At 48.9% G+C, this 60,948-nt stretch overlaps 6 protein-coding genes across 21 annotated transcripts in view; 1 reads left to right on the forward strand and 5 right to left on the reverse strand.

Moving 5' to 3' along the window:
- Positions 1–9,857, reverse strand: part of NDFIP1 (Nedd4 family interacting protein 1) — a 13,905-nt gene extending 4,048 nt beyond the window's left edge. Inside the window, exons 1-5 of the mRNA XM_082063296.1 lie at positions 9,664–9,857; positions 3,168–3,255; positions 1,875–2,005; positions 977–1,064; positions 681–805 (exon numbers count right to left, since the gene is read on the reverse strand). Coding sequence (XP_081919422.1) covers positions 681–805; positions 977–1,064; positions 1,875–2,005; positions 3,168–3,255; positions 9,664–9,702 — 471 coding nt within the window. The 5' untranslated portion in view covers positions 9,703–9,857. The remainder of the gene's footprint in view (positions 1–680; positions 806–976; positions 1,065–1,874; positions 2,006–3,167; positions 3,256–9,663) is intronic.
- Positions 9,858–14,965: 5,108 nt separating this feature from the next.
- GNPDA1 (glucosamine-6-phosphate deaminase 1) lies at positions 14,966–19,423 on the forward strand. 2 transcript variants are annotated; one of them, XM_082063832.1, is made up of 6 exons: positions 14,966–15,477; positions 15,856–15,957; positions 16,918–17,100; positions 17,805–17,989; positions 18,469–18,643; positions 18,909–19,423. In XM_082063832.1, the coding sequence occupies exons 1-6, from the start codon at positions 15,354–15,356 to the stop codon at positions 19,004–19,006; spliced, it is 867 nt and encodes a 288-aa protein (XP_081919958.1). In that variant the 5' UTR covers positions 14,966–15,353; the 3' UTR covers positions 19,007–19,423. The 2 variants fall into 2 exon arrangements, with proteins under 2 accessions (XP_081919958.1, XP_081919959.1); XM_082063833.1 differs by having other exon boundaries at positions 15,317–15,477; positions 15,860–15,957.
- A 1,025-nt stretch (positions 19,424–20,448) lies between these two features.
- Positions 20,449–26,468, reverse strand: RNF14 (ring finger protein 14). 5 transcript variants are annotated; one of them, XM_082063825.1, is made up of 9 exons: positions 26,359–26,398; positions 25,728–25,795; positions 25,413–25,575; positions 24,732–24,883; positions 23,861–24,385; positions 23,213–23,441; positions 22,399–22,571; positions 22,126–22,256; positions 20,449–21,529 (listed from the first exon to the last, which is right to left on the reverse strand). In XM_082063825.1, the coding sequence occupies exons 3-9, from the start codon at positions 25,564–25,566 to the stop codon at positions 21,478–21,480; spliced, it is 1,416 nt and encodes a 471-aa protein (XP_081919951.1). In that variant the 5' UTR covers positions 25,567–25,575; positions 25,728–25,795; positions 26,359–26,398; the 3' UTR covers positions 20,449–21,477. The 5 variants fall into 5 exon arrangements, with proteins under 5 accessions (XP_081919951.1, XP_081919949.1, XP_081919952.1 ...); XM_082063823.1 differs by lacking the exon at positions 26,359–26,398 and adding an exon at positions 25,972–26,310 and having other exon boundaries at positions 25,413–25,556; positions 25,728–25,852; XM_082063826.1 differs by lacking the exon at positions 25,728–25,795 and having other exon boundaries at positions 26,359–26,468.
- An 881-nt stretch (positions 26,469–27,349) lies between these two features.
- Positions 27,350–34,178, reverse strand: LOC309445040 (E3 ubiquitin-protein ligase RNF14-like). 5 transcript variants are annotated; one of them, XM_082063465.1, is made up of 10 exons: positions 34,089–34,140; positions 33,462–33,527; positions 33,140–33,302; positions 32,458–32,609; positions 31,587–32,111; positions 30,939–31,167; positions 30,092–30,264; positions 29,393–29,523; positions 29,079–29,253; positions 27,350–28,449 (listed from the first exon to the last, which is right to left on the reverse strand). In XM_082063465.1, the coding sequence occupies exons 3-9, from the start codon at positions 33,291–33,293 to the stop codon at positions 29,235–29,237; spliced, it is 1,383 nt and encodes a 460-aa protein (XP_081919591.1). In that variant the 5' UTR covers positions 33,294–33,302; positions 33,462–33,527; positions 34,089–34,140; the 3' UTR covers positions 27,350–28,449; positions 29,079–29,234. The 5 variants fall into 5 exon arrangements, with proteins under 5 accessions (XP_081919591.1, XP_081919590.1, XP_081919589.1 ...); XM_082063464.1 differs by lacking the exon at positions 33,462–33,527 and having other exon boundaries at positions 34,089–34,178; XM_082063463.1 differs by lacking the exon at positions 34,089–34,140 and having other exon boundaries at positions 29,079–29,184; positions 33,140–33,321; positions 33,462–34,069.
- A 735-nt stretch (positions 34,179–34,913) lies between these two features.
- LOC309445104 (E3 ubiquitin-protein ligase RNF14-like) lies at positions 34,914–41,932 on the reverse strand. 7 transcript variants are annotated; one of them, XR_014185235.1, is made up of 9 exons: positions 41,823–41,932; positions 40,870–41,032; positions 40,189–40,340; positions 39,319–39,843; positions 38,671–38,899; positions 37,824–37,996; positions 37,125–37,255; positions 36,811–36,916; positions 34,914–36,180 (listed from the first exon to the last, which is right to left on the reverse strand). XR_014185235.1 is itself a non-coding variant. In XM_082063568.1 (9 exons), the coding sequence occupies exons 3-9, from the start codon at positions 41,021–41,023 to the stop codon at positions 36,129–36,131; spliced, it is 1,416 nt and encodes a 471-aa protein (XP_081919694.1). In that variant the 5' UTR covers positions 41,024–41,032; positions 41,192–41,259; positions 41,823–41,928; the 3' UTR covers positions 34,915–36,128. The 7 variants fall into 7 exon arrangements, 5 of the variants coding, with proteins under 5 accessions (XP_081919694.1, XP_081919695.1, XP_081919696.1 ...); XM_082063568.1 differs by lacking the exon at positions 36,811–36,916 and adding an exon at positions 41,192–41,259 and having other exon boundaries at positions 34,915–36,180; positions 41,823–41,928; XM_082063569.1 differs by lacking the exon at positions 36,811–36,916 and adding an exon at positions 41,192–41,259 and having other exon boundaries at positions 34,915–36,180; positions 40,870–41,051; positions 41,823–41,928.
- A 294-nt stretch (positions 41,933–42,226) lies between these two features.
- Positions 42,227–60,350, reverse strand: HSPA4 (heat shock protein family A (Hsp70) member 4). Its single transcript, XM_082063735.1, has 19 exons — positions 60,112–60,350; positions 56,069–56,126; positions 54,241–54,381; positions 53,418–53,540; positions 52,873–52,972; positions 52,483–52,616; positions 50,670–50,914; positions 50,192–50,268; positions 49,754–49,905; positions 48,686–48,792; positions 48,217–48,350; positions 47,562–47,743; positions 47,032–47,121; positions 46,369–46,521; positions 45,760–45,885; positions 44,677–44,784; positions 44,250–44,369; positions 43,704–43,865; positions 42,227–43,451 (listed from the first exon to the last, which is right to left on the reverse strand). Exons 1-19 carry the CDS (start codon positions 60,216–60,218, stop codon positions 43,257–43,259), a joined length of 2,514 nt encoding a protein of 837 aa, XP_081919861.1. The 5' UTR covers positions 60,219–60,350; the 3' UTR covers positions 42,227–43,256.
- Positions 60,351–60,948: the final 598 nt, after the last annotated feature.

Below are 60,948 nucleotides of genomic sequence, written 5' to 3' on the forward strand. Positions count from 1 at the left end.
CCCCGGTGTGATCTGGTGGGGGGAGCACTGTGGGTGTTCGGTATCCACAGCCTGGAGCCGCGCTGGAAATGCAGCAGGTCGCTGGGCTCCGGCTGCAGCAGAGGGCACCCGCGGGCTGCGCACCGGCCCAGCGCCGCCGCTCCCCGCCAGCCAAAGGCGAACCTCGCACCTCCTCCTTTCAGTCCCTGTTTGCCTCTCCTCCTCTGCTATCCTGCATTTTAGAAATTAGTTTAACATTCTTTTGCAGAGGAGAACCTAAGGAACATCATACTGGAGAGGAACATCATACTGGAGAGGAACATCATACTGGAGACGAACATCATACTGGAGACGAACATCCCTGTGCTGCCGGCAGAGCTCACGTTATCCCAACAAAGGTTTTACAAAGATCACTGTCACTGCTCAGCACACAAACACGTTTTGATCCAATACAGTGGCTCTGTCAGAGAGAGCCATACCTGCGCGTGCAATCTTTATCCTCTTTTATTACAATAATAACTCCAGCGTATAAACAGGACTGAATGACTAAAAAGATCTTTTCCCAGTGAATAAAGGGCTCAAAATCTATTTTATTCTAAAAATCCAAATCTATAACTAACTTCAATATAAGTGAGATAAAAATGAGATACAGACAAAGAGTACAAGTGTCTACATCCATGTTTTTACACTGTACAACTTACCCTGACAATGAGGATCCATTTAATGAGAGACAGACCAAAGCCAGAAATGGCCCCATATCGTCCTGCAGCTGAAGTAGTCAGACAGAAAGACAAGAAAAATCCGATCCAGTTGAAGAGGAATGCCACTGAGAAAGCAGGAGAAAAGCCGCAGGTCAAGCCATCTTTATATTCCAAGGAAGGAAAAGAAACCCCTTGCACACCAGTTCTTTCTGGTGCCACACAAACCTGAGTGTGAAAATAACGCCAGGTATTATGGGTCACTGCCTGAAAAAAATTACGTTTTAGCAGGTACTTACTGAAGAAAGTCAGCATGAAAATGCCATCGTTTCCTATCCTCAGCTGGTCGGAGTCGTCAAAGTCGTCCCGTGCCACAAAGTCATCATCCTGCAAACCGAGGGGAGAAGAGACGCGGGTGGATTCCAGTGGGTCCGGTCCGTACAGCAATCCCAGTTCTGCACGTGGCTCTTCACGAACGGGCCAGCGCGTTGTACAGCCCTCCAAAAGCAGCGTGCACAGGAGGAACACTGAGCACTCCCTGCACATCTAACCCCTGCGGGGGTGGAATCCTAAATCCCACACGTCTGCAAATACAGGCAGGAAAAATTCCTGCTTCTTATCGCGAGATGATGCAGGTACACAGGGCATGAAATATTAAGTCGCTGGCAATATATTTCATTTTTTCTAAGATAGTCCAGATCCAGCATGTTCCTGTTCTTATTGTAAAGAATTCCCCTACTTATAAAAAAAAATAAACTTATCATCTCAGCAAGGAATTTGGCTTCTATGAAGTAAAATGAGCAGTGGACACCTAATGCTAACAGGGTGAAGGAAGAGACTGAACAAGAGATAATGACAGAATGGTTTTACCATCCCTGTATCAGCTACACCGAGCTCTAAAAAAGCCAGCTGTAAGCAGCAGGAGTATCACAGGCAGATGTCCTAGATGGCTGAGCAATTAATCCTAAATCTTTAAAAACAACCCAAACCCCAACCACAAGCAGTGCCAGGGCCCACAGATACAGCACAGTGCCAGACCTGGCATTGCCCAGATCTCTCACATCATCAGAGCTGCCCAGAGGGAAAAAAAGTAGCCACAGAACCCTTAGGAGTGTGTAGTATCAGCACCCTAGAATGCTTTAAAAACAAGCCATGGCAGGACAAGTTGTGCATAAGAAACGCGAAGGACGTGCTCACCCTTCCAGGAACCAAGGGAATTGTGGCTTCAGCCTTGGTTCTCTCTGCCTCGTCGTAGCTGGGCAGAGTTGTGGCCACGTTGTAAGATGGAGGCTTAGGAAATCCTGACTCATCCTTGTAGCCAAAATAAGCTGGAAAGAAAAAAAAAAAAAGAAGTTAAATAGAAGGTAACTTGTCAGCTCCTTAAGAACACGGTGTTGGGAATGAGAAGCATTTCAGCTGAGCCCAAGGTCCCAGCCTGCTGCAGCCTGTCCCCCATGTCCCCCTGTCCCCTCCCAGCCCCTGCCATCCCAAAACTCGGTGAAACACAGGAACACGTCATCTGATCGAAGGCAACACACAGCACGACTTTAACACGCCTGGCTGTCCTGATTTCAAAGCAGTGCTGTGTGCCGTGTCTCTCCTGTCTCCGCTAACAGCAGCAGCCACACTGTCAAGCCGGGATGGTGTGGTGAGTCAATGTAGGATCACCGCAACCTCAGGCCGCTGGGGACCAACTTTTCCATGAAGACTGCGAATTTTTTTCTGATGGAGAGGAAAGGGATTGGAACAAACATCAAATACAGCATTTCTGAGCCCCTGTCGCTGCGACACACTAAAACCAGAACTAATGGGATGTCTTCACAGTTAGTGTGCCAAGGCAGGACGCCCAACGAGCAGCTTGAGAAACGCAATATTCAAACTTCAATCCAAAGCCGGCCGGCTGTTTGAGAGATGGACAGTATGCTGCGTGTGATTCACAAACCTTAGTTCAGCAACTGACTATGAAAGTTCCATATGGAAAAAAATGAGATGACTTACTAAGCCAAAACACTCTGGTATCTATAACCAACACGGAAGAAGCTGTTTTGCTAAAAGCTACTAGTGAGCTACATGACAGTATGATGATTCACAAGAAGTATAACCCTTGTGACCAAGGCTTTAGTTATTAAAAACTCCAGAAAGCGTGAATTCTTTAATCTCTTTTTAAGTAACAAGTTCTTTTTGGAAGGAGCACAGCACCATCCAAATGTGAAATAATGAGAGGGGCACCACAAATCCTCACAGCCCTTTGATTATAACTGGCTTTAATCTGAGAACACTGTGAAATGCAACTTGACCACCACTTGATGGGATGACATCAGATGAACGTAGCCAAAAAGCATCTTCTAAACCACAAGTAACAATAGTCTCTATGGATCAATTCTGATCCTCTGCAGCCTTAGGAAGGCTGCTGCAGTGCCATCCGTCACTAAAGAGAACAATTAAGGAGGTTGGGAAGAAGAAGAGAGCAAACCCATCAGTGGAACATACCTGTGTTCTCCGCAGAAATGCTGCTGTAGGGCGGGGGGGCGTCGCTCGCCGCAGCTGCCGTCTCACCCGGCTCCTCCTCGTTCTGCAGCTGGACAGACCCACACACGAGAGGTTAACGGGGTTTCTCGGCTTCTGTGAAATCACCCCTGTAGTTTTAATTGCGCACAGCAGATTTTTCTGGAAGAAGACTGTTCTACGACACCACGGGACATTCGAGCAGCTGCTCAGCACTCCCACTTGAAGCCATCAATATGCCATCTCATTTTTATCATTTTTAAATCGTATCCTCACACACCTCGACTTCCACAAAGCACAGATACATCTTTCCTGGGACGGAAGCGCAGGCCTGAGCACAGGTCCAACCCTCCTTTGTGACCCCCGCGGAACAGCAGCAACCCCGCAACGTCTGCACGAACACCTTCTGGAACTGCCCCCCCGCACACCTGGAGCCACCCCTCACCTTTTGCTCTCTTTTCTTTGGAAAGACACGTTGCCATTCAAGTCCTTCCCAAGCATTTAACATGGGGATATGTCCTTCTTTTACTTGCATGTCTTATCAGCAAAAAAAAAGGCTCACACTTCTAAATGAAGATCTTATTTTACACATAACTGTTGTGCGTCTTGGGTTTTTATTTCTTTTGCTGCTTAAGATCAGAGAGCAAACTGTACCCGTGTCCTCTGTGAAAGTCAAAGCCAAACCTGTTTCAGATGCTTTAAGTGCAACTCATTGGACGTTCACATCCAAAGCACGGCTGCTCGTCCGCACTGAGACAGCCCAGCCCTGCAAGCTTGCTGAGAAGAGCACGGATTGTTTTATTTTCTCTGCTATTAATTGGACAGCCCTCAGTTAAATGCAAATTTAATCGTGTGACACCAAGAGCACCTCCAAACACGGCTGCTGACAGAGCTGTGAACCCGGAGCAGCTTGGCCCCCTGCGGCCCAGCAGCGAGGCCGCGGGCGCACGGGGCTCCAGGCCTGCAGCTCTAACGAGCCTCGGGACACGCAAGCAATTAACACCAAGAGCTGCAGCAGCTCCTGCGACAGCAAGAGATCTTCACCTGCTTCAAACCAGCCAACTCAGCATGAGCCCGCACAAAACAAAACCGCCTCATTTTATAAACCCCGTGGAGGTCGGTCATTAGAAGAAAATGCAAACTAACTTGTGAATTGATTGCCTATTAAAATAAGCTTTAAAAGAATTTAAAAAGAGAGAGCGCTGCTGCAGAAATTCAAGAGCAGCTGCACAGGGGCAGCCCGAGGGATGATGCAGTAAAGTGCAGAGCTGAACCAGCTGACTCAGCCTCTCCGGCCCTGGAGCCTGTGACTTCTCAGAAAACGCTCCACCGTGCTTCTTTTCAGTCTACCATGAAAATTCAATACTTGTACACGTGTTTTCTTGTGCCTGTCCCAGGCCTGGCCTATGAAGGCAGGAGGAAAGGCTCCAACGGGGCCGCTGGGCACCGCACAGCCCGCACCGCCTCCCTGCTGGGGAGGGGCAGGCGCTAAACCTGCTGTTTGCGAGGAAGGAGACAAACACAACCCAAAAGCACAACCCCGAGGAGGGGGAAAGGACAGCGCTGGATGTGACCACACATCCAGAGGGAAGCAAAAGAGGACACAGACAGGCCAGCGCAGTATTAAGCCTGACCACTGGAATTCTTAGAAGGTTCTTCTTTCAGTAGTAAAAAGAAATACATATTCTTACAACTACCCAATGTGGGAGAAAGCAAACTGAACTGCCTGGAACTGCCTTCAAACTGCTACAATCCAGGGAACGCCACAAAAAACGCAGTTACTCCTAAAAGCTGAGCTCCGGGCTGTAGGAGGTGTACAGTTATAAAACCCAGACCGTTCTTCTAATGGCCAAGGTACACCAGTGCCTTCCAGCCTTTTTAATGATTGCAGGCATCTAAAATTCAACTAAGTGCTGATTAGCGAGGCAGTGGGGGCTGGAGTGGCAGGAAGAATGAGTCACCGGGCTGGCACGGCCAGCGCCCGCTCCACGCGCCCGCTCCACGCACCCGCTCCACGCACCCGCTCCACGCACCCGCTCCACGCACCCATTCCACGCACCCGCTCCACACACCTGCTCCACACACCCATTCCATGCACCCGCTCCACGCGCCCGCTCCACGCGCCCGCTCCACGCGCCCGCTCCACGCGCCCCACGGCAACAGCCACGTTCACCTCTGGATTCCTCACTGGATGGCTAAAACCAGAAAGCTGCCCGGCGGAATGGGGTAAGACCCAGGGACACTTCTTTTCCAAAGAAAACACCATCAGCAGCTCTGACTGCCGCTCCCCCCTGCTTGACACATATCGTGTAAATACACGCAGCACAGTAGCACTATAGCTCAAAACTTGCAAAATGTTTCAATATATTTCCATGTAAACTTTGAAGAAAGCATTTACAATAAACATTTTTGTTAAATTTTCCCAATTTTATAAACTTAGCACAATTCTAGATTTTTTTTTTAAGCTTGCCCCAAGCCCTTAGGCTGCAGGCGAATATTCTTTATACTAGACCAGGATTGCTACAAGCTTAATCTTAGCAATATATCATGAGTAATGCCTTCACTCAGCAGTGTATCATGAACGTTTACTGCATTTCAGTCCTTATTTTATGTCCTGGCACGGAAAGAACCGCACAGAAACCCCACAGGAATCCCAGAATGCAGACAACCCCAATCAGATCTCATTTGGTTGTTACTATGGTTTCTGTGAGTTTTCAGAAAGGCTAATGACGCTCACTTAGGTTAATGACAGAAAGTGAATTGGTATTTTTTGAAAAGGCGACATGATCTATTTTTTCAGAAGGATGAAATCATAACCTTTGGAAGCCAAACGTTAAAAAAATTTAAAACTGTGTATCACTCCTAAATTTGCGAGTGCTCCACCAACCTGCCCACAAAAGGTGACACGCCACAACCATTGCAACACTCCTTACTTTTCTCCTTCCACATCTCTGGCCTTTTGGAAGCAAATAAAAGTTTCTGCCAACTCCAAACCAGAAGAGAATTGTTTTTATAGACGGAGGCTTCACTGCAAACGTACCCCGATTTGAAATCCTGTCTTCTGCCCAATGCTGTTGCAGATTCCTGTCACTGAATATCAGCTTATTAATCAGCAGGAATAATGATAAGCTATTAGACAAGTCAACCCACGTGCATCAGCCCTCTCCTTGATGAGCAAGTAATTGTTTTCCCCCGACGGCAGCTCCCGCTCGCTGCAGCGCAGGTGACAGCCCCGCACGGCGCTCGGCGTCTGCTGCGCGGCTCGTGGTGACAGCTTTGACACTCGCCTTGTCTAAGCAAACCCTCCCCGGCTTCTCCCGGCTCCGGGGAGATGCTGACGCTCCTGCCCGAGCCCCGCGTGGGAGAACCAGTGCCTGAGCTACTCTGCGTTTTCACTGAAACCTCAACATGGTGCCTCCGCTCCCCCTCCTGAGACGCTTTTCGTCCTGCAGCAGCCCCGCTCCTGCCACGCAGCGGGACGCACGGAGCGCGGACCAGACACCTGCGGGAGGATCCACCCAAAGGGGCTGCAACGACCCTCCCGGCTACCTAGGTATAAACACACATCAAAATGTATTTTATGCCCATCAAAATAGAGCTCGTGCTCATAAGGATGTTGTTCCTCACTGCCTCACTGCAGTTAACGGCCTGAGAAGGTGGTTCTGGGAAGCACACTGATCTCACTCCCTCGCCTCTGTGCAAGCAGGGAACTGTACCGCTCTGGCCAGACTGTGAAGAGCACTTGGGCCAGCACAAACCTGCGCCTGTACACTGCACCTAGACTGGAGCGTTCAGGGGCTCTACACTTGAGAAGCAGGCTTTAATCTTAGATAGCTGTAGTTAAGGCCTTACTGTCAATGGACACCTCCTGTTCTACCTGCCTGAATGCTAACACGAACTGCCCAGCCCCGCTCCCGATGGAAGCACAGATCCTTTTTCGGGAGTTTTAGCTTTACTCTTCATCAAGCTGCACTTCCTCGGTACGTTAGATCAAACCGCCACATCATCCAAAGGCGTCATCGCAGGCTATTTTTTATCAGATTATCTCATGCCTGAACAAAGCGCAAGGGCTAGAAATTTAGCTTTAGAAAATAGATCATATGCCACCGTACAGCCCTTTAAAGCACCCGCACCAGTGACCGTGCAGCGGCTGTGCCGCGGCGGAGCCTGCCGGGGTGCACAGCCCCGGCCCCGCTGCGGGGCTGACGAACAAACACAGGTTCAAACTCAGCTCTCGACTCCTGTCCTCAGCTTACCCTCACTAATCACCGTCTTTTTTCCTGAAAATACGCACACTCAGGGAATCCTACAAATATTCTACAGCTTCAAATAGCGCCCACACCTCCAGAGCGCTGCTCCGCACACAGGTGGCTGCGCCAGTAACACCTCCGGGGCAGAGCTTGCACGGCCCTGGCATCTTGGATGGTGTGTGACGTTCGGCTGCACGGGAACCACAATGTGACAAACTCCACTAACGCATTACGCTTCTTCTCCCAAAATTATCAAGTTTTAAAATTCTCAGTTCTCCTCCACTGCCTCATAACCCAGTAACTTAACAGATTAAATGAGCCTGTTCTGAATTCCTACATGCTTCGCTTACTGGATACTGTATTTGGCTCCAGCCCTTACGGTTATCAATTCCCTACCAGTCTTTCTTCATTAGCACATGGTACCTTAAATAACTACACATTCATACATACAACAAGTTTCAATGTATGGCAGAAAAATTCACATATTCAACGTTAGAGACACTCTCCCACCCTCCCATCTCCTTTTCACCTAAATACCAACTCTGCATCTTTACTTCCACAGCTCACAGGGTATTTTGAAGCAACACAAGCATTAGGAGCCAGTTCGGCAACACACTTTGCAACAATACAAATACCAGGCTTCGGGCAGAAGGTGAGAAAAAAAGCAAGTTCTGCGCAGCAACATAAAAGTATATTTATACGTGAGTTTCTGATTCTGCGCTCCAGTTACACCAGTTACTTCCCGGGGCCTCCACCATCTGTTTGTCTTTAGCAACACGAACCCTTCGGGGCGCAGCCTCCCTCACCTCTGCAGTTCCAGGCCGTCACGCTCCCCAGCAGCGGGGGTGTCTGCCGTGTGTCTGTCTGCCGTGTGTCTGTCTGCCCTGTGTCTGTCTGCCCTGTGTCTGTCTGCTGTGCCAACAGGAGCTGCCGAAACAGCAGCTTTACCCATTTCTCTTTAAGGAAACCAGGACCGTGCTTATCGATCAGATGCAGTCGCTGAAGAGCAACGCAACAGTGTCCTTCAGCGTTATTTTGTCACCTGTCTCCATGGGCTCAAGGTGATGGCACACAAAGCTAAATCCCTCGGTAAAAGGCATTTGTGAAGACATTTGTCGGGTTTAACACCAGCGGCAGGACTCTGACAGGAAAGGTGATTAGTGAAGAGACCTGGTTATTTATACCTACCCTTTCCGAGAACAAGGGATTTGTCTTCATAAGTGAACACATCTGTTTTACGCAGAACAAAACAGAGAAAAAAGCCTAAGTCTTGCTTAATTGTTACATTACTAGTATGTAAAAATACGACCTCCAGATGCCACAATCAGACCACTATTCTATCCCAACAGGAAGGTGCATCTTGTATTCTGAAGTGAGCAAAGCGAGCGAGCCTACCCGTGCTGAAAATGCTACCAAGTCATAACACAGCAATTTCTTACAAGAGCCTGGGTTAAGCTGGAGCGCTGCATACTGCCCTGAGGGATTTCTTTTCTTTAAGTAATGAAGTCTCCATGTCTGCGCGTCAGAACCGCAGGAGCCGGGTCACACGGGGGCCTGACGGACCCCGACACTCCGGACAAACTCGTCCTCTCCGGGAGGAAGAACCACCGCGAATCTACCGGGGAGCTCGTCAGGAACAGCCGCTGGCCTACGCAGATTTCAACCTGAGCCACAGGGACCGCATGTAAAAGACGGAATAAAATGAACGGTGATCGCAGCACAATGCGGGACTGACGCAGCCCTCGGTGCGGTTCGCTGACCGCGGTCGGGCCGGGGCAGCGCGGGCAGTGCGGCCGGACAGCGCCCGGCGCGCAAGGGCGCTCCGTGTCCCGGCGGGCCCGGCCCCGGCAGCGGGCGAGGCCCGGGCAGCGCGGCCCCGGAGCCGCCGCGGCACCGCTCCGCAGCCCGAGCCCGGCGGGCCCGCCGCGCCCCAGCCAGCGGCCGAGGCCGCCGCCGCCGCCAGAGGCCGCAGGCCCGGTGACCGCCCCGCTCCCCGTCCCCGCAGCGGGACAGCGGCGCCCGGGCCCGCAGGCCCAGCCCAGGCCCGCCCGCTGCCCCGGGCCCCGCCCGGCCTCGGGCCGGGGCTGAGGCGCCGTCCGGCTCCCCGGGCCCCGGGGGGAGGCGGCGGCAGCGCCCCCCGCACACAGCGCAGCGGCGACGGGTCCCGCCCGGCCCGGCCTCCCCGGCGCGGCCTACGGAGCCGCGGCGCTCGCGTCCCCGCCGCCGCTCACCTGCTGGTACCGGCCGCTGCCGGGCTCGGCGGCCGCCATGGCGCTCGGCGGGCTCGGGGCGCGGGCGGCGGGGCTGGGGGCTCGGCGGCGGCGCTGCCCGGCGCCTCCCGACGGGCGCTGCGGAGCCGACGGGAACCGAGGCGCTGCTCGCTGCGGGTCCGCTCCCGCCTCCGCCCGTCACGCGCGGGCGCGCCCGCCTCCCGCCCCGCCCGCCCGCCCGCCCGCGGGGCCGCGTCCTGCGCTGCGGCAGCGGCGGCCACAGCCGGGCCGGGCGGCTCCGCCCCGAGCGCTGCCCGCGGCCCCGGGGCGCTCTGCCGGTGCCCCAGGGCGGCGAACCCCCAAGGCCCGGAGCCAGCGGGGGCCGGGCGGCTCTGCCCGCGGGTCCCTGTGGGCTGGAGAGCGTTCCCTGGCAGTTCGTGGAGCTGCAGGACTGACCCTGCAAGCTCTGTGCACTACATGTATGTTCTAAACTTCAGAGCGAAAGCTGCCATAGAAAGCGTTAAACACGGGGAGTCAGAAAATGGATGTAAACCCATGTTGAAAACCAACGTGGCTTCAATGGGGACCCAACGCTCACAGAAACCGGCTCTGTCCTGAGACGCGTTAACATCACCGTGGTCACACACACCCATCGCTGACACCACACCGCTTCATCCTGAGCCATGATAGTGTCCCCTCAGTCACCCAAACCCATCACCGACACCACACCGCTCCATCCTGAGCCATGATAGTGTCCCCTCAGTCACCCAAACCCATCACCGACACCACACCGCTCCGTCCTGAGCCACGGCAATGTCACTTCAGTCACATACACCCCTCTCTGACACCACACCGCTCCATCCTGAGCCATGATAATGTCCCCTCAGTCACCCAAACTCATCTCTGACACCACACTGCTCCATCCTGAGCCATGATAATGTCCCCTCAGTCACCCAAACCCATCACCGACACCACACCACTCCATCCTGAGCCATGATAGTGTCCCCTCAGTCACCCAAACCCATCACCGACACGACACCACTCCATCCTGAGCCATGATAGTGTCCCCTCAGTCACCCAAACGCATCACCGACACCACACCGCTCCGTCCTGAGCCACGGTAACGTCACTTCAGTCACACACACCCCTCTCTGACACCATACTGCTCCATCCTGAGCCATGATAATGTCCCCTCAGTCACCCAAACCCATCACCGACACCACACCGCTCCGTCCTGAGCCACGGTAACATCCCCTCAGTCACCCAAACCCATCACCAACACGACACCACTCCGTCCTGAGCCACGGTAATGTCACTTCAGTCACACACACCCCTCTCTGACACCACACCACTCCATCCTGAGCCATGATAATGTCCCCTCAGTCACCCAAACCCATCTCTGACACCACACCGCTCCGTCCTGAGCCATGATAGTGTCCCCTCAGTCACCCAAACCCATCTCTGACACCACACCGCCCTGTCCTGAGCCACGGTAACGTCCCCTCAGTCACACTCAGCCATCACCGACACCACAGCGCGGTGCCCACGTGCCCGCGCGGCAGGGAAAGGCCCCGACGCGCTGCGCGGCCGCTGCAGCAAACACGAGATGTTGGCCAACTCCTCCGAACGCACCGGCACATCCTCAGCATCCACATAGAGCAGATGGTGTCGCAGATTTGAAATCTCAATCCAAAATAAGCATGCGTAGGAGGCCACGCAGAGAGAGGAGTTTGTTTATTCAGAAAGCTTTTGCGTTGAATGTTACATTGGTTAAGAGACCTTCCAGCTTGCGTAACCCTTCTTTTCTACGTGTGCAGTTCAGCCATAGTCAGGTGTGTACAAAACTACCCACATCAGTCCCCAGGGTTGATGAGGCTTAAATATATCAGCTTTAGGATAAGAAAGGCTGAATCAGCCCCGCTGGGATTCCAAGCTGCAAATTCGGAGAGTCTCAAGCATTTAAACCTGAGGGAATGGCTTTGAACTGCGTACTCAGTCATAAATACATGACTTAATGCTCATTATTCAGCACCATAATCAGGATGTTGTGGGGTTTTTTTTCTGTATTTTTGCAGGAGTTCACCCATGTCTTAGATGAATAAACATCACGGTTCTGATGTTTAAAGGCGAGGCAGGAATCGTAAAGGATTTTAGCCAGGAATAACCTCAAAGAGTGACTCCTGAGAAATGACGGAGACATGAGGAGAACACGGGTTCCGTGCACCACAGACCCTTAGCCGGAGCTCAACAGGAGCTGCGGGCACTGCCGGCCTGGCCGCTTTCACCCTTCCACAGGACTCACAAGATTCACAACATGCACGAAGAATCTCTGCAGCAAGAAACCGGCCGATGACACACTCGGATTTACAGCCACTGAGGTGGGATTATAACCCTAAGTAAGGCCATGGCCACAGCGCTAATGAGCTCTGCGCTGATTGACCTGGACATCGTCGGGACTAAAATAAGAAGCAACCTGTGCGTGTCCTCAGAAAAGATGCTGCGAAGCATCCTGAAGAAACGGAGGAACAGTTTGTGTCACAGCCATTCTGGGGCCGGCTGAAGGCAAATCAGGGCCTAATTAGGCCACCCAGTCTGAGCCAGACTAATTCAGGAGGGGTAATGGCAATTTCTCCCAGCTGCTTACTGTGTGTTTTATTTTCTCAGACGGGGAAGCTCTGGACATGTGGTTACAGCACATGACTGCTTCTGCTTTCAGTTCCCACTTGGTTTTAGGCAAATCACTCCATGACTCGGTGGTTTTTGACTTTTCCTCTAGTGCAAAATGTCTTTTCTCCCAAGAGACATTCTGAAGCCTGCAGTCATTGCTTTTAGTGACTTCCGCACGGGGTGTGCTCTGAAAGTATTTGAAAGTTATAGAAAGTATTAGAGAATAGTCGTACAGCGAGTCTACTGAAATCCTGGTGTGGTGCAAGTGTTCCTTTAATTGTGTATGACTGAGCAATGAAGGGAACACTCTGTCATAAATACTGATTTCTAAAAGCTAAATAACAAACCTCAAAAGCTGGGTGCTTTAAAGCCAGACTAATAAGAAAAAAGCAGGACATTTAAACTAGAACTTTCTTCTCATCTTTTAGTGATAAATGATCCAATTAAGAAAAAAGCAAAGACAAAACATTCACATAAACTAACGAGTCAAACTGCACCTCCGAATCTCCCCTGTTTGGTACCTTAATCATATACAAGCAGGCCGCTTGTGTGATTAGGCAGGAAGGAGCAGCTCCGCTCGGGTCCATCCAACGTGGCATCTTGTTTCTCCTTTTCTTATAAATAGGGGTGAGAAGGTAAGTGGGACATGTGGGAGCAGGAAGATGTGACACGTGGTGGATGTTAAAAAGCCACTTTAATTACAGGACTTGGAGAGAGGGTCCTTTATACAGATACATTTTTAATTGTTGCTTTTTTTTTTTTAGGAAAAAAGTGCCAGTGCTCCCAAGCAGTTGCCAGCAGCGAAAGCCCTGGGCTCCGGGCGCTGCTGACTCCAGCCACTTCAGCACAGAGACACAGGAAACGCTGTGCTTGTTAGAACCCCCTCTTGAACTTCAACTTCTGCAGCAGCAAAGTGTTTGTTCCCTCCCATCTGCTGCCTTTGCAAGGAAGGAAAATCAGCCCCTTCAGATACCAGGAAGTTCTTCACTGTTTGAACAGCGAGCTGCAAACACAATCACATGCATGAATTATCATACCTAAAAATACCCTGCATGCAACTCACACATACAACCCAGCCCTGGAGCGATTCCTCAGGAACGTGTGACCGCACGACGCGCGCAGATCCCCGGGACGTGGGCAGAGCAGGGCAGCCGTGGCCGCAGGTGCACGTGCCTGCTTCTCTTGCACTGCTGTAGATCTTTTCTCTCATCAAAACATGTTCTGCTTTTACCGGGAGCTGCCGGCTGCCTCCCGCAGCTTTGCGCACGGTGTCTGTCGAAGCGACTTGCACAGGAGATTCAGGCGAGAGCCAGACCCTTTGCCATTGACAGAGACCCACGGCATTTGAATTTAAACCTGATACTTTTGCCAAATCCATCCTGACTGGGCTGTGTGAGCAGAGTGGTAGGACGCTGCGAAGCCGATGCCCGAATACAGGAGCTCTCCATATCTCGGAGGTGACAAAGTGCAGCGAAGAGGGCAAGAGGATGGGGTGATACCAGCACAGCCCGCGCTGGTGGCACAAACCCAACAGTCACCCTGGGGGAATGTGGCTGCTGCCCCACAGCTCACTGCTGGGGAGAATCCACAGCGTCTCTCGCAATCAGCTCCTGTGCGCTCTGTGCCTCCAGTGTTTGCTTCTCAGCAGTCCCCGAGCCCCGGCCGTGTTTCCGTGGTAACGCTGAGCGGTGCGGGTGGGTTATCTGCACCATCGCGGTGCCGGTGCACGCTCCCTGCCCGGCGCTGCGGCGCCGTTGGCTCTCACAGCAGAAGCTGCTGCAGCACCGCGATGTTTTGCTCAGGGCAGGAGGCCGTGCCGCAGATTCCCCGTGTCCCCGGGGAATGGACTGAAGCGGGCGCAGGGTGGGAATCGTTCAGCCCTCAGCCAGGTCCTCGCTGCCCCATCCCGGTTAGCACAGCCCTCGGTTAGCTCAGCCCCTCAGTTCTGTGCCTGTGGACCCACAGGCGCTGATTCCAGCAGAACCGATGGGTCTATCGCACCGATACGGCCCCGATGGGAAGCGGAGAAGCTGTTTCACGCAGACCCACGGCCCAGGCTGCGCTGCAGGAAGCCGAGGCTGCCGCTGCCATCAACTCCTCACCCAGCACCGCAGCCGCCGGAACGCTTTCCTGCCTGCTGGCTGACCAGCTGATGGAAGCACACGGCACTCGCAATCCATTGACTCTCTGTGGCCTAAAGTTCTTCCTGTGTCCGACCGCAGTGCCCGGCTGCAGCCGGCACACCCAGCGGTCCCGGCCAAACGCAAACTGAGCCCAGACTTCTCAGCGTCCACCAGATGAGATCAGGAGCACTCAGTCTAGCCAGAGCGCTAAAATCACTAAAATGCATAGGAACTGCACAGGCTGGATCCTAGCAAAGCAATAGGGATGTTAGACTTTCTTCTAATGACAGTCAAAGCTGTCTAACTTGGAAATAGGAGCTTTGCATCTCAACAGCGAATGAAGGCTTCACAAGGAGGGTTTGGGCACGTTTCCATCACAGCTCGAAGGCAGCACGAGTGACAAAAACTGAGCTCAGATTAGAGGTCTGGCCTCACCAGCGCCCGGGACAGGGGACGGACACCGCCCGGGACAGGGGGCGGACAGTGACTGGGACAGGGGACGGACAGCGCCCGGGACAGGGGACGGACAGTGACTGGGACAGGGGACGGACAGCGCCTGGGACAGGGGACGGACAGCGCCCGGGACAGGGGACGGACAGCGCCCGGGGCAGGGGACGGACAGTGCCCGGGACAGGGGACGGACAGTGGCCGGGACAGGGGACGCGCAGCGCCCGGTCCTGGCCGCGCTGTTCGAACAGACCGGTAGCACCCAGCCACTCCACTGCCGGGTGCATTTAACCGCTTCCTTCAATTCTAACCCTGAATTCTGACCCCACGGTCCCGCCGGCACCGGGAGGGGCCGGCCCGGCGCTCACCCAGCGCCCCGGGGGCGGCGCGGGCAGCGGCCCGGCCGGTGCGGGGTCCCGGGGCGGAGCGGGCGGTAAGATGGCGGCGTAGCGGCGCTGTCCGCCCGGCCCGGCCATGAAGCTCGTCATCCTGGAGACGTACGCGCAGGCCAGCGAGTGGGCGGCCAAGTACATCCGCAACCGCATCGTGCACTTCGGGCCCGGGCCCGGCCGCTTCTTCACGCTGGGGCTGCCCACGGGTGAGTGCGGGGCCGGGAGCGGAGCGGAGCGGGGCCGGGAGCGGAGGCGAGCGGGGCCGGGAGCGGAGCGGAGCGGGGCCGGGAGCGGAGCGGTGCCGGGAGCGGGGCCGGGAGCGGAGACGAGCGGGGCCGGGCTGAGAGTGGGGTCGGGGTCCAGCAGCGGAGCCGAGCGGGGAAGGGAGCTGAGCGGCGAGCGGAGACGAGCGGGGCCGGGCTGAGAGTGGCGTCGGGGTCCAGCAGCGGAGCCGGGAGCGGAGCGGGGTCGGGGGCCGGGGCCGGCCCAGGAGCGGAGCGGGGTCGGGGGCCGGGGCCGGCCCAGGAGCGGAGCGGAGCGGGGCCGGTCTGGGTCCGCTGCCCGGCTGAGCCACGGTCCCGCAGGCAGCACCCCGCTGGGCTGCTACGCGAAGCTGGTGGAGTACTGCCGGAACGGAGACCTCTCCTTCGAGTACGTGAAAACCTTCAACATGGACGAGTACGTGGGTGAGTGGCTGCTCTGCGGAGCTGCGTGTGCGGTGTCTGCGCTGAGGGGCTGATGGGCCCCGCACCGAACGTCCCGTCAGTGCCCGGTGGGTGTGGAAAATCCGCCTGCAAAACGTTCAAGGTCGGGAGGATAAAATTTGCATTGGCCAAGGGAGTTAATAGGGACAATTTGAAAACCTGTATCAGAAATATGAAAGGGTATCAGGTGTAACCTGGTACTATCCGCACTAGATGCTGCTGCATTTTACCTGAACTTAAGGACTGAGCAGCTAAGAGTCCGTCTTGTCGCAGGCTGAGACACGGTGCGGTGTCAACCGCCACCTCTGCCCTGGGTGCTAAAGGTCACTTTGGCTCCAGCTCTCTTACAAGGACCTGTCCGAGTGTCCTTCCAGAACCAGCTGGACTGTTGTTTATGGAGCTGTGGTGAAACAGCCTCTTCAGAAGAAAGAGTACAGAGAGATTAGTGGGCAAGCCTGAAGCTCCAAAGGTGGAAAACATACAGACTAAATATTTGCCAATGGCAGTTTTACTCTGGTTAAGGCTTCTGTGAACAATCCTATCAAGGAGCATTAGGGAGCAGGCAGTCTGGTGTGGGTTTATAGCATTCAAAGGGAAAAAAATGTATACAATAAGTTATTTCCCAGGCTTCTGCACAGTTTTTTAATTGTCTTTGTTAATACAAACCGCGAGGAAGGCTGAAGAGGTGGTAAGAGCTGAGGCACAGTGCACGCCTGCTCTTCTGGAACATCCATCGCATGTTAATATGAGCACACGTGTTACCGGAGCTATTGTGACTGATTTTAATCGTGCTATTTAGGGAATTAAAAACAAGTCATGGGAGTTGAGGGAGTCACAGAGGACAGAGAAGGCAGCTCTGTTACCAAACCGCTGCAAGGCCGTGTAGGTGGTTGTGTGCGACGTTCTTTCCGTTGTCTCAGCCCCTCCGTGCTCTGTCACCAGGGCTCCCGAGGGATCACCCGGAGAGTTACCATTCCTTCATGTGGAATAACTTCTTCAAGCATATTGACATCTCGGCAGAAAACGTGCACATTTTGGATGGAAACGCACCCGATCTGCAGGCGGAGTGTGACGCATTTGAGGAGAAAATCAAAGCAGCTGGAGGAATCGAACTCTTCGTTGGAGGTGAAAACCCAAAGGACCAGCGGTGTCCAGCCACGGGCAGGACGCGCTGCCTTTCCTCCGCCAGCCACCTCATTTATTATCGGGAGAGCTCATTTCCAGTGGATTTGCGGTGAAAGCCGCCCCATACTCCATCGCTCTTGTGTTTGCTTGTCTTCCGAAGCACCAGTGTGTTAAGTGTTTCAACCCAGTAAGGGAATCGTTCGGGGAACGAGCAGGAGAAGCAGGCAGGGACACGTTTAAGATGCAGCTGGACAGGGTGCTGGGCCATCCTGCCTAGACCAGGCTTTTGCCAAGAAAGGTTGGAGCAGATGATCTTTGTGGTCCCTTCCAACCTGGTACTCGATGATTCGATGATTTGTACCCAATACAAAATACATTGTAATTGTCAACGCTAACAGGAAACTGCTGGGAGTAGTCAGGGAGTGCAACACAAACTCTTCCCATCCGTTTGCTGTAACGTTCTGCAGCTACTTGTTGTCCCAGCACAATCAGGGAAGAGTCTTTGTTGACTTCTGAGGGGGCTTTTGATATCATTCCTACCAAAAGCAAATTCGAGCTTGAGCAGAAAAATTGCAGGTGTTTTTCTCAGATCTGTATCTATTCCTGAAGCACCCACTGTCCTTGTAATAGGAGCGTTGTTGGCTCCGCTTCCTGCAGCAACTGTCGCAGCCACTGATACGCTTCTCCCGCTCTGTCTGTCGCAGGGATCGGCCCAGATGGTCACATTGCCTTCAACGAGCCCGGATCCAGCTTGGTGTCCAGGACGCGAGTGAAGACCTTGGCTATGGACACTATACTGGCCAACGCCAGGTTCTTTGATGGTGACCTCTCCAAAGTCCCCACGATGGCTTTGACGGTTGGAGTGGGCACTGTCATGGACGCCAGAGAGGTTCGGAGAAAAGCGGTCACTGCCTCTTGCTGTCTTCGTTTTTGCTCTGCTAATGCATTTGTGTAGCCCTGCAGTATGGGTGTGATCCACAGGGAGCTAGAAAGGTTCTTTGGTTAAGAATCTCATCTGGGGAAATAACGGCAAGAATCACCAGCTGACCTGGTGTCACCCCAGCAGCTCGTGTGAGCTGCACGGGACAGCTTTAACCGACTCTCTGCCTTCATTTTATACTCCTTAACTCTCAATAGGTGCCCACCAGGAGCTCAAAGGATCTGAATCATTAAAATGACCCGCCAGGCTATGATTTAGTTGACAAATAAAATGACACCAGAGCAAACAGAAGGATGATACAGTGAAGTTCCCCTGGGAGATGTCGGATGTCCCCGTAGGGACCGGGGTGGCTCCCGTAGTTCAGCATTGGGGCTGTGCTGTCTGACCGCGCTCCCGGCCCTGACCGACCTGCTGTGCTTGGAGTGCAGGTGATGATTCTGATCACGGGAGCCCACAAAGCCTTTGCTTTGTACAAAGCCATCGAAGAAGGCGTCAACCACATGTGGACGGTGTCTGCCTTCCAGCAACACCCCAACACCGTGTTTGTGTGCGATGAGGAAGCCACGCTGGAACTCAAAGTGAAGACGGTGAAATACTTCAAAGGTGAGCGTTCGGCTCTTGTACTCAGTAGGTGGCCCAAGCCGTGTTTTGTATGAGATGTTTCTGTTCCATCAACTCCCAAGGGAGTAATTCCTTCAATAAAACAGCTGAGATGTACAGTGATAATAAAAGCGCAAAGGTAACGGCTGTGTGGGCATGGGAGCAAAGGAACAGCAACTCCAGCAATGTCTAATTTCATGAGCACTCCATGAATGAGAGTTTTGCTTTGTTATGTCTACTGAAGTCATCTTTGTACCTTCTCCGTTAGGTTTAATGCTGGTTCACAACAAGCTTGTGGAGCCCTTGTACAGCATGAAGGCGGCGGGAGCAGAGAGCAGCCAGGCTAAGAAGCCGTACAGCGATTAACCTCAGTGTTCACAGTGCCTAGCAGCTTTTCTGCTGGAAACCGGCTGTGAAGAAAGGGAATCTCTGCAGAATCTCATATTTGGTCTTAAATTAGCAAAATGATCGTGTGCTTGCTTCTTTCCATTAAAAAGACAGAGGCAACACCTGCCTTATTGAACCAAATGAGGAAGGGATCCAGTATTCTGTGTTCCACAACCTCCTGCCACTTACTCCCTGCAGGTAAAGTCAGTGGGGAATGAGCTGTTTAACCTGGGAGGCAGCTGCAATGGGGACTGAGGCCCCAAAGGGCTCTGCTCCCCCTGGGCTCAGCCTGGCTTGCACTGCAACACAAACTGGGCAGCATTTATGTTCTTTATGCAGAAATTTGTAAGCTGCTGGTCTGTAATATCACTTTCCACAGTAAACATCTTCATCTTTTTTTAAGTGGTCTTATTGACTGTATCTGGTGCTCAGCCTCACTGTGCCAGTGAAACATGGAACAGGGCAGGCAGCTGAACCGGACTCGTAATAACCAGCTTTGAACAGCAACACCACAGCCTTCAAAGCAGGAGAAACACCTGTTATTTTGCACAGGATTTCTCCATCACCAAGATCCAAAGCTCTATTAAAGCAGTTTGGTAGGAATGTTATAGCTACTGCTGCTCCTGATGCAAGAGCTTCCCCCTTGTCTGGTTTCCACAAGACACCTGCAGTGGGTCTGTCCTGCCCGTCAGCAGACGTTGCATTAACAAGTGGGGATCCTGAAAGGGGAGGAGGTCACAGCTCTCTGCCTTCTACCACAAAACATCTGCAGAGACTCCAGCGCTCGTTCTGTGCAGGCACAGAAACGGAGCAGGTGAGGAGCGGTGTAGAAGTTAACAGAAAAAACCAACAAAGAAAGTCTGCGCCACGTCAGGTGGGTCGCCAGCCGGGCTCTGTCAGGGAAAACGGGTTCTGGTTTTGGCTGTTCGACATTTGCAGCACGAGCAGATTGTCCTATGACCACAGTCCCCTCCTGGTCCCCTCCTCAGGGGCTCTGTCCCCTCTGCCTCGTGCAGAACACGGGGCCCTGAGTGCCCGGAATTCAGGACACGGTGTGGCCAACATCACCCTCTGTCCCCATGTGTTCTCGGGAGCAGCGCAGTCCCTGTCACCCCCTCTGCCCCAGCCTGTGTCACCGCAGCATGAGGCCATGGCCACCCAGAGCAGCTCTGCCCCACACTGACCTGCGCTGCCCCAACAAACACAACCAGGACACTATTGACCATCTTAAAGTGAATTTAGTGCATGTGAAAGGTGCAGGAAACACAATTCAAACTGTACACAACAGAACCTTTCCCTACACACTGTCCCACAGCCTCAACCAAGACCATCTCTCATCTTTTCAATCACAGCCAATCCCAACAGTACAGACTTTCATCCTCTGTGAGAGGAGCTAAATCAGCACTCATTTTGCCCAAATATCTGAGTATAAATTTATTTACCAGCAGTCAACACTGAGCGAGAGGTGTTCACCTGGAGTGTCTGAAGTTTTCCAGTTCCGAGCTATCCGTCTGGACCCTGCGAGTTGTTTTGAACACAGCACACACAGTTGTTAATTTCAAACCAATTTTTTAGACCATTCTGCAAGTGGAAAAACTTTTTAAAAATAGTGCTTCCCTCCAGTAATTACTTTTATGCTGAAAAAACTGAGATCTTAGGGGAAACAATTTGGGTTTTGAAATAATTTGAAGTGCAAGAACAGTGGAAATAAGGGATCCAGTCAAGAAGGAAAACTCAAATTTGTGATGAAGAATCTGACTAATACTTCCATCCTCTGCCTGGCCACGTATGCAGCGCATCCCCTCAGCGCTCACCGCTGTCAGAATAAGGAGCAGCACCGTAAGTTAATACAACAGCAACACAGAGAGAAGTCAAACTGCTCCAATGTCTGGATTTGGTTGGGCGCTTCTGCCAAAGCTCTGGGCGACACGCAGACCCCGGCGGCACAGCCAGCGGGAAGGGGAGGGGGAGGATCAGCTTCACCATCGTCAGGAAGCATCAGCGGCGGAGCAACGAGCTGCTTTTCAGAGAAACAGCTCAGGAAAGGCCAGAGAAGCAAAAGGTGCAGGATACTCCAAAGGTCTGTCTCCTTGAAGGAAATCCACCAACATTTCAGTGACTTGGGATTTGGTTTTGCTTGTTTGCTTTGGAAAAAGGGGCACTTCCTCATCATCCATTTTTTCTGTAATTTTCCACCTTCTGACTGGCTGTATTTGTCTTTAACACTCGATATGACTGGCAGGGGCTTCCACGGTGATCCTGACCACAGGACAGGTAAAGCGGCTGCTTTGGTTTTGGCAGCAGCCTCTGAAGCGCGCGGATGCTGCAGCGCACGGCAGTTACCGTTCTTCTGCCACGCACCGGAGAGAAAAGAGAACAAACGTGACCAAAATGGAAAGCATCTGTCGCGCGTTTGTTCAGCTTTTGCTGCTCGAGAAGGCCACGGGGTTTCAATCTCCAGGTTCCAAGGGCTCACCATCAATAAGCATCATGTGAAACAACCTGCAAGACAGCCAGGGAGGTATATCAGGATGTACAAAAAATAACACGCGTACAAAAACCTCCATCTAAATGCAACAAAAAATACAGAAGTGGAAACATGACGGCTGTGAGAGAAGGGAATGTGAAAAAGAACGGCCAAGGTAAAAAGAAAAGAATCCAGTCAGCCACAGCCATTCCAGCAGAACAGCCAGCCGAGGACTGAACGAACTGTTGGCGTTTGGACTGTTGCGCCCAGACACCGCGCAGCCCAGCGCCGGGCACAGCCAGCGGAACACAGCGGTTCAGAGGCTGCTGTAACCACAGCGCGCTGACCTGCCGGCCCGTCCGTCTGTCCGGCCAGCAGCACCGCCCCGTGTCTCTCACACACCCGCGCAGCCACCAGCTGAGCCGAGTCTGCAGCTCGTGCACCCAGAGCCTGTGTCGCGCTGTCACACACCTGAGCGTCTGCGAGGAACCGCTGCCCCCGGGCGGTCTCTGGGCACAGCAGAAGTGCAGCGCAGGAGCAGCCCCGGCACGCTTCTCCGGGATTTTAAAGCAAAAGTTTTAAACAAAAAACCAGAGTTATGTCACTAGAAGAAACGTGTGTAAATACCCACCCGTTAAAGCAGGGGGAAGCTGGGTCATTGTAGTGTGCGTAGGGGTCTTTGTTTGGCAGACGACCCATACAAATCCAGCAGAAATGCAGCATGCAGCTTGTACACGTCATCTTGTTACAACCATCCATTTTCTGGGAGGGGGAGGAAATGAGAAAGAGCATTAACAAAATCTGACCATGTCAGGGTTTTCTCTAAACGATAACAGTCCTCAAATTACATCAACTAAGGAAAACATTCCACACCGATTCCCCAACCCTTCCCCTCTGTATTTACCTCTATGGGGGCAGCACAGTTAGGACAGGCCTTGGAGTTGCTTTCCAGCCATTCTTTACTGTCCATCTCCTCCAGGATTTTCTGAATCACTCGTTTCCCATAACGTTTTTCCAAGAATCTTTTAGTTTCTCCGTCTCCTTCTAAATAGTCTTTTCGCAAAGATAATAATTTCTCTGGGGAATAAAACAAACAAATCAGCTTTTCTAATACATTATATAAAGAAGTCCAGCTAATAACAGCATATTCTCAAAGGAAACTAACATCGTTAATTCAAAGGCAAGTAAAACATTAACATATATAAGAAAAAGATGAGAATATATAAACCCCTCTGCCTCCAAATTCAACGGTTCTACAAGTTTCATCATAAAAGAGACCAGTCAATGGAGTTAGAACATATCTACGATGTAAAATAATGGAAAAACATCAATGCTGTTTCTGAACACACATTCAGTGAATCTCTGTTACGTGACTTTAAGACCCACCAGACAGAGAAGCATCCACCTGATTCCAATCTCAACTCTGACAAGAGAAAGTGGTGGATTTACAGGAAAGGGTCAAAAAAGGCACATGTACAATGATTCCTCCCTTGCCATGGCCTCTCACAATGTGGCCATCAGCAGTTTGGGGACTTCCTCAGCTGGGGAGTGTAACCAAAGGAATATTTTGAATGGCTGACAACAGACCTACTGCAAATGAATCTCATTTTCACAAAGCTCACGTGGCAATGAGCTTCCTTGCTCAATTTCTGACCTTCCCTCTTTTTCACATCCCACTTAGTTGCTATTCAATGCGGTTCTGAAATCCAATGACCAACCTGCCGTGAGTCGACACGGAGAGACCCCGTGGTACGTCATTCGACAGAAGGTACAGAAGGCGTAGTTGCAGCAGGAACAGATGCCCATGATGCTCTCGGGATCCTTCATGACCGGGGTCTGGCAGCCGCGGCGCGGGCAATACACCACGTCTGCCATCGTGTCCAGGCTGGACTGCAGCAGCAGGCGGTCGTAACGCGCAAACAGCTGCTCTCCAACCAGCTCCTTCACCTGGACAGAGACCAAGGGGAGAGGACGCGTCTGAAACGCTGAGCCTGCTGCCAGCAGCAAAAGCAGGGAGTCAACAACAAAGATCCTACAGCGGGGAGGGATGCACTTTAGAGTCTCCCATAGCTCATGAAAATGCTCCTGGAAATGCCATTTAACAGTGATTAATCAAATGAAAAGCACGCAGCGTGAAATGCAACAGGAATCCAATCAGGCCTCTGGCCAAGGCCGGTGCTACTACAGTGAGCAGAGTTCTGCGCCAAGTGATCCAGGTTTAACTCCAGAGCTCTGTGTGACTCACGAGTAAGAACAAACCTTCCCCAGGTACATTCCTGGTGCTCAGCAGGACAAGACACACCTTGGCTGCCGTAATCACCAGCACCTTACAGAGCTCGACCGTCACCGCTCCCACGTTTCGTTACCTGGCCGGGAGTAGCAACCGACGAACACTCCGAGTCGGGACAGTTGAGACACTGCACCTTCCCGTCCCTGATCTGGATTTCGAAGTAGTCCTTGAGGCACGCTCTGCAGTACACGTGGCTGCACTCCAGGAAGTACATACACTCGCTGCCCAGCTTCTCGCAGAAGCAGATATTGCACAAGAACATCTTGCTGTCAAAGCATTTCCTCCTCTGAGCCTGATCCGAGTCCAGGATTTCCCTGATCAGACTGGACAGCGACTCCACGTCCTGCACGGCTCTGGCATCGAGGATTTCGGCTCCAGCCGCGGCTGCGCACGCTGCATCCCCGCACTGCTCAGCGCCGGGAGGGAGCGACGGCGGCCCACTCTGCCCGCTCCCTCCATGGCACATCTGGAGCTCAAACGGGGAGGAAATCTTCAGATAACTCAGTGTTTCTTCCTTCAGAAACTGAATCCAGGCAAACAAGACCACGGAGCCTCGATTCTCTTCCCATATGTTGTCCAAGTGCCTGCAAAGAGTGCTGAGCTAGAAAACAAGAACAATTCAGGGCTCAGGAAGTTCTGACGACTCGTCACTGTTTGCCTCTCCTCCCATGCTCCTCTTCAGTGCCACCTCACATTTCAGATTCTGGAGGTGTTAGTACAGACAAGAAATACACACAAAAATAATGCTCACAGGTGCAGCTTTCACGCCGCAGCATGGTGAACACATAACCATAAGGAGGAAACAAAAGAAGAGCCAACAGAATGAGCAACGTGATGACTTTTTGTCTTCGTTTGACTTTCATCTACTGCACTAACGTCCCCCAGAGCACTGTTGGTTACCCCAGGCCACAAAAGCTCTGTTCAAGTGTCAAAACTGTTTCACAAACCTGGGCCTGGGAGAGCCATTTTCCACGGAGGGTGAACACGGGTGGGGAGGTCGACGGGTAGTCAGGTGGGAGCTCAAACTTCAGCACAAGGGGAGGCAGAAAGCTGACGGTGTATTCGCTGCGGGTGCCCTGGAGGGTCTCTGCGGAATTGCCTGAACCAAAGACGATGGAGAAATAACAAGATAATGAAAATAATGAAATGTAGCTCCCGGTGACAGCACCCAATATATCTTGTTTCAGGTGATACGTTTCTGGGTTTAAAATCCAACCCTCAATAACTAAACTTCTCAGTGCAGTCATAGTTCATGGAGCTGTATGTACAAGGTGAGATCAGGAAACACCAGAACTGTGAAATACCAGATCCTCCATAAACAAAGGCCACGGAAAGACATATCCTCAAATCAAAAAAAAAAGCCACATGTAATAAATGAACTTAATTATTCCAAAGAAATACTATCACTCATCTCTAATTTTAAAGCGCACTAAGGAGGTTACACGTATGAGGATGAAATCACCCACTCGGATAGAAACCCAAACAGCACGACAAGCACAGAACGGGGTCGGTCCTGCTCTGTCGCTCAGAGCTCCCACGGCTCACTAGAGCAGCAAACACCGAAGCACCTACCTGGAAATGAGCCCAGGCAAACCTCATTTTGGAATAACACAAAACGGCCAACTTACCGTTCACAGAAACGATGAAGTCTTGGGGCAACTCCAGAAAAATCCTCGTTTCTCCTCCTTGGGCAGACTCGGATCTCTTGAACACGTCCTCATCGTAAATGCTGGCCAGAGCCAGCAGCTCGTCCTCCTGAGCTTCTTTGTCCTCTGAAGACATGGAGAGTTGCTGTGGAGTTAACACCACGCTGCAACGTCAACTGGATTAGCACATCCCAGTCAAGCCATTCATTTGGACTTTATACTGCTACAAGATGACTTAGAAACACTAGAGTTTCTAGAGCTCTAGACTGGGCAATACAGCCCCATTCCAGCAGTTACCTGTTCGCTCCCAGCCAGCAGCGCCAGTCGAGGTGCTGGTTGCCAGCGCAGAGCTCCTGAGCGCTCCTCTGGGGAACCGCAGACCAGGAACTGTTATTGTCATATAAAGCACGAACAATATCGACCTTTGTCAGCAAAGCGCACACGGTTACGGCCCCGGCACCTCTGGGCTCTCTGCACCCAGCAAACAAACGCTCCAAGGGACTAAAGTCCCTCAGCGTTTCCGTGACTAACGCTGACAAACCTCCGCTCAGCCCCGCCCCGCCGGTTCCCTTTGCTCCGCTCGTCTCTCCGCAGCAGCCGCGATCGCTGCGGCCCCGCCGGGCCCTGGGCCGCCCGGAGCCCGACACGGGCCGATCCCGCCGGCCCCGCCCGCCGCTGCCCCGCCAGCCCGGGCTGCTCGCTGCTCAGCAGCGGAGGCGGCGGCACCGGGGAACCCCAGCCCAGCGTCCGGCTCAGGCTCCGCACACCAGCAGCGCTACGGTCGCTATTTCGCTTCCAGCCATTCCCCCCTCCCCGCCTCACGGCGCATCACACGCGGGCAGCAGCAGCGCCCCCGGCTCCCCGCTCCCCAGAGCCCGGCCGGGCCCGGCACCGCCCGCTGCCGCCACCGCCCCGGGCCCGGCCCGACCTGCTCCCGCCTCAGCGGCTCCTTCCGCCGCGGGACGGCGAGACGAGAACCGGGCCCGGCCCACCCGGAACAGCCCGGCCGGCGCCGCGGCTGCGGGATGAGGGGACGGCGGGCGGGGCCGGCACAGCCCATCGCGCTCGCTGCGCAGCGCCCCCGGCGGCCGGGAGGACCGCAGCGCCTGCTCTGTTGCAGCGGACGGACGGACAGATGTTCCAGCAGACATCCGCGTCTGAGAGCGAGGGAAATTCGGGAACTGTCAGGAACTCAGAGCTAGGAGGCTGCACCAGATTTATGTTTAAAGGAGCTTACTTAAAATTCAGAAAACAGTTGCAGCACTTCCTTGCATTTGCCAGAAATTAAGTACAGAAACACCTTTGCTTGAATGCATGAACAGTTTTCCACAACCTTCCACCACTTATTCCCTGCAGGTAAAGTCACTGGGGAATGAACTGTTTAACCTGTGAAGCAGCTACAATGGGGACTGAAGCCCCAAAACTTAAATGTGAAGATACATGAAAGCCCAGCGTTCCAGACACCAAACGGCTGATCACTGTGGGCTGCGTTCCCTTCGGTGAGGACAAGTGCACTCGGGCTCGCTCCTGCTCCGCAATGCACTTTGACATTGCACTCACTTAAAAGAGAACTGCGCTGGCTCGGCCGGGGAAGGGGAAGATTCAGCAGCACGTGCACAGCTCCGAGTCGTCACCGCAGCACGAGGCATCGCCCCCCAGAGCAGCTCTGCCCCACACTGACCTGCGCCGCCCAACAAACACAACCAGGACACTATTGACCGTCTTAAAGTGAATTTAGTGCATGTGAAAGGTGCAGGAAACACAATTCAAACCACACGCAACGGAACCTTTCCCTACACACTGTCCCACAGCCTCAACCAAGACCATCTCTCATCTTTTCAATCACAGCCAATCCCAACAGTACAGACTTTCATCCTCTGTGAGAGGAGCTAAATCAGCACTCATTTTGCCCAAATATCTGAGTATAAATTTATTTACCAGCAGTCAACACTGAGCGAGAGGTGTTCACCTGGAGTGTCTGAAGTTTTCCAGTTCCGAGCTATCCGTCTGGACCCTGCAAGTTGTTTTGAACACAGCACACACAGTTGTAATTGCAAAATAAATTTTTTAGATCATTCTGCAAGTGGAAAACTTTATTAAAAAATAGTGCTTCCCTCCAGTAATTACTTTTATGCTGAAAAAACTGAGACGTCAGGGGAAACAATTTGGTTTCTGAAATAATTTGAAGTGCAAGCACAATGGAAATAAGAGATCCAGTCAAGAAGGAAAACTATCAGCTCATCAAAATTCTAATATGAAGAATTAGTAAAAAATAAATTAATTAATAATCTGAGAAGACAAGGTAATTTTCAATATCTTGAATAATTAATCTTAAATATGTATCCATGAAAGTGCATTTCAAAATCTGATCGACAACACAGAGAGAAGTCAAACTGCTCCAATGTCTGGATTTGGTTGGGCGCTTCTGCCAAAGCTCTGGGCGACACGCAGACCCCGGCGGCACAGCCAGCGGGAAGGGGATGGGGAGGATCAGCTTCACCATCGTCAGGAAGCATCAGCGACAGAGCAACGAGCTGCTTTTCAGAGAAACAGCTCAGGAAAGGCCAGAGAAGCAAAAGGTGCAGGATACTCCAAAGGTCTGTCTCCTTGAAGGAAACTCCCCAGCATTTCAGTGACTTGGGATTTGGTTTTGCTTGTTTGCTTTGGAAAAAGGGGCACTTCCTCATCATCCATTTTTTCTGTAATTTTCCACCTTCTGACTGGCTGTATTTGTCTTTAACACTCGATATGACTGGCAGGGGCTTCCACGGTGATCCTGACCACAGGACGGGTAAAGCGGCTGCTTTGGTTTTGGCAGCAGCCTCTGAAGCGCGCGGATGCTGCAGCGCACGGCAGTTACCGTTCTTCTGCCACGCACCGGAGAGAAAAGAGAACAAACGTGACCAAAATGGAAAACATCTGTCGCGCGTTTGTTCAGCTTTTCCTGCTCGAGAAGGCCACGGGGTTTCAGTCTCCAGGTTCCAAGGGCTCACCATCAATAAGCATCATGTGAAACAACCTGCAAGACAGCCAGGGAGGTACATCGGGACATACAAAAATAACGTACGCACAAAAACCTCAATCTAAATGTGACAGAAAATACAAAAGTGGCAAGTTTCCCAAATTTTGTCGGTATCATGAACCACCCGTGCTGCAATCCTCGAAGCCAATTATAACAAACTGCTCTGCACTTCCACAGCACCTTCTACCAGAGGGTTGTGCAGCACCTCACAAACATGGTGTCTTGAGAAATCCCTGAAAATATTAATAATCTAGAACATATTAAAAGTTACTTAACATGCTGCCGTTCCCAGTTGGTACTTCGGCAGCACATGACCAGCAGCCACTGCCCGTGCCAAGAGCTCACAGCCTCACCGGGCGGCCATTCCAGCAGAACAGCCAGCCGAGGACTGAACGAACTGTTGGCGTTTGGACTGTTGCGCCCAGACACCGCGCAGCCCAGCGCCGGGCACAGCCAGCGGAACACAGCGGTTCAGAGGCTGCTGTAACCACAGCGCGCTGACCTGCCGGCCCGTCCGTCTGTCCGGCCAGCAGCACCGCCCTGTGTCTCTCATATACCCGCACAGGCACGAGCTGAGCCGAGTCTGCAGCTCGTGCACCCAGAGCCTGTGTCGCGCTGTCACACACCTGAGCGTCTGCGAGGAACCGCTGCCCCCGGGCGGTCTCTGGGCACAGCAGAAGTGCAGCGCAGGAGCATCCCCGGCACGCTTCTCCGGGATTTTAAAGAAACGTTCTGTAAAAGCCATATCCCAAATCACTCCTGTTCTTTTTTTATTGTTGGTGTCAGGCCCTCCTATGAAGTCTGAATATTTGAGAGAAGAAATTGTGTCTTAAAGTGTGTAGCTAGCAATTTCAAGGCAAGAATAATCTGGGAGAGACAGTAAGAAAAAAATACAGATATCAGAGGTACGACAGTAGCAGAAATGCCTGTAAATACCCACCTGTTAAAGCAGGGGGAAGCTGGGTCATTGTAGTGTGCGTAGGGGTCCTCGTCTGACAGAAGACCCATACAAATCCAGCAGAAATTCTTCATGCAGCTTGTACACGTCATCCTGTTGCAACCATCTATTTTCTGGGAGGGGAAGGAAACGAGAAAGAGCATTAACAAAATCTGACCATGTCAGGCTTGTCTCTAAACAATATCAGTCCTCAAAAACGCACCAACTAAGGAAAACATTCTACACTGACTCCATCATAACACTGATATTTTTTCACTGTATAAGAGAACTTGGAGCCAGAATCCCAGACCTGTAAATTGGTTATAACGCCAACAACCGTGGCAATCAGGATTTTCCTGAACCCAGTTTTATTTCCTGGCTGTGGTCTGAAAGAGCGGCAGCCTGAAACGCATGGAAAACAAAGGGATTCATACGGATCCATATTCAACCTGGATCTTTTCGTGCCGGACGCTGAACAATCCCGGCCGCTGCACTTACTCAAGTCCCTGTGCTCCAGAACCGTCACCTCCTGTCTGTGTAACAGACAGAAATGGTTCTCTTACCATTTCCTAGAAATTCACCTTTCCTGGTGAACTTGGAGGCTACAAATAAATCTTAGCTCCAGGCTAAATACAAAACTGGCTTAACTTCAGTTCTGTTAAGAGTTACTCTGATTCTCCAGCATTTCCCCTCTGTATTTACCTGTATGGGGGCAGCACAGTTAGGACAGGCCTTGGAGTTGCTTTTCAGCCATTCTTTACTGTCCATCTCCTCCAGGATTTTCTGAATCACTCGTTTCCCATAGCATCGTTCCATAAGTCTTTTAGTTTCTCGATCTGCTTCTAAATAGTCTTGTTGCAAAGTCAATAATTTCTCTGGGGAATAAAACAAACAAACAATCCAAACCCAAACAAACAAAATAAATCAGCTTTTCTAATACATTATATAAAGAAGTCCAGCTAATAACAGCATAAAGTATTCTCAAAGGAAACTAACATCGTTAATTCAAAGGCAAGTAAAACATTAATATATATAAGAAAACTATGAGAATATATAAACCCCTCTGCCTCCAAATTCAACGCTTCTACAAGTTTCATCATAAAAGAGACCAGTCAATGGAGTTAGAACATATCTACGATGTAAAATAATGGAAAAACATCAATGCTGTTTCTGAACACACATTCAGTGAATCTCTGTTACGTGACTTTAAGACCCACCAGACAGAGAAGCATCCACCTGATTCCAATCTCAACTCTGACAAGAGAAAGTGGTGGATTTACAGGAAAGGGTCAAAAAAGGCACATGTACAATGATTCCTCCCTTGCCATGGCCTCTCACAATGTGGCCATCAGCAGTTTGGGGACTTCCTCAGCTGGGGAGTGTCATCAAAGGAATATTTTGAATGGCCGACAACAGACCTACTGCAAATGAATCTCATTTTCACAAAGCTCACGTGGCAATGAGCTTCCTTGCTCAATTTCTGACCTTCCCTCTTTTTCACATCCCACTTAGTTGCTTCTCAACGCCGTTCTGAAATCCAATGACCAACCTGCCGTGAGTCGACACGGAGAGACCCCGTGGTACGTCATTCGACAGAAGGTACAGAAGGCGTAGTTGCAGCAGGAACAGATGCCCATGATGCTCTCGGGATCCTTCATGACCGGGGTCTGGCAGCCGCGGCGCGGGCAATACACCACGTCTGCCATCGTGTCCAGGCTGGACTGCAGCAGCAGGCGGTCGTAACGCGCAAACAGCTGCTCTCCAACCAGCTCCTTCACCTGGACAGAGACCAAGGGGAGAGGGCGCGTCTGAAACGCTGAGCCTGCTGCCAGCAGCAAAAGCAGGGAGTCAACGACAAAGATCCTACAGTGGGGAGGGATGCACTTTAGAGTCTCCCATAGCTCATGAAAATGCTCCTGGAAATGCCATTTAACAGTGATTAATCAAATGAAAAGCACGCAGTGTGAAATGCAACAGGAATCCAATCAGGCCTCTGGCCAAGGCCGGTGCTACTACAGTGAGCAGAGTTCTGCGCCAAGTGATCCAGGTTTAACTTCAGAGCTCTGTGTGACTCACGAGTAAGAACAAACCTTCCCCAGGTACATTCCTGGTGCTCAGCAGGACAAGACACACCTTGGCTGCCGTAATCACCAGCACCTTACAGAGCTCGACCGTCACCGCTCCCACGTTTTGTTACCTGGCCGGGAGTAGCAACCGACGAACACTCCGAGTCGGGACAGTTGAGACACTGCACCTTCCCGTCCCTGATCTGGATTTCGAAGTAGTCCTTCAGGCACGCTCTGCAGTACACGTGGCTGCACTCCACGAAGTACATACACTCGCTGCCCAGCTTCTCGCAGAAGCAGATATTGCACGAGAACATCTTGCTGTCAAAGCATTTCCTCCTCTGAGCCTGATCCGAGTCCAGGATTTCCCTGATCAGACTGGACAGTGACTCCACGTCCTGCACGGCTCTGGCATCGAGGATTTCGGCTCCAGCCGCGGCTGCGCACGCTGCATCCCCGCACTGCTCAGCGCCGGGAGGGAGCGACGGCGGCCCACTCTGCCCGCTCCCTCCATGGCACATCTGGAGCTCATACGGGGAGGAAATCTTCAGATAACTCAGTGTTTCTTCCTTCAGAAACTGAATCCAGGCAAACAAGACCACGGAGCCTCGATTCTCTTCCCATATGTTGTCCAAGTGCCTGCAAAGAGTGCTGAGCTAGAAAACAAGAACAAGTCCAGGGCTCAGGAAGTTCTGACGACTGGTCACTGTTTGCCTCTCCTCCCATGCTCCTCCTCAGTGCCACCTCACATTTCAGATTCTGGAGGTGTTAGTACAGACAAGAAATACACACAAAAATAATGCTCACAGCTGCAGCTTTCACGCCGCAGCATGGTGACCACATAACCATAAGGAGGAAAGAAAAGAAGAGCCAACTGAAAGAGCAATGTGATCATTTATGTCTTCATTTGACTTTCATCTAGTGCACTAACATCCCCCAGAGCACTGTTGGTTACCCAAGGCCACAAAAGCTCTGTTCAAGTGTGAAAACTGTTTCACAAACCTGGGCCTGGGAGAGCCATTTTCCACGGAGGGTGAACACGGGTGGGGAGGTCGACGGGTAGTCAGGTGGGAGCTCAAACTTCAGCACAAGGGGAGGCAGAAAGCTGACGGTGTATTCGCTGCGGGTGCTCTGGAGGGTCTCTGCGGAATTGCCTGAACCAAAGACGATGGAGAAATAACAAGATAATGAAAATAATGAAATGTAGCTCCCGGTGACAGCACCCAATATATCCTGTTTCAGGTGATACGTTTCTGGGTTTAAAATCCAACCCTCAATAACTAAACTTCTCAGTGCAGTCATAGTTCATGGAGTTGTATGTACGGGGTGAGATCAGGAAACACCAGAACTGTGAAATACCAGATCCTCCATAAACAAAGGCCACGGAAAGACATATCCTCAAATCAAAAAAAAAAAGCCACATGTAATAAATGAACTTAATTATTCCAAAGAAATACTATCACTCATCTCTAATTTTAAAGCTCACTAAGGAGGTTACACGTATGAGGATGAAATCACCCACTCGGATAGAAACCCAAACGGCACGACAAGCACAGAACGGGGTCGGTCCTGCTCTGTCGCTCAGAGCTCCCACGGCTCACTAGAGCAGCAAACACCGAAGCACCTACCTGGAAATGAGCCCAGGCAAACCTCATTTTGGAATAACACAAAACGGCCAACTCACCATTCACAGAAATGATGAAGTCTTGGGGCAACTCCAGAAAAATCCTCGTTTCTCCTCCTTGGGCAGACTCGGATCTCTTGAACACGTCCTCATCGTAAATGCTGGCCAGAGCCAGCAGCTCGTCCTCCTGAGCTTCTTTGTCCTCTGAAGACATGGAGAGTTGCTGTGGAGTTAACACCACGCTGCAACGTCAACTGGATTAGCACATCCCAGTCAAGCCATTCATTTGGGCTATTGACTTTATACTGCTACAAGATGACTTAGAAACACTAGAGTTTCTAGAGCTCTAGACTGGGCAATACAGCCCCATTCCAGCAGTTACCTGTTCGCTCCCAGCCAGCAGCGCCAGTCGAGGTGCTGGTTGCCAGCGCAGAGCTCCTGAGCTCCTCTGGGGAACCGCAGACCAGGAACTGTTATTGTCATATAAAGCACGAACAATATCGACCTTTGTCAGCAAAGCGCACACGGTTACGGCCCCGGCACCTCTGGGCTCTCTGCACCCAGCAAACAAACGCTCCAAGGGACTAAAGTCCCTCAGCGTTTCCGTGACTAACGCTGACAAACCTCCGCTCAGCCCCGCCCCGCCGGTTCCCTTTGCTCCGCTCGTCTCTCCGCAGCAGCCGCGATCGCTGCGGCCCCGCCGGGCCCTGGGCCGCCCGGAGCCCGACACGGGCCGATCCCGCCGGCCCCGCCCGCCGCTGCCCCGCCAGCCCGGGCTGCTCGCTGCTCAGCAGCGGAGGGCGGCACCGGGGAACCCCAGCCCAGCGTCCGGCTCAGGCTCCCCACACCAGCAGCGCTACGGTCGCTATTTCGTTTCCAGCCATTCCCCCCTCCCCGCCTCACGGCGCATCACACGCGGGCAGCAGCAGCGCCCCCGGCTCCCCGCTCCCCAGAGCCCGGCCGGGCCCGGCACCGCCCGCTGCCGCCACCGCCCCGAGCCCGGCCCGACCTGCTCCCGCCTCAGCGGCTCCTTCCGCCGCGGGACGGCGAGACGAGAACCGGGCCCGGCCCCCCCGGAACAGCCCGGCCGGCGCCGCGGCTGCGGGGATGAGGGGACGGCGGGCGGGGCCGGCACAGCCCATCGCGCTCGCTGCGCAGCGCCCCCGGCGGCCGGGAGGACCGCAGCGCCTGCTCTGTTGCAGCGGACGGACGGACAGATGTTCCAGCAGACATCCGCGTCTGAGAGCGAGGGAAATTCGGGAACTGTCAGGAACTCAGAGCTAGGAGGCTGCACCAGATTTATGTTTAAAGGAGCTTACTTAAAATTCAGAAAACAGTTGCAGCACTTCCTTGCATTTGCCAGAAATTAAGTACAGAAACACCTTTGCTTGAATGCATGAACAGTTTTCCACAACCTTCCACCACTTATTCCCTGCAGGTAAAGTCACTGGGGAATGAACTGTTTAACCTGTGAAGCAGCTACAATGGGGACTGAAGCCCCAAAACTTAAATGTGAAGATACATGAAAGCCCAGCGTTCCAGACACCAAACGGCTGATCACTGTGGGCTGCGTTCCCTTCGGTGAGGACAAATGCACTCGGGCTCGCTCCTGCTCCGCAATGCACTTTGACATTGCACTCACTTAAAACAGAACCGCGCTGGCTCGGCCGGGGAAGGGGAGGATTCAGCAGCACGTGCACAGCTCCGAGTCGTCACCGCAGCACGAGGCATCGCCCCCCAGAGCAGCTCTGCCCCACACTGACCTGCGCCGCCCAACAAACACAACCAGGACACTATTGACCGTCTTAAAGTGAATTTAGTGCATGTGAAAGGTGCAGGAAACACAATTCAAACCACACGCAACGGAACCTTTCCCTACATACTGTCCCACAGCCTCAACCAAGACCATCTCTCATCTTTTCAATCACAGCCAATCCCAACAGTACAGACTTTCATCCTCTGTGAGAGGAGCTAAATCAGCACTCATTTTGCCCAAATATCTGAGTATAAATTTATTTACCAGCAGTCAACACTGAGCGAGAGGCGTTCACCTGGAGTGTCTGAAGTTTTCCAGTTCCGAGCTATCCGTCTGGACCCTGCAAGTTGTTTTGAACACAGCACACACAGTTGTAATTTCAAAATAAATATTTTAGATCATTCTGCAAGTGGAAAACTTTATTAAAAAATAGTGCTTCCCTCCAGTAATTACTTTTATGCTGAAAAAACTGAGACCTCAGGGGAAACAATTTGGTTTCTGAAATAATTTGAAGTGCAAGCACAATGGAAATAAGAGATCCAGTCAAGAAGGAAAACGATCAGCTCATCAAAATTCTAATATGAAGAATTAGTAAAAAATAAATTAATTAATAATCTGAGAAGACAAGGTAATTTTCAATATCTTGAATAATTAATCTTAAATATGTATCCATGAAAGTGCATTTCAAAATCTGATCGACAACACAGAGAGAAGTCAAACTGCTCCAATGTCTGGATTTGGTTGGGCGCTTCTGCCAAAGCTCTGGGCGACACGCAGACCCCGGCGGCACAGCCAGCGGGAAGGGGAGGGGGAGGATCAGCTTCACCATCGTCAGGAAGCATCAGCGACAGAGCAACGAGCTGCTTTTCAGAGAAACAGCTCAGGAAAGGCCAGAGAAGCAAAAGGTGCAGGATACTCCAAAGGTCTGTCTCCTTGAAGGAAACTCCCCAGCATTTCAGTGACTTGGGATTTGGTTTTGCTTGTTTGCTTTGGAAAAAGGGGCACTTCCTCATCATCCATTTTTTCTGTAATTTTCCAGCTTCTGACTGGCTGTATTTGTCTTTAACACTCGATATGACTGGCAGGGGCTTCCACGGTGATCCTGACCACAGGACGGGTAAAACGGCTGCTTTGGTTTTGGCAGCAGCCTCTGAAGCGCGCGGATGCTGCAGCGCACGGCAGTTACCGTTCTTCTGCCACGCACCGGAGAGAAAAGAGAACAAACGTGACCAAAATGGAAAGCATCTGTCGCGCGTTTGTTCAGCTTTTCCTGCTCGAGAAGGCCACTGGGTTTCAGTCTCCAGGTTCCAAGGGCTCACCATCAATAAGCATCATGTGAAACAACCTGCAAGACAGCCAGGGAGGTATATCAGGATGTACAAAAAATAACACACGTACAAAAACCTCAATCTAAATGTGACAGAAAATACAAAAGTGGCAAGTTTCCCAAATTTTGTCGGTATCATGAACCACCCGTGCTGCAATCCTCGAAGCCAATTATAACAAACTGCTCTGCACTTCCACAGCACCTTCTACCAGAGGGTTGTGCAGCACCTCACAAACATGGTGTCTTGAGAAATCCCTGAAAATATTAATAATCTAGAACATATTAAAAGTTACTTAACATGCTGCCGTTCCCAGTTGGTACTTCGGCAGCACATGACCAGCAGCCACTGCCCGCGCCAAGAGCTCACAGCCTCACCGGGCGGCCATTCCAGCAGAGCAGCCAGCCGAGGACTGAACGAACTGTTGGCGTTTGGACTGTTGCGCCCAGACGCTGCGCAGCCCAGCGCCGGGCACAGCCAGCGGAACACAGCGGTTCAGAGGCTGCTGTAACCACAGCGCGCTGACCTGCCGGCCCGTCCGTCTGTCCGGCCAGCAGCACCGCCCTGTGTCTCTCATATACCCGCACAGGCACGAGCTGAGCCGAGTCTGCAGCTCGTGCACCCAGAGCCTGTGTCGCGCTGTCACACACCTGAGCGTCTGCGAGGAACCGCTGCCCCCGGGCGGTCTCTGGGCACAGCAGAAGTGCAGCGCAGGAGCATCCCCGGCACGCTTCTCCGGGATTTTAAAGAAACGTTCTGTAAAAGCCATATCCCAAATCACTCCTGTTCTTTTTTTATTGTTGGTGTCAGGCCCTCCTATGAAGTCTGAATATTTGAGAGAAGAAATTGTGTCTTAAAGTGTGTAGCTAGCAATTTCAAGGCAAGAATAATCTGGGAGAGACAGTAAGAAAAAAATACAGATATCAGAGGTACGACAGTAGCAGAAATGCCTGTAAATACCCACCTGTTAAAGCAGGGGGAAGCTGGGTCATTGTAGTGTGCGTAGGGGTCCTCGTCTGACAGAAGACCCATACAAATCCAGCAGAAATTCTTCATGCAGCTTGTACACATCATCCTGTTGCAACCATCTATTTTCTGGGAGGGGAAGGAAACGAGAAAGAGCATTAACAAAATCTGACCATGTCAGGCTTGTCTCTAAACAATATCAGTCCTCAAAAACGCACCAACTAAGGAAAACATTCTACACTGACTCCATCATAACACTGATATTTTTTCACTGTATAAGAGAACTTGGAGCCAGAATCCCAGACCTGTAAATTGGTTATAACGCCAACAACCGTGGCAATCAGGATTTTCCTGAACCCAGTTTTATTTCCTGGCTGTGGTCTGAAAGAGCGGCAGCCTGAAACGCATGGAAAACAAAGGGATTCATACGGATCCATATTCAACCTGGATCTTTTCGTACCGGACGCTGAACAATCCCGGCCGCTGTACTTACTCAAGTCCCTGTGCTCCAGAACCGTCACCTCCTGTCTGTGTAACAGACAGAAATGGTTCTCTTACCATTTCCTAGAAATTCACCTTTCCTGGTGAACTTGGAGGCTACAAATAAATCTTAGCTCCAGGCTAAATACAAAACTGGCTTAACTTCAGTTCTGTTAAGAGTTACTCTGATTCTCCAGCATTTCCCCTCTTTATTTACCTGTATGGGGGCAGCACAGTTAGGACAGGCCTTGGAGTTGCTTTTCAGCCATTCTTTACTGTCCATCTCCTCCAGGATTTTCTGAATCACTCGTTTCCCATAGCATCGTTCCATAAGTCTTTTAGTTTCTCGATCTGCTTCTAAATAGTCTTGTTGCAAAGTCAATAATTTCTCTGGGGAATAAAACAAACAAACAATCCAAACCCAAACAAACAAAATAAATCAGCTTTTCTAATACATTATATAAAGAAGTCCAGCTAATAACAGCATAAAGTATTCTCAAAGGAAACTAACATCGTTAATTCAAAGGCAAGTAAAACATTAATATATATAAGAAAACTATGAGAATATATAAACCCCTCTGCCTCCAAATTCAACGCTTCTACAAGTTTCATCATAAAAGAGACCAGTCAATGGAGTTAGAACATATCTACGATGTAAAATAATGGAAAAACATCAATGCTGTTTCTGAACACACATTCAGTGAATCTCTGTTACGTGACTTTAAGACCCACCAGACAGAGAAGCATCCACCTGATTCCAATCTCAACTCTGACAAGAGAAAGTGGTGGATGTACAGGAAAGGGTCAAAAAAGGCACATGTACAATGATTCCTCCCTTGCCATGGCCTCTCACAATGTGGCCATCAGCAGTTTGGGGACTTCCTCAGCTGGGGAGTGTCATCAAAGGAATATTTTGAATGGCCAACAACAGACCTACTCCAAATGAATCTCATTTTCACAAAGCTCACGTGGCAATGAGCTTCCTTGCTCAATTTCTGACCTTCCCTCTTTTTCACATCCCACTTAGTTGCTTCTCAACGCCGTTCTGAAATCCAATGACCAACCTGCCGTGAGTCGACACGGAGAGACCCCGTGGTACGTCATTCGACAGAAGGTACAGAAGGCGTAGTTGCAGCAGGAACAGATGCCCATGATGCTCTCGGGATCCTTCATGACCGGGGTCTGGCAGCCGCGGCGCGGGCAATACACCACGTCTGCCATCGTGTCCAGGCTGGACTGCAGCAGCAGGCGGTCATAACGCGCAAACAGCTGCTCTCCAACCAGCTCCTTCACCTGGACAGAGACCAAGGGGAGAGGACGCGTCTGAAACGCTGAGCCTGCTGCCAGCAGCAAAAGCAGGGAGTCAACGACAAAGATCCTACAGCGGGGAGGGATGCACTTTAGAGTCTCCCATAGCTCATGAAAATGCTCCTGGAAATGCCATTTAACAGTGATTAATCAAATGAAAAGCACGCAGCGTGAAATGCAACAGGAATCCAATCAGGCCTCTGGCCAAGGCCGGTGCTACTACAGTGAGCAGAGTTCTGCGCCAAGTGATCCAGGTTTAACTCCAGAGCTCTGTGTGACTCACGAGTAAGAACAAACCTTCCCCAGGTACATTCCTGGTGCTCAGCAGGACAAGACACACCTTGGCTGCCGTAATCACCAGCACCTTACAGAGCTCGACCGTCACCGCTCCCACGTTTCGTTACCTGGCCGGGAGTAGCAACCGACGAACACTCCGAGTCGGGACAGTTGAGACACTGCACCTTCCCGTCCCTGATCTGGATTTCGAAGTAGTCCTTGAGGCACGCTCTGCAGTACACGTGGCTGCACTCCACGAAGTACATACACTCGCTGCCCAGCTTCTCGCAGAAGCAGATATTGCACGAGAACATCTTGCTGTCAAAGCATTTCCTCCTCTGAGCCTGATCCGAGTCCAGGATTTCCCTGATCAGACTGGACAGCGACTCCACGTCCTGCACGGCTCTGGCATCGAGGATTTCGGCTCCAGCCGCGGCTGCGCACGCTGCATCCCCGCACTGCTCAGCGCCGGGAGGGAGCGACGGCGGCCCACTCTGCCCGCTCCCTCCATGGCACATCTGGAGCTCATATGGGGAGGAAATCTTCAGATAACTCAGTGTTTCTTCCTTCAGAAACTGAATCCAGGCAAACAAGACCACGGAGCCTCGATTCTCTTCCCATATGTTGTCCAAGTGCCTGCAAAGAGTGCTGAGCTAGAAAACAAGAACAATTCAGGGCTCAGGAAGTTCTGACGACTGGTCACTGTTTGCCTCTCCTCCCATGCTCCTCCTCAGTGCCACCTCACATTTCAGATTCTGGAGGTGTTAGTACAGACAAGAAATACACACAAAAATAATGCTCACAGCTGCAGCTTTCACGCCGCAGCATGGTGACCACATAACCATAAGGAGGAAACAAAAGAAGAGCCAACTGAAAGAGCAATGTGATCATTTATGTCTTCATTTGACTTTCATCTACTGCACTAACGTCCCCCAGAGCACTGTTGGTTACCCCAGGCCACAAAAGCTCTGTTCAAGTGTCAAAACTGTTTCACAAACCTGGGCCTGGGAGAGCCATTTTCCACGGAGGGTGAACACGGGTGGGGAGGTCGACGGGTAGTCAGGTGGGAGCTCAAACTTCAGCACAAGGGGAGGCAGAAAGCTGACGGTGTATTCGCTGCGGGTGCCCTGGAGGGTCTCTGCGGAATTGCCTGAACCAAAGACGATGGAGAAATAACAAGATAATGAAAATAATGAAATGCAGCTCCTGGTGACAGCACCCAATATATCCTGTTTCAGGTGATACGTTTCTGGGTTTAAAGTGCAACCCTCAATAACTAAACTTCTCAGTGCAGTCATAGTTCATGGAGCTGTATGTACGTGGTGAGATCAGGAAACACCAGAACTGTGAAATACCAGATCCTCCATAAACAAAGGCCACAGAAAGATATATCCTCAAATCAAAAAAAAACCCCACACGTAATAAATGAACTTAATTATTCCAAAGAAATACTATCACTCATCTCTAATTTTAAAGCTCACTAAGGAGGTTACACGTATAAGGATGAAATCACCCACTCGGATAGAAACCCAAACAGCACGACAAGCACAGAACAGGGTTGGTCCTGCTCTGTCGCTCAGAGCTCCCACGGCTCACTAGAGCAGCAAACACCGAAGCACCTACCTGGAAATGAGCCCAGGCAAACCTCATTTTGGAATAACACAAAACGGCCAACTCACCATTCACAGAAATGATGAAGTCTTGGGGCAACTCCAGAAAAATCCTCGTTTCTCCTCCTTGGGCAGACTCGGATCTCTTGAACACGTCCTCATCGTAAATGCTGGCCAGAGCCAGCAGCTCGTCCTCCTGAGCTTCTTTGTCCTCTGAAGACATGGAGAGTTGCTGTGGAGTTAACACCACGCTGCAACGTCAACTGGATTAGCACATCCCAGTCAAGCCATTCATTTGGGCTATTGACTTTATACTGCTACAAGATGACTTAGAAACACTAGAGTTTCTAGAGCTCTAGACTGGGCAATACAGCCCCATTCCAGCAGTTACCTGTTCGCTCCCAGCCAGCAGCGCCAGTCGAGGTGCTGGTTGCCAGCGCAGAGCTCCTGAGCGCTCCTCTGGGGAACCGCAGACCAGGAACTTTTATTGTCATATAAAGCACGAACAATATCGACCTTTGTCAGCAAAGCGCACACGGTTACGGCCCCGGCACCTCTGGGCTCTCTGCACCCAGCAAACAAACGCTCCAAGGGACTAAAGTCCCTCAGCGTTTCCGTGACTAACGCTGACAAACCTCCGCTCAGCCCCGCCCCGCCGGTTCCCTTTGCTCCGCTCGTCTCTCCGCAGCAGCCGCGATCGCTGCGGCCCCGCCGGGCCCTGGGCCGCCCGGAGCCCGACACGGGCCGATCCCGCCGGCCCCGCCCGCCGCTGCCCCGCCAGCCCGGGCTGCTCGCTGCTCAGCAGCGGAGGCGGCGGCACCGGGGAACCCCAGCCCAGCGTCCGGCTCAGGCTCCCCACACCAGCAGCGCTACGGTCGCTATTTCATTTCAGGCCATTCCCCCCTCCCCGCCTCACGGCGCATCACACGCGGGCAGCAGCAGCGCCCCCGGCTCCCCGCTCCCCAGAGCCCGGCCGGGCCCGGCACCGCCCGCTGCCGCCACCGCCCCGGGCCCGGCCCGACCTGCTCCCGCCTCAGCGGCTCCTTCCGCCGCGGGACGGCGAGACGAGAACCGGGCCCGGCCCTCCCGGAACAGCCCGGCCGGCGCCGCGGCTGCGGGATGAGGGGACGGCGGGCGGGGCCGGCACAGCCCATCGCGCTCGCTGCGCAGCGCCCCCGGCGGCCGGGAGGACCGCAGCGCCCTGGCTCTTTAGAAACCGCCGCCACGAGCCAACCCAGACCCTTCGCTGACAGGAACCCCCGAGATGCATCTGCTCTACTTCATTAACACGGGTTTTAACTGACGTCTGGAAAGCACAGCTTCAGCCCGTCAGCAGGAAAGGCATCGAAGACTCCACGCAGGAGCTCCCTGCACCCCTGCAGTAACAACAGCTCCTGGCAATCAACAGCTGCAGCACGCAACCCAGGACAATCCAGTGCATTTATTTCTTGCAATGTCTGAATGCCTGTTTCAGCTTTAGACTTTAACACATACAAATTATTGTTTGCAAGTTTAGTGACAATCAGTACTAGAAGCAAATCATTGCATAAAGCTTAGAGTAAAAAATGCCAAATCATCTTTTCCTAAGGGGAGGAAAAAAAAAAAACAAAGGACCAAATTGACAAAAATCCAAGCACTCCAAATGAAGGCCTCATAGAAGTAAGCATATCCCCTTCAGAGAAAGTTAGGAACAAGTCAGAATCAACTGCTGGTAGAGGCAGCTAAAATACAAGTATTTATTCTTTCTACAAGTAGCTAATTTAACTAGACACAGAAAGTTTACATGGTCTAAACAGCTGGCGAGTTTGCCAGGAATATACTTTTGTGTCTAAGAGCACATTTCAGTCTAGTCTGGTCTGCAGGAGTGTACAGATGCTGCTCTACACATCAGAAATTAATCTGATCATCCAAACCCACTGATACTAACACCCACTGCTCTGCAGACCTTGTTTAACTATGAACTGTTTGAGTGCAAACCAAAATAAAATCTAGTGTAGCATGTTAACACTAAAGCAAGGCCTAGATTAAGGCTCAGCTCCAGGAAGAGCAGCCCTTCTCCCCCTTACCCTCTTGCAGTCCTTGCGTTAACGGGCACTTCACACAAACACCATTGCTGCAGCCCCCAAGAGAGTGAACAAGCACCAGAGGCTGCTGTCTCAGTACTTTAAAATAAGATTGACTCATCATGGACATTAAAAATAAAGAATCGGCTTAGGGCTGTTTCTGTAGGCTTAATAAGAATACCAAAACTTCTAAACACAACCATACTGGCAAGAAATACTGCTTAGTGGAGTAGTAGCTACCTGCGGGTTCTGACTTGATGCACTGAGCAAACCTCTCCGGAAGTTGCTAGGAGTACTGTGGTATTCATTTGCTTCAGTTTGTATTCAGAACATACAAAGTTGACAACTTAAAGCTTTATTGTAGTTTGCAATAGTATAAACAAGTGCTGGAATTCAGTCAATGTCCATTTCTGGAAGCTTCTTGTCGGGGGTGGCGGCAGCACCCTGCCCGGCAGCCTGGGCCGCGCTCTCGGCGTCTCCCTGCCCCTCGGCGGGGCCGTTGGGTTCCGGCGCTTTCTGCTCCTCCTTGGGCAGTTCAACTTTGGGTTTTGGTTTTGTGACTATGGGATTACAAATACTCGTCAATTCCTAGAAAACACAGAAATAGAGCACTGTAAGAAATGGTTTTATCTACTTGAAGCTCTTGCTCCAATAAACCTCTGCCACGCACAGCTAGATGTTCAAGCTGAGGGCTGGTGGCCCCCGAGACACTTAGCAGATTCACATCCACTCACTCTCCTGCTCCCGATTTCTTACCTCAGTCTTCCTCTGAGCACACACAATTAGATCCAGAACCAGAAAGCCCAGTGGAAATACAGTAAATTATGCAGAAAGACTTACTTTAGTTTTAGCTTGTATGTCTTTAGCTTTTACAACTGGGTCCAAAGTAAGACTCCTCTTGTTTTGAAGATTAAGTTTATTGTTCATCCACTCCATGGCCTCATTTGCACTCTTCTCCACTTTTGCTACATCTGCTTCATCTAGATGGTCATACTGTTCATCCTGAAACAGCCAAATTAGTAGTACTGTGAAAATATTTGTTGTGAACATGTAAACCACATGCTTATTTCTTCAAATGTTTTGGTTTCCAACTACTAGAAAGACCACTTGGCCAGAAGGCTGTTCTAGTCAGCAGAGCAATTAAGCTGATCACCCACAGCTCTGTAAGCAGAGAACAGAAGTTCCACTGCTGCCAGCATTTTCCCTCCATGAGATCAATACTTGAGTAAAAAAAAAAAAAAAAGGACTCTCAGATTTTCAAGCCAACATCCACTCCTGAGAATATGGGAAATATCAGGAACTCAGAAGCCAGGAGGTTGCACCAGCATTTTGTTTAAAGGAGCTTCCTTTAAATTCCGAAAAGATCTGTCCCACTTCCTTGCGTACCTTTGCTTTGAATGCATGAACGGTTTTCATGTACTGTTGAATTTGTTTCCCTAATTCCTCAAATGCTTTTGGTCTTTCCTCCGATTCTTGAAATCTCACCTGAATGGGCTGACCCAGAGTCTGAAATGAAGTACAACAATGATCAACAAACACACAGCATCACAATACAATCCTGCAGGGTTTGACAGGACACAGACAGTTCTGAACTCCTTGGAACTTTTCCTCTTTCCTCCACTTCCAGACTGGGTGTCCCTCGACCCTGCACCATTGCTGGTCTACTGGAGATCTGCTCCTCATACACTTCAGCAGTGAACTAAGTTTTTTGTTACCAGTACTAATCTCCCAATCAGCCAGAACAAACAGCTCCCCGCTTGGACAAAGGTCTCTAGAGTCAGTAAACTCCAATGGGAATGCGAGAGCCACTTACCTTCAATTCTGTCAGTTTATCAATGTAAATTTGTTTGGGTTGGTCTTCACCATCTTCATAAAGCCAATTTTCTGTATCTTCCAATTTCAGTGTGAAACTATTTCGGTCCTGAAGCAATCCATACAAAATACGTGAGATAATTCTGTTAGATGGCAAATGGTATTAAATGATACTTCAAACCTTTTTGGAAAGGTTAATTTTTTGGAATGTCTGAAACTACCCTATTTTAGTGAAAAATCAGAAATATTCTTCAGTATGGCTTTGAGGTAGAAACCAGGTCTAAGAAGCACCATCTATGACACCCACAGTTTAGATCAATACTGTCACATAAAAGCCTGTTTCTCTCCCCCCACCTTTTTTTTCCTTCACATTTTCACCATCACTGTGCAAGCAAGTCTGAGAACAGAGTGAACCTTCTCTTTAGCAAAGGTGTGATGGATCTTGCCTGACTTGTCCCATTTTAGCTGTGAGCTGGGTATCTAGGCCCTGCACACACCTTGCTGGCAAGGCTCCCATCATAGTACATGGGGATCTAGTGGAGTTCAGTGATTCATCTGACTAATGAAGTCATCTAACTTAGAATTATATTAATTACACACCAAGCTCTATTAGTACAGCAGGGAAAGCTAATTAATAATAACAAGAGATTTTTAGGCAACCTGTTCAGATACAGGTGCCTGCATTTAGTCAGACTAATCCCACCTATTATGTCCCTAGATACGGTTGTTCTTTGATTTTCTTTTTTTAAACCTTAAACTATTCCTATATACTGAAAAAGAGCCAAAACAGAATAGGTTGCCTTAAAATGATCATGCAAGTGCTCCTACTGTTTCAGTCTGAAAGCACATGCTCTGATAATATCTTAATTGCTGCAACTGTTCTGGAAAAGAACACAATATATCCTGGGTACCATCTGCTTGTACTCAGGCCACACATAGAAGGTTAAAACCCTTTTCTCCAAATTTAAAGTCTGAAAATATACTTTAAGTAAACACAGTATCTGACACAGGTCAAAGGTTATTAAAATACAATTGTTCATTGTAACAAAATATATTAGAAGACAGTCAAGCTAGCAATACTTACATCTTCACTAACAAATTTCTCATAAATACTGCAGAGTTTGTCTCTCATTTCATACACATACTCTTCCACTGCATTCTTGGCATCATTCCGCTCCTTCTCCAACTTATCCTGCATTATCATTTTACCCTGTGAACAAGTTGTCCAATTAGTTGGCTGAACGACTAGTTATTTAACATTTATTGCCAGGATACCTTGCGAGCAAAGCCTTGGCTAAAGACTTTGGAATATTGTGGTTTACAGAACTGCTCTAAACACAGCACATGGATAAAAACTAACTTTGGTTCGGGTGGGATACCCAATGCAGTACAGAACAACCTCACTCCAGCTGAGGGACCCTCACCATGGTGGCAGCACCATCAAGCACATGGAGGTCACCCTGGGAACCCGCTTTCCTGCAGACCTGCTCTTCAGCAGAGTTACTGCATTCACTTAACAGGAATAATGCATTCTGGCTCCATGAGGCACTGTTAATCACCTCAGAAAAACTGCACGTGTTTTTTCCTTTTCATCTTTCCTTGATTGCCCTTGACCGTTACCCACGTTTAATGAACAGCAAATCTTTTGTAGATCAACTAGTCAAGTTTTTAGCTTGGGCAAGTATGAGTTTACCTCATTCTCAATGAATAAGTTCAGCATATCTTTCCCAATCTGCCACACCAGCTGGTTCTCGATGGGAAGGTCCACTGTAGTTGTCTTCACTTTGGCCTTCTTGGCTTGAGGTGGCTGATCCACTTTCTTGTCTTTTGAGTCACCCTGAGAAGTCTGCATCAAAGAAATACATTCCAAGTTCAAACAGCCTCACCAGTCAGTTCAGTCGAGTATTTAAGACTCATAACAAAGTATTACTGAGTTAGTGCACCCCAACATCAGGACTACATACTGTCATTCTGACACATCAGCTGCTCAAGTCAGAGATAATACAACTACTGACCTTTTCTGGGCACACTGACTACATCCCCAGGGGAGATGGTGCTTGTGGTGGAACACTTACAATTTTCTAGAATTTAAGTTACTGAAAACTAAATTATTTCTTCCATAAACAGGAGAGTTCACACATTTTATAAGTACTAGATCACTTGGCAGGTCTGCAATTATCCATGTCTTTTATGTATCTCTAAAGCTCTAGTCACAATACAGACTACCAATATATTCAGATCAAAGTTTCGCTTGCAGAGCAATGACAATGGCAGCAGATACGCTCACACACTGCAGATTCACATGAATCTTCCAGAAGTATCCTGTAAGGAAACAAATCTCAGATGTTCATATTACCTCCATTTCTTCCAACTCTGCCTTATTTTCAGGTTGGACCTGCTGCTGTTCTTCAGTCTTTTGTTGCTCTTCCTGGTCTACTTGCATCTTCTGAAATTCATAAACAGATCCAATGTGACATATTAAACAACATATAATACAGATCATTTCTTCAGTTCCTAGGCTGATCACTTCACTGACACCTAGTGTTCTTTAGGCAAAAGAAGCAAGGGCTGGACCCAATGATCTCAAGGGTCTCTTCCAACCAAAATGATTCTATAATAATGAAAACTGAAGCAGAGTCTCAGGACAAAAACTAAGCTTCTAGTCTGCTAAGGCATGCCACAGCTCACTCCTAGCACCATTAAGAATTTCACCTATATCTCACAATCATGGTTTCAAACCTGTCACTGGCATGGCCTACTTCAATTAGTACTTAATCATACCTTCATATTTTAGTTGTTGGACACATCTACTAAATCCTTACAAGTCTTAGAACCTTAATCACAAAAGCAGCTTTCTACGCAGCTAAGAGCAATGTCGTCTATTACCTCCTCCTCTTTTGCATGCTGATCTGTCTCCATAGGCTCTTCATTCTCATCAGATTTATGAACCTCCACCAAAGACGCACTTGAAACACTGAAGATACCGTGGATATTTACTCTGACTTTGACTTTCACTTTTGAACTGGATCCATCTGTTTGAGGAGTGACCTTCTGAACCAAGAAGTGAGCTAAACAATCCCAGAGAGAAAACCATACCATTTGATTAACTTAATAACTGGATATAAAGTAAAACCTGACTGTTGCTGACAACAGATCACCTCAATGTGCTCAGAGGATAGCAAATCCTACTCAAGTAAAACAATTCAGTGTTTTAGTCAGCAATACCAGGGATCCACAGCTATTAGAAATCCTCTATGGTATGCTGTAAAAGCCGGTACTACTTGTATCATAGTAAAAGACCACACAATTCTGAGTGTGCCCCTTTCAGGTTTGCTCCAGCATTCGGATGCTCTTTATTCAGCCTATTTGTCCATAAACCTCATGTTACTCCACTAATCTTAGTGAGGACCCATGACTTTGGAAACCTGTCCCTACAGCATTTGCAGTAGGTTGCACTTTCCACACTATAATTAGACAGAAAGAAGTCCTGAAACATCTACAAGGCTATTAATAAAGCTTAAAGATACAGAATGGTCTTAACCTATAGCAGGATCTGGATAAGGTAACTCCTTGGGAGAACTGTAGTACGCCTCAAGAGTAAAAGGTTCCTTTCTGTAGAAGGTGAGGACCTTCGAAAATGGAGCAGCATGGTTCTTGGGAAAGACCTCACAGTCACTGCAGGAGAAAACAGAGTATTTGTTCAGGATGTGGTATAATGCACCTGATAAAGTTAACAAAATTTTTCTAGATACTCTCATACCTTAATGAAAAGCTTGTTAAAGAAGTGGCAAGAGTCTCCTGCCCTTTTAGGTTAAAAAAAGACCAACAGCCACATAGGAAGTGCTTAAACTGCGACCCCAATCTTGGTTTTGTTTTCTACTGTCATTAACTTCAGAAAAAAGTATCCATTTGAACTGTTAAATGGGCACTGTTCTAAACGTGTTGTTACTCAATTGTCATCAGTTAGTTTTAAGCCGTATGTAATCATGCAAGACAACGGAACTCTTTACCTTAACCCTTCCTCTGCTGGTGAATTCCATCGTAAAGAAATAGGATACAGTATCAAATCTGTGATAGAGAATTCTCTCACTTTGAAAGCCGGGGATAAAATAGCACACTGAAAGAGCACAAGAACCATATTACAAACAGACTTCAGGTGATAGCCGTTTAATTCAGCAAGTAGCTATTTCTGCTGCTTTATGGGCAGATTTACTCTAGGTTAAAGGAGACTAATACTGATGGACTTGGGCCCTGCATGATAAGCACTGGACGCTCATATGTACCCTTCCTTTTCAGGAAGCTGGCATCACCTGTTCATGCTGAAAATGGAAATGCACAAGTTTTAGTTCAGACTCATCACATTGTTTGGATTGCTATGCTTAGGCTACTGATTTGTTTTTCGTGCCAACATAAACCAGAAAGCCTCAATTAAAGTTACTTTCCAGACTGACACAGTACCAGGTTTTGTGTGTACTCTTTTGAAGCAGATCCCAATAGCTAGTTTGTACCTCTGACGGAACAGAGCACATATTAAACATCAGAAGAGAGAAATGAGGTGATCAGAGGAAAATTAAGGTGCATTCAAGAAACAGCAGCACTAGTAACTCCAGCCATTCACCAGCAACTGGTTCCAGCTCAGGACAGACTTCCAGCAGCAAGAACCCAAGCTTTCATTCCCATCCATGTTATTAAGTAATTGTCATTTCACAGCTTTATCAACAGTGCTGTAAAGATTATTCCCTCCCCCCGCCCCAGCCCCTTCATTATTAACCCAGGCCCCAAGTGAAGCCTGGAGCAGACAACATCATCACATGAGCTTTACCAGCCTCCCAGTGCAGGCACAGAAGCAGAGCACATGTTTCACTTCAACAAGCTACACTGATCCACTGGTTTGGCTTAAACAGCACAAAGGAATCACTTCAAGCTGCTGTTCTCATCTTTCCAACCACTCTCCTGGCTTACTGAAATCCATTCTGGGATATACACAGAGCACCTTTCATGCTACCTGTGGACTCTGGCTCACGTATTTATGGATTTCAATCAAAACACTCACAGCTAAGACAAACAGCACTTCTTACCTGCAGCGCACAACCTCGTGCCACAGCCTCATCTGCATTCAAAGTTGTGCTGACTTCTTTGCCAAAAAATTTACTGATCTTCTCTTTTACAGCAGGGATTCTTGTGGCACCACCAACTATCTCTACTGCGTAAATATCCTCCTTCTTTAACTCTAGAAAGGAGTCAGACAACAGTTTTTACAGATTAAATACTTGTTTTACATGAATACTCTGACACTGTAAACTACAAGTTTGACTAGACCACCCATTATTTTAAGCTTGTTCTCTAAGTAATAATTTCAGATCTTAGCTTGCGTGAAAGAGGTTTAAAGCTTGTAGCTGCTAAGCAAGAAATTGTTAGCTATGCTAGATCCATGTGTCCAAGTTGTGCCAGCACCCCAAGGAAGCCGGTTAGGGATCTCTCCTCCAGAGCAGACAGCAGAACGCGTTCACACTTACTGGCCTGCTCCAGCACACTGCGAAGGGGCGGCTCTACTCTTGCCAGGAGTCCATCGCACATCTCTAAGAATTTGCCTCTGTTGAGAGAAGTCATCAATAAAGCCATACAGCACACCATGTGCAAGTCAATACCGCAAGTACAGTGGAATGCCCAAACTGAAAGAATGCTATTTTAACTATGTATTGCAAGGCTTTCTCTCTCCCCAGTCCTAGTTTTATACTTCAGTATATTCTCCCAGGCAAACTGGGTCTTAGCAATCCAGGCACACCTGCAACATTCAGAGCCCTTCCTCCTAACCCAAGGTCACTGACCAGTCTCCACACATTCTCATTCCGAGCAGCACCCATGCACATGCTGTTCTTGCACTTCCCATCGCCCTCCAGTCCTAAGAACTGGTGCTTTACACCACGTTTCTTTCTTGATTAAGGCAACTTGAAAGAAGAAACACTCTAAAGCTTTGTAAAGTATAAACATTACCTGTTCATTGTTCCAGAGACATCTATATCATTCATGAAGCATTCTATGTTCATCGGGAGATCAGAGGCATTAGCACTCATCAGTTTTTTCAGTTTTTCACATTCCTGGTATAGCCTCAGCAGCGCACGAATCTTTGACTTTATGTCTAGTTTATACTTCTTCCCAAATTCTTCGCAGAAGTATTCAACTAACACCTCGTCAAACTTCCTGCCTCCAAGTGTGGTGTCAAATGCTGTAGCAAGAACCTGAAAAAAATTGAACTCTTCAGTAATAACATGATTTGTCATTACTTCAGTGAAACCAATTAAGCTATTTTCTGACATTTCGGGGCAACCTAAGTAGCAATCACTAACACCTGATAGTTTATGTGGATTGCAACTGCAGTAACAACCAGACATCCTAAGATTTTTTTTAAAGCCTACCAAATCTAACCCATGATCATCCTATGCCTTTTGTAGCCAGCAAATGCTGTTGGAGAAAGAACCACCATTACCACAAACAAATTCTGGCAGCTACACAAATCTCAGGCCTCTTTGTGAATGGTATTCGCCCAAGAATTGCCATGCGTACATACAGCAGTTACAAGCTTCACAGAAAGAAAAAAAATCATCTGCTATGTCTAATGCTAAAAAGCAGCCGTGGGCACCCAGCCTTCCTCTGATAAGGAGGCAACTTTTGGAAGAAATTTAGGAAGATAGGGCAGGGCTTAGCAACACAATCTGTTCAGTAACTTGTACTGCAAACAGCCCAAAGTTTCCAAATTCTGCTCAGCCACTGTCAGTTTGAATCATACCCGTGTTTAATATTTGATGCCTCATAAGGGTGAACATGCTTACACCAAGCTAAAAACAAAACATGGAGAATAAATATTATTAACTCTGGCAAATAGGTGCTCGTTTTTGATGAAGGAATTATCTGCAAAGAACATCTGTAGCCCACTCACCTCAGCTGATTCTACTCTTTAAATGTACTAGCAGCTTAATTTTTTTTTTTTTTAGGAATAGAAATCAGTAACTATTCTCAATACACACTCAGACAACATTTGGTCTCTAAACTGTTTGAACTGCCTTGCTGTCCCGCTCTCCACTCTATACTCAAAAGCATCCCTTCAGTACTTCTATTGATTCAAAGTTCAAAAGACAAACCTGAGAGAAACAAAAAGCAGACTACACTTCCTCACAAGAGGAAACAACTACAACAAAACTCGTGTTTTCAGAACTCTTGCCTTCATTTCACTACCCTATGCTTTAGAATTTGTGTTTGTTTCTCTATTGGTTAAGAAAAAGTTACTGGAACTGCAAAAATCCAGACTGTAGTCTTAAAAGAGTCAACTAAGACATGTTAGTATTTGCTGGAAAACAGTGATGCTTCGGCAGCTTACACTTACTAGTAACTGCAACTTGCTTAGCTTGCATTTGCAGTCTTAAGTAATTCAGAATGTTTTTATTCCTTTGCATGAGCACCACAGTAAGTGTTATAAAGATGACTGTCACTCAGACCATCCCAGGGATTCCTGTTTTAATGGCAGATCTCATGACTGAACTAGAGTGGGTTTTGAAGGCAGCATCCAGTCAGATATGCTAATTTCTGAACAAATAATTCATTCCAGGGCTTTTCTGCTCTGCCAAAGTCTGCTGATTAAGGCAAAAGCTCAAAAGCTCTCTAGTTCCTTGCCCTACTTTTAACTCCAGACAAAGCATGATTTTCAGAATACGAACTGAGCTGTCTGGGCAAGCTTGCCTGTCACAGGCCGTGCATCTACTGATGAATATTTCTACTGGCAATTCAAATGGATGCATAACAGATTATTTACTTTCAGTTTTCCTTTGTTGAATGCACAAACAGAAACTTGATACGCAGAATGCCCCATATCCACAAACACAACATTCCGTGGCTTCTCTTCCAAGGCAGGCAGGTCTTGCTTATAGATTCCATATGCAAGGGCAACTACACAGAAACAAGAGCCAAAGAGCATAGTCAGGGCATAAATAAATGGTACGTCAGTAAACAGCATTAGCATTTCATGCTACAGAAATTGATACCTCATTAAACAAAATTCCCAGTGCTAAAGGAACATGGCAGAACATTAAACAGTATTAGTCCCTCCTAGCAGCCACATTAAAACAGGATCAAGGACAGATTAAAAGCCCTTTCATTCAACAAAACTACAACATTAAATGAGGGAGTGAAAGGAAGTTGTTACCTGCAGTGGTTTCATTTATTAGTCTCAGACAGTTGAGACCAGCAATCTGCGTAGCATCCATCACAGATCTCCTTTCTGCATCCGTGTAGAAACAAGGAACCTGCAAGAAGATCAGACAGTATAAACATTTAGAAGAGTCATCTCTACCTAAGAGTCACAGAAAGTGTGCAGAGTCAGTACAGAGCACAGCCCAGGTGTCCTTCAATTGTCATGGTCATTTCAGATGCAGTGGAGAAAAAGCAAAGAAAACATTGCAGGAAGACTAAGTTACTGCAGTGAACCTTTTTGCATTCCCTCTCACAAGCCACTCATTTTAGGAGCAAAACACTAGAAACAGGTATCAAATATTATTTATCCTGCTAATTAGCAGCAATTTAAGACATTTTACCATTAATGAAGTAAGTCCACTGAAGAAGAGATAAGAGAAATATTCAAACAGAAGAGACAAATACCTGAATATTTAAGCTTAACAGGCAATTTCATGATGCAATCTTTTCAGTGCATGATACCAACCAAACATGTAAAACTTACTATCATGTACTTACAGAAACAACACAGTCAACTACAGGCTTCTTAAGCGCATTCTCAGCAGTCTCTTTTAATTTGGTAAGAAGCATTCCTGTCACCTGTTCAATTGTAAAGTTTCTTTCTTCTTCCATATACATGGCCTTCAAATAAAAATTGTGTACACACGGATTATACTACAGTAAAAAGCACACGCTACAAGCATAAGAACACATGCAAGAAACAGTTTTTACTAAAATCAAGTTCAAAATCACCCTTCTCTCCAATAGCCCAGCTTGTGCATGTCAAGCACAAGCAGATAATACACAAACCCTGGAATGCACATTTAAGAACTCTCATCCACAAAGCTGCTCTGGACAGGTATTTTTTTAATCCCGATTGCTAGGCAATGCCTAGGATGCCCTCCTCCCTGCTCTTTTGGAGTAACTTAAATAGTTATTGCTCAAATAAGGTGTTCAGTCACTGTTGAAATAGACCGATTTTTACCATTTCATCTGAATTACAACTAAGCTGACATCTCTCACCCTTGTGATATCCGCACAGCAGCTAAATAAGTACATCAGTCAAGCAGCTGCCTTCCAAATTCACTATGGAGTGAAGGCAAAATGCAGTACTAAACAGTTTGTGTGGGACTCGCTTTGCAAAGCAGAGAAATTGTGTAACTGTAAAATCAGTCTCACCCAACACCTGCAGAGACCATCTGCACTATTAGCCTTTATTCCCTATTGTAGACTTGCCATTCACAAGAGAACAGAAACTACAATAAGCAGATTCAAAAGGAAGAGATAAAAGGAAACTTATCAGTTTCCTCCTCTGGCTCTGTTTCAAATATGCCAGACTTACCTTGATGCCAGTTGAGCCTGTTGGCAGCTGGACAAGTTCATAGGCAAGGCTTGCTTTTTCAGCTTGAACAAAGGGATCTGAGAATGCACGACCATGAAATCTTTTAAAACTTTGTACTGTATTCTTTGCATTTGAAATAACCTAGAGGAAAAGAAATCTTTAATACAACGTGTCAGGGGAACACCTGAATTTCAAACAGAAGACAGCGTTTTGTTCTCATGCTTCTCTCACCAGAATTTTTTGTCATTTGTATCTTAAGAGTGTCAAGGCAGTTGCTAGAAGGCAACTTCCCTCCAATTGCTCAGGTAACCTACAGGAATTTGAAATTTAAAATAAAATGTATGGTAGAAAACTGAGCCAAGATTTTATCAAAAACTGACTAAAACGGCACTCAACTTTTATAGTGTATGTGTAGGACACTCTTTAAACACATTAGCAAGTGTCTTTCCCGTTTACCTGTCTCCTACCACCCTACCTTTCTATTGCGTTGCAGCCAGTCATTCTGCAAACATAACAAACTGGTATAAACTCCATTTCAGGCTGATCACATGCATGGGACAGTCAACACATGGGTATTCGCAAAACAGCTCCAGGACCTTGTTGTGAAGCTTTAAAAAGTCAGGAGGGCCCCAAGCTGATTCTGCCCACTTGATTGAACTGCCTTTTATTAATAGCAGACACCAGTGCAAATGGAGAAGTGAAAATTCATTATAGCTGTTTTCATGTAGGGTTTTCACTGGTTTAATTCCGTTGTTTACATCAGAGCAAGACACATACCGCAAAAATACAGCGAGTGACAATCCAGACAAGCACTGTACCATCCAACATTTACTTGTCATTCAGTTTCAAGTCAAGTGCCTATTTCATAAGTAATCTGGGTTTGATTTGCTGTAAGTTTAGTTTCTGCAGGACATACCTCATCTCTACTGGATCTCTGTATCAATGAATTTCTTTAAGCTAAGCAGACACTCAATTCCAGAAAAAACATCTGTATTTAGTTCTAGTACAGTTCTTCTGGTCTTGAATAACATGGTTGTGTCCAGTCAATTTTGTATTCTAGATAATGAATCTTCACACATCTCTAGGTATTTTAGGCTAAGAAAAACCAAGTGTTTGAGTAGTCACTTCCTGTAGAAGACTTCGAAAAAAATCATGTTTTATAGCGGTTTTATGGCAACACAAGATACGATACAGCAGGACCCAACTGTCACAAGCAGGACAAATCAGCTGAACTTCTCAGTCCCCAAATCTTATTTACCTACCTACACCAACAGAAATTCCAAGTATGAGCAAGAATGTCCAAGACAGATATTCGTGTTGTAATTCAACCACAAAGACTCCAAAAAGCTATATATACATATATATATATTTACATTCAAATACATCCCCTCTCTGCCAAAACTATACACTTAATGGAACTCTATAGATTGTAGTCACATAATTAAAAGCTATCGTAATGCACATGAACTGGCACAAGCCAAGAGAGGATGAAATGCTACTGCTTAGCTCTAAAATTCACATTCGCAACCCCAAAGTAAAAAGTATTTATCAGAATCTCTTAAGAGGCAAAGGTTGTTTGGTTTTTGTGGGTTTTGGTTTGGCTTTTTACGCTTCACCCCGTGCAAGGATCAACCCTTAGATTCCTATCCAAGATGACAAAGCAGCATTACATTCCAAACAGCTGAATTAAGCTCAGCTGTTCACTACAGCTACAGAAACAGTGGGACACCAGCTCAGAGACATTAGTAAGCTTCAGTGATACAAAAATACATTGTGTTAATCTGATTTTTGTCTAATAAAGTTGCTTTTACCCAAACTATATACCCACCTGGCTTTTAGCTGCAGCGCCAATCGAGCGATTCTTGGGTCCAAAGGATATACATGATCTATAACGAGAAGATTTCCAGTTAGTATGTGATTGGCAGAACCACACTGCATATCTTTTTGTTAAAAAGTGTTGATAAAACTAATTAGAACAGAGATACTTTAAGCAGCATTTAGTCCATTAAGGAAGCTGGTCACTCACTGCAATATATGCACGGCGTGTTCTGTGAATTCTGGAAGGAAACAAGCAATGTAAGTTAAAACAGCAACGTTCTTCACTGCAGAACAGCACTGAAACCAGACTTGCTCATGCTGCTTCAAGTTTTACATCTAAGTAATAACCGGCTAGACACTTTATCTCAATAATTACCCATGTATCTAAGCCACTCAAAGTTAAGTTGTTCACCAATAATACAGGAAACAGTCAACTGTTCTGAAGAAATCCACAAAGTAAATCAGATCTTAAAATCTTTGTCTGTACCAAATGCTAACCAAACTTTTCAGTTTTAAAGCAAACTCCTCAAGTGCAGGAAGACAAAACCTGCAGAGACACAGGAGTGTTCCAGTTTCATCTGTACTCAATGGAATAACTACAGAAATAAGAAACATACTTTACTCCAAACTACTTTACGACAGCTTACAGTACTGAATAAGCTATAATGAAAAAAAAAAAAAAAAATCCTCCGTTTTGGAGAGACTCCTAGTCCTACTAAGCCTCTTGGTTTACATATTTAACAAACTGTAGAAGCCCGAGCAAAATTAAATCCAGAGCGCTAATCCAAGGTTCCTCGTACCACTGAGGTAAATCTACTGGGGAAAAAAGTTGCTATTATTCAAGCAGATATCTACTGTTCACACAACATCCTAACAGTGTGATTAAGCTGCTCTCCATGCAGCAGGTCAAGAAACTGCTTTCCAGCAGGGTTATGCCATGGGCTGCCACAAGAAACTGATTCCAGCTCAGCCTAAGGTTTAGAATTGGTCCTCCAAACCACAACTGTCAAAACCATAACTGACAACTAGAGTGATATAATTGCATTGGTTTTATATCTTCCTCCAATAACTTAACAAGTGAAACAAGGCCCACCCTAAAGCATCCAGTGCAACAGCATTCACTTGGTGAATGAAACGGGCCTAAGGCCCCTACTGAGGGAAGAGGAGCTGCAGAGCACACAGCTAAAAATCTAATGAGCCTTGAGCTGGAAGCTAGTTATTAATTTACTCTGGTCTCCAGAAAGGAATTAAGACACCAACATGAATTGTTTATTTTCTCCTAGACAAAAAACAAAACAGAACACCCACTACACACACGAAACCCTCAAACCAAACAAACAAAAACCCCAAACAAACAAAAAACAACTACTTCACTGCTAAATTCACAGGCCATCATATCAGTGCCCAATGACCACAAATCCACTAACTTAGACTACAGAATCATTTCAACCTGCCAGTCTGTCTCAAGAGAACCATCCAGCACAGTAATCAAAAATCCAGGCCTCTGTATTACACACTGGGAACAAACCCCCGACAGGCACATACTCTTCTCAAACACACTTGCCCCTGCTCAGCTGTACCAACAGGCAAGAGGGCTGTACCAGCTCCGCTCCTTCCCCTCCTCCGGAGTTCAGCCTTGCTCCCAGCTCAGCCTTGGGGAGCCACCCAGGGACCCAGTGCAGAGCCAAGTTAAACTGGCAAGAGGGAAAGAAGGGACCATTTTCAGCCAGTCTCATTCCCCAGATCAGTTCACCATCAGAACCAGGGTTAACTCATTAACTACAAATTATACTAGTACACAATTTTACTGGCCGTTGAATAACTAACCATGGCATTTTAAGTAGAAACACATAATCACAGTGAAGGTCATCAGAGGTCTAATGAAGCAATTTAAGCAGAGCTTTGAACTTTGTTAATGCACCCACAGACACTACTTCACTCTCAGCCTCCCACTCACTCCCACATCCCCAGAAGACACCCCTGGCCCCACTCAGCACTGAAAACCAGCACTAGATCCATAACACCAGTTATAACTACCCCTAATCCCAGTCCCTTCATCCTCATGGAGATAATGAAACTCCCCCTCCCCAACCCCCTTGATTTTTGCTACCTTTCTCTAACACTTCTCCATTTTAGGAACACCATATTCAAAGACAAATGTGTTTTGTGCTGCTTTTGGATATACAAGTTCAAATTTCATAGGATTCTGGAAGAGTCCAAGAAGAGAGCTGAACACAGATTCAGTGATAGGATCTGTGCCACTGAACCAGGTACCATGTGTTCACGAGGGTTTCCTTTACTAATACAAATGATTACAATAACACATCTGCTAATCCTTCCCAAAAGCTGGATGTCATAGTAGAAAACATTAACTGATGTTTAACCCTGACCTTGAGTAGATTCCTGAAGAAACCTGTCCCTACACCTCGCACGTCCCCCCAGAGCTCACTGTAAAGAAATGCCAAGCACTGACTTCTTCAACCAGGATTTTCTGTTTCCAAGACAGGCATTGAAAAGTCATTGAAAATTTCTTTTCATAGATGTGTTTGCTTACAGAATGGTTTTCTGCATTCCCTCAGAACAGTACTTGGAGATTAAGTCCTGTTAAAAACTCTATCATTTTCATTATGCTAATTTTTTCCAATTTCACTTCAGCTTTTCATAAGCTTCATAAGCCTTTCCTGAAAGATGCATTGTGTCAGATATTTTAAACAGCTCATCTCCTTCGGTGACTGATATTTGTGTTCATATCTCAAACATACATAAGCAGAACTCCAGCTCCCCAAGGGCCAGACGCCGAGAGCGCTTCGGCACTTTGAAATGCTTCACATTAAACATTTTCTTAGTACATATAACCTTTAAACTTCCATATTATAGAGAATGCCAAAGAGACTAGTCCTTCCTATAGTGCATGTATTAAATGAAAAGTTTCCTTCTTTTTTTATTCATTGCTTAGAGACAGGCAAACAGAGCTGAAGTATTGTCTAGTGACAACCCAACACTTGATACAATGGTCTCACAAAGACAGTTTTTAATTTTACTATCTGCTTAAAACAAAGCTGTACTACAACAAAGACTAAGCTGCAGAAACATTTCTAAGCCAGCTTTCCAAAACGTTCCCCTACAGGTTTGAGGTACAGCAAGTTCCTTTTCCACCTTTATTTTGCAGTTCAATCTGAGAAAAGGTTTATCCCAGTTCTCTCTCTCTCTCTCTCCTTCTTCGCAAGTTTCTTATTAAAAATAGGCAATGCACCTCTTCTTGAGAAACGCGTTGGGAGGCTGATTTACGTAAGCAGATTTAGAATATGTTATACACACTGCAAAGTGTAATGTGCTTCAAGAGCAAGTTCACCAGCACACGGCACTGGAGCTGGTCCCCTTCCAGGAACACAGACGTCTGAGCTGCGCTGTCTGTTCACGCTGCGCTTCCCCATCCCAGGAGCTTCTCAATCTGGTGGCTGCTTTCAAGTGAGAGTTTGAAAGACCCAACACTCAAACCAAGGGCGATATTTTTGAGAACCTCGGCTGGACAAAGAAACACAAAGACTGAAGGAAAGACTACTAAGGAGCTTTTCTAATCTGTGACTCAGGGGAAGCAACAGGCTCACAGAGCTCAGCACAGCATCCAGGTCCAGCTGCACTGGGGGAAACTGGCCTCATACTGCACGAGAACATGCAGGGATGCAATTAGATATATAGGAAGTTAAGCTTCGGGACTTCCAGCGGTGAAAGGTACGGTTGCCTTTTTTTTTTTTTTTTAACATATATTCACAGACCCTATGTTTTTAATCACACAAGCCTTTCCTCAAGGAGCACAAGCTGGTCATACTACACAAAAAGGAAAGGAGCAGAGAGCCATCCGGAACACCTCTCCGCGTTCCTCACACGATACCGGTTCTTTTCTTTAAGCACTTATTTAACAAGCCCGCTTCTCCCGGCCCGTCTGGCGGGGAGCAGCGCAGGACACCCCCCGGCCCCCGCTCGCTTCCCGCCCCGGCACCGCGGGCAGGGCCGGGCCCCGCGGGCGCCCTCCGCCGCCTCAGCCCCACTCACGGCGTGCTGCGGTCGCTGTACTCGTTAGCGATGGTCTCGATACCGCCGGCGCGGGCCACGGCCACGTAACAGCTCTGAAAGCCCAGGTCGATGCCCACCACCGACATCGCTGCGACGAGGGGAGGGAGCTGAGGCGCCTGTGGAGCGGCCGCTCGGCCCGTTTAAATGCGCGGCGGGCGCTGCCTCCGCGGGGCGGGGGAACTTCTCGAAAGATCCCGTCGAGCCGGCGCCGAGCGCAGCTCTGAGAGAACGCGGGAGATCTCGCGAGATGATGGCCGGGCGCTGCGGCGCAGGCGCGGGACCGCGCAAGGGGCGGGGCTGCTGTTGGCCACACCCCCTCCGCGGGAGACTACCCCCCCCTTCTCCCCCCCCGACCCTTTTTCTGGGCAAAAACTTCAGTGTTTTATCAATTCAAGAGGCGCAGGCTTGGTGGCCCGATCATGACTCTCCCAAAATGTCATCTTTTTCTGCTTTAACAACCTCAAGTGCAAAAACAATCAATGGAAGCCTTGTTGATGTCGTTCCGTATGCAGCCGAAGTGACAGCGCCCAGGGGAGCCCCCAGGGCTCAAACATGAGTGGGCCGAGTGACCCAGCCTGTGTTCGCATTGTTTCTAAACCACACGAGAAAATGCAAAGCTGTGTTCACAGTTCCATAGTCTGAGAGTTTGGTTAACAGACAGTTTGGTTCCAACTATGCTGCCAATGATATTCAGCATATGATTGCGTTATATCCAGCAGGATTTGCCGAACAGTGACTCCCTAATCAGCGCATAAAAATTTAATGTTAATCTATCTTTAGGGCTTGGGCCACTATCACTGTGTTAGGGATTTGTAC

Source organism: Streptopelia decaocto (genome assembly GCF_964273445.1).
Source record: "Streptopelia decaocto genome assembly, chromosome: 12".
Lineage (NCBI taxonomy): Eukaryota > Metazoa > Chordata > Aves > Columbiformes > Columbidae > Streptopelia > Streptopelia decaocto.

Excerpts from the sequence above, each read along its gene's own strand:
- GNPDA1 (XM_082063832.1), top strand. The coding sequence starts at position 15,354 with ATGAAGCTCGTCATCCTGGAGACGTACGCGCAGGCCAGCGAGTGGGCG. Across the intron at positions 15,958-16,917 it reads CAACATGGACGAGTACGTGG|GGCTCCCGAGGGATCACCCG; the intron begins GTGAGTGGCTGC and ends CTCTGTCACCAG. Across the intron at positions 17,990-18,468 it reads CTGTCATGGACGCCAGAGAG|GTGATGATTCTGATCACGGG; the intron begins GTTCGGAGAAAA and ends CTTGGAGTGCAG.
- RNF14 (XM_082063823.1), bottom strand. The coding sequence starts at position 25,830 with ATGACAATAACAGTTCCTGGTCTGCGGTTCCCCAGAGGAGCGCTCAGG. Across the intron at positions 25,557-25,727 it reads TGCTGGCTGGGAGCGAACAG|AGGACAAAGAAGCTCAGGAG; the intron begins GTAACTGCTGGA and ends CCATGTCTTCAG. Across the intron at positions 22,572-23,212 it reads TCCGTGTCGACTCACGGCAG|AGAAATTATTATCTTTGCGA; the intron begins GTTGGTCATTGG and ends TTTATTCCCCAG.
- LOC309445040 (XM_082063462.1), bottom strand. The coding sequence starts at position 33,562 with ATGACAATAACAGTTCCTGGTCTGCGGTTCCCCAGAGGAGCTCAGGAG. Across the intron at positions 32,112-32,457 it reads AATGGCTCTCCCAGGCCCAG|CTCAGCACTCTTTGCAGGCA; the intron begins GTTTGTGAAACA and ends CTTGTTTTCTAG. Across the intron at positions 30,265-30,938 it reads TCCGTGTCGACTCACGGCAG|AGAAATTATTGACTTTGCAA; the intron begins GTTGGTCATTGG and ends TTTATTCCCCAG.
- LOC309445104 (XM_082063567.1), bottom strand. The coding sequence starts at position 41,023 with ATGTCTTCAGAGGACAAAGAAGCTCAGGAGGACGAGCTGCTGGCTCTG. Across the intron at positions 38,900-39,318 it reads CGGTTGCTACTCCCGGCCAG|GTGAAGGAGCTGGTTGGAGA; the intron begins GTAACGAAACGT and ends GTCTCTGTCCAG. Across the intron at positions 37,997-38,670 it reads TCCGTGTCGACTCACGGCAG|AGAAATTATTGACTTTGCAA; the intron begins GTTGGTCATTGG and ends TTTATTCCCCAG.
- HSPA4 (XM_082063735.1), bottom strand. The coding sequence starts at position 60,218 with ATGTCGGTGGTGGGCATCGACCTGGGCTTTCAGAGCTGTTACGTGGCC. Across the intron at positions 50,915-52,482 it reads TCAACAAAGGAAAACTGAAA|GTTCTTGCTACAGCATTTGA; the intron begins GTAAATAATCTG and ends AATTTTTTTCAG. Across the intron at positions 47,744-48,216 it reads TTATCCAGATCCTGCTATAG|CTCACTTCTTGGTTCAGAAG; the intron begins GTTAAGACCATT and ends GGGATTGTTTAG.